Here is a 72,089-nt window from a genome sequence, read left to right on the forward strand (position 1 = left end):
CTGGGGGGGAGACCCCCAAGAATATGAACGAATCTTGTGTAATGGGAGGCCACGGAGCAGGCAGCCAGGTTCCTCTTCCCCCACGCTGGTGCAAAGATGCGGAGAGGTGTAGTTTAAAGGTTCTGTCACAGCAGAGTCCTGGACATTTTGGCTACACCGGCAACCAGCAGGCTGAGGGAGTGGCTTGTGATGAAAAATGTTTAGCTCTCACAAAGGAAGATGAAAGTTGCACAAGCTCTACCCAGGCTTCAGCTGCTGCTAACTTTCCAGCGGCGCCCTGGGCAGTAGTCCCAGGCCATCTGCGGGGTCGCTGGCTGCACCCTCCCGCCAGGCCGCCCCCACCTGCCTGCCAGCCCGCGCCGGCTCCCGGCCTCGGCCGCACATGCGCAGTGGCGCCGCGGCGCGCAGTCCCCCTCCTCCGCCGGCGCGGCGCGGTTCCGCAGTCACTTCCTGCAGCTGTCTCCCTGTGGGTCGGCATTCCGACTTTTGACAGACGCTGTCGGTGGCGGGGCTCGGCGCTGGCAGGCGGCGGCTCAGAGGCGGCGAGGGGCTCGGGCCGGAGGGCACGGCCGGGCTGCGGTAAGTGCGGGAGCCCGGGACCAGCGGCCCTCCCCGGCGGCCTCCCCACCTGCCCCCACGTGACGCCCGCGCCGCCCGCATTTATCTGTTTGTTCGGAGCCTTTCACGTGCAGTCCGGGCCTCCAGCCCGCAGCTGCCCGGCCGGCGCCTGGAGGGTCGGCTTCTCGGGGTCCAGGGCCCCGTCTGTCTCGGGAATGTAATAAGGTCTACGTGGACGATGCTGGAGTATCTGTAGCTCTGATTGTCGTCTGAAAGCGATTTCCTAGGATTCAGGACCTTCGTAGAGGAGACTGGAAAACATTCCCCAGTTCACCAAGGCCTCTGCTTGCCCAGTTTGCTGCGTCCCTGGGAGCCTTCCTGATGGGATATATCTTGCCTTCACTGATCATTTTCCTGGTTTTCTTCCTTTCTTCGTGCCGTGTTCTGATGACCTCTGACTAATGCTCCTCGTCTCTCTCTCATTTCCAGAATTCCCAATGACAGACTTCCCTAGTTTGCCGAGATGCAAGAAACCTGTTCCTGTATTCTTCTGTTCTTTTCTCTGTTGATTTCTCCAAATGAGAAAGCAATTGTGTTCAGTACAGAATGTGAAGAGTAGGCCCTGGTCTAGTCAGGAAAACTAAGTATGCTGTGATAATTCGTTTTTTAAAAACAGGGTACATCTCAACACCTTTCCAATCTAGAACATTTACCACCAAAAAGCCTTCATTTATGCCTCTGCAAGCATCAGATTGAATGGTTGTTAACATCTGAGGAATATTTACTTATATCAATCTTCAAACTAGTCTCTTTTACTTTTTTGGTGGTACTGGGGGTAGAACCCAGAGGCGTTCTACCTCCAGGATATACTCCCAGACCTTTTTTATATTTTATTTGGAAACAGGGTCTCACTAGGTTGCTGAAAGCCTCACTAAGTAGCTGAGGCTGGCTTCGAATGCGTGCGATCCTCCTGTCTCAGCCTCCCAAGCGCGGGGATTACAAGCTTGCGCCACGATGCCCGGCTCTCAAACTAGTCTCTTAAACCAATGCAGCAGTTGGATCTGAGTTAACTTTTGCTAAGTTTTATTAGAAATACTTGTTTAGTTGTAATACATAGTTCTTTGGGGGAAGTTGACGATATGTTCATTATTAACTCTAACAGAGGAAATAATTGTGTAATATCTAGCTATTCTTTAAACATTGTAAAGACAAAATGCAATAAGAGGCAAGGCTACCTGGCAGGACTGTCTTGTTTAATTCCACTCCTCTGAAAGGAGGCCTTTTGTACCTCTGTCCCTTGAGAACAGTCTTTATTTTAATGGAAACCTGTAGGTAACACTGGAGGAGACACATGCTGGAATTTCCTCAAGTGGAAGTGAGTATTCTTAAAACAAGTCCAGACATGGCATGTCTCAGCAATTGGTAGTATTTGATTTTTCTGTTTATATTGCTGATTTTATCTAAGTGTTTGATACCGTTCTCTCTACCTTTTCTCTTATAAACTATCAGCATGTTTGTGGCATTTTTAGCATCAGTATGACTATGCAGACCATGTGTGTGTATCATGATTAGGTAAACTTTTAAAGAAGCTGATCTTTACTCTTTAGTTTTCATTTTTAAAATGTCCTTATCAGTCTTTGCTTTCCAGATGTCTTGGCTTGATTTGAGAGAAATGATATCATTATAGAGAACTTGACTTTTTAAATGTTCCAGATTTTAATGGCTTCTCTTTATGTTCCCAGAAATATGGGAGCATACTTCTACTAAGAGTCAGATAATATTATCATTTAAAATATTATATTAATGAAAAATATTGTTAAATTCTATGACTAATAATTTCTCTATTTCATCCTTAAGTACATAATTTCCCAATCATAGGGATTCCTCCCCTGCTCCTAGACCTTGAATTTATTTTTTTTTTTTTTTTTTTTTTTTTTTTTTTTTTTTTTAATTTATTTTTTATTGGTGCAATGTATTCATACATCATAGTGGTATAAATAAGATACTTTTGTAGACATACATGCACACATCGCCCAGTTAGCCCCTACCCGATCCCCACCCCATTCCCTCCCCATCCCTCCTTCCCACGCTTGGCTTAGTGGTTGACATCTAGTATTATAGCAATTTATACAATATTAACATTGATAATCTCACATAACAGTTTCATTTGTCTGGTACCAAACTTTTGATGACTTAAAGATAACATTTCAATATTTCTTTTTGCTTTCTTTCTTACCAGAGAATATTTTTTTTTCTTTTTTTTTTTTTTAGGTGAAACTATCATACATTTATTTATTTATTTTTCAGAAAAAAATCTATCCTGATATGGAATATGGGCTCTAGATACCCAAAACAGTCTCAAAGAAGAACAAAGCTAGAAGATGTATATTTTCTGATTTCAAACCATATAAAGCTACAATAATTGAAACAGTGTAGTACTGTTCTAAAGGCAGATATATAAACCATTGGAGCTAAATAAAAGCCTAGAGATAAATTCTTCCATACATTGTCAAGTTATTTTTGACAAGGTTTCCATGAACTTTTGGTGGAGGAAATACTAGTCTTTTAACTAAATATTGTTGAAAAATAATAATAAATGAAAAATAATAAAATTGGACCCTTACCTAACACATATACAAATATTAACTCAAAATAGATAAAGGACCTAAATATAAATCTTAATACTATCAGCTTTTAGAAGAAAATCTGGGTCATAAAACCTCACAACATTGAAATTGGAAGTGATTTCTTGGATATGATTTCAATGGCACAGGCAACAAATGGGTAAATAAACTCCCTTAAAAAATAAAAAAATATTGTATATCCAAAGACAATGTAAACAGAGTTAAAAGTTACTGATGCTTTTCCAAGAGTTCCTCCTATGACCCATTTCTCCCTAGCTCTCACATATTAGGGAAAGCATCTGATTTCTTATTTTTTGTGCCTGACTAATCTCACTTAGCATAATGTCCTCCAGCTCCATCCATTTCCCTGAAAATGATGTAATTGAGTTTTTTTTGATGGCTGAGTAAAATTCCATTGTGTACATATCCCACAGTTTTGTAATCCATTCATCTGTTGATGGACATCTTGGCTGGTTCCATAGTTTGGCTATGGTGAATTGTGCAGCTATGAACATAGATACACATGCATTAGTTTGATAGTTTGGTTTCTTTTCTTTTGGGTAGATACCCAACAGTGGTATTGCTGGATCAAATGGTAGATTTGTTCCCATTCTTCTGAGGATTCTCCATACTGTTTTCCAAAGTGGTTGCACTAATTTGCAATCCCACCAACAATGTCTTAGAGTTCCCACTTCTCCACATCCTCGCCAGCATCTGTTGTTGTTTGTGTTTTGAATGATGGCCATTCTAGTTGGAGTTAGGTGAAATCTCAGGGTAGTTTTGATTTGCATCTCTCTGATTGCCAGTGATGTTGAGCATTTTTTCATGCATTTATTGGCCATTTGAATTTCTTCTTTTGTGAAGTGTCTATTTAGTTCATTTGCCCATTTTGTTATTGGATGTTTTGTTTTCTTAGTGTTGAGTTTCTTGAGTTCTCTGTATATTCTAGATATTAGTCCTCTATCAGTGGTGTAGGTGGCAAAAATCTTCTCCCATTCTGTTGGCTCTCGATTGAGATTCTTGATAGTTTCCTTTGCTGAACAGAAGCTTTTCAGTTTCATGCAATCCCATGTATTGATTCTCCTTTTAATTTGTTGTGCTTTTGGGGTCTTGTTGAGGAAATGTTTGTCTGTGCCTATGTGTTGTAGTGTTGGACCTATGCCCTCTTCAAGGAGCTTCAAAGTCTCTGGTTTAATTTCCAAGTCTTTGATCCATCGTGAGTTGACTTTTGTACAGGGTGAAAAAGTGGGATTAACATCCAATTTTCTGCATATGTTTAACCAGTTTTGCCAACACCATTTGTTAAAGAGGCTATCTTTTTTCCAGTGTATGTTTTTGGCCCCTTTGTCAAAAATCAATTGGCTGAAAGTGTGTGGACTTGTTTCTGGGTCTTCTATTCTGCTCCATTGGTCTATATATCTGTTCTTTTGCCAGTACCATGCTGTTTTTATTACAATGGCTTTGTAGTATAGTTTAAAGTCAGGTATTGTGATTCCTCCTGCGTGGTTTTTGTTGCTGAGAACTACCTTGGCTATTCTGGGCTTTTTGTTATTCCAGATAAATTTAAGGACTGATTTTTCTATGTCTGTGAGGAATGATCTTGGTAGTTTAATGGGCATTGCATTAAATCTGTAGATCAGTTTTGGGAGTATGGCCATTTTAATAATATTTATTCTGCCAATCCATGAACATGGAAGGTCTTTCCATCTTCTAAGATCTTCTTCGATTTCTTTTTTCAGTGTTTTATAATTTTCTTTGTAGAGATCTTTTACCTCCTTGGTCAAGTTTATTCCTAGGTATTTTATTTTTTTGTGGGAGATCCTGAGTGGAAGTGTTTTCTGAATTTCTTTTTCAGTGGATTTATGGTTGGTGTACAGGAAAGCTTCTGATTTTTTAAGATTGATTTTGTATCCAGATACCTTGCTGAATTTGTTGATCAGTTCTATAAGTCTTTTGGTTGAGTTTGTTGGGTTTTCTAAGTATAGTATCATGTCATCTGCAAATAGTGAAAGCTTGAGTTCTTCTTTTCCTATTTGTACTCCTTTGATTTCCTTTTCTTGCCTTATTGCTCTGGCTAGAGTCTCTAGTACTATATTGAAGAGAAGTGGTGATAGTGGACATCCTTGTCTCGTTCCAGTTTTTAGGGGGAATTCTTGAAGTTTTTCCCCATTTAATATGATGTTGGCAGTGGGCTTATTGTAGATTGCCTTAATAATGTTGAGATATGTTCCTTCTATTCCAATTCTCTGCAGTGTTTTTATCATAAATGGATGTTGAATTTTATCAAATGCTTTTTCAGCATCTATTGAGATGATCATGTGGTTTTTGTCTTTGATTCTGTTTATATGATGAATTACATGGATTGATTTTCGTATATTGAACCAGCCTTGCATCCCTGGGATGAACCCTACCTGGTCATGGTGAATGATTTTCTTGATGTGGTTTTGAATGCGTGTTGCTAGTATTTTGTTTAATAGTTTTGCATCCAAGTTCATCAGAGATATAGGCCTGTAGTTTTCCTTCCTTGAACTGTCTTTATTCGGTTTGGGTATTAGTGTGATGTTGGCTTCATAGAATGTATTTGGGAGAGTCCCGGTTTTTTCTATTTCCCGAAATAGTTTGAGTAGTATTGGGATTAGTTCTCCTATAAAGGTTTTATAGAATTCACTTGGGAAACCATCTGGTCCTGGGCTTTTCTTTGATGGTAAGCTCTTTATTGCTGTTTCAATCTCTTTAATTGTTATTGGTTGGTTTAAGTGTTCTATATCTTCTTGACTCAGTTTAGGAAGGTTGTATTTATCTAGGAAGTTGTCGATTTCCTCCAGGTTTTCCATTTTGTTGGAGTATAGTTTTTCAAAGTAGTTTCTGATAATCCTCTGGATTTCTACGCTGTCAGTAGTAATGTCTCCTTTTTCATCCCTTATCTTCATAATTTGGGTTGATTCTCTCTTTTTTTTAGTTAGGTTGGCTAATGGTTTATCAATCTTGTTAATTTTTTCAAGAAACCAGCTTTTAGTTTTGTTGATTTTCTGTATTGTTTTTTTATTCTCTATTTCGTTAATTTCTGCTCTAATTTTAATAATTTCCCGTCTTCTGCTGGCTTTGGGGTTCAATTGTTCCTGCTTTTCAAGGGCTTTGAGGTGTGTCATAAGGCTATTTATTTGAAGATTTTCTGTTTTTCTTATGTGAGCACTCAGTGCTATAAATTTTCCTCTTAATACTGCCTTCAAAGTGTCCCAGAGGTTTTGATATGTTGTTTCTTTATTTTCATTTGTTTCTAGAAATTTCTTGATTTCACCTCTTACATCTTCTATGACCCATTCTTCATTCAGAAGTGTGGTGTTCAGTCTCCACATGTTTATGTTGTTTCTCTGAGTCTTCTTATAGTTGATTTCTAGTTTCATTCCATTATGGTCTGAAATGACACAGGGAAGTATGTAACATTTTTTAAATTTGCTAGTGCTCATTTTGTGTCCCAGGATGTGATCTATTTTGGAGAAGGTTCCATGAGCAGCTGAGAAAAATGTAAACTCTGCTGTAGTTGGGTGAAATATTCTATATGAGTCCAACAGGTCCATTTGGTTAATGGTGTTCTTTAGTTCTGAGACATCTTTACTGACCCTTTGTCTGGAAGATCGGTCTAGTATTGTGAGAGGTGTGTTGAAGTCTCCCAGTATTATTGTGTTGGGATTTATGTGTGACTTCATATCACAAAGAGTTTGATTTATGAAAGTAGCTGCCCCTATGTTTGGGGCATAGATGTTGATTATTGTTATTTCCTCTTGCTGGACTATTCCTTTTACCAGTAAGATGTGACCTTCTTTGTCTCTTCTAATAAGTTTGGGTTTGAAGTCTAACTTGTCTGATATCATAGTTGCTACTCCTGCTTGTCTTCGAGTACCATTAGCATGGATTACCTTGCTCCAGCCCTTTACCTTGAGTTTGTTCCTATCTTTACTTGTAAGGTGTGTTTCTTGTAAGCAGCAGATGGATGGATTCTGGCTTTTAATCCATTTTGCCACTTTATGTCTTTTTATTGGGGAGTTGAGGCCGTTTACATTAAGTGTGATTATAGAGAGATAATTTTTAATTCCCAACATGTTAAGATCTTATTTCTGTTTAAGATACTGTTTATTCTTCTTTGCTTAGTTGTCTGCTGGATGGGAATTCTTGTTTCTTTGGTTCTGGCGTGTATTACCCATTTCCTCTTTGCAGTTAATCTCCTTGAGTATTTTCTCTAGCGCTGGTTTTGAAGACATAAATTCCTTCAGTTGCTGTTTGTCATGGAAGCTTCTTATTTCCCCATCTAATTTGATGGATAGTTTTGCTGGGTAGGAAATTTTTGGCTGGAAGTTGTTTTCTTTCAGAGTTTGGAATATGTTACTCCAAGCCCTTCTGGCTTTCATAACTTGGTTTGGGAAGTCTGGAGTGATTCTAATTGGTTTGCCTCTGTATGTCACGTGGCCTTTTGTTTTTGTTGCCTTTAAGATTCTCTCCTTGGCTTCCACATTAGTCATTTTGACAATTATGTGGCGTGGGGATCCTCTTCTCTGATCCTGTCTAAAGGGAGTTCTATAAGTTTCCTGGATCTGTGTATCGACCTCTTGCTCTATGTTTGGAAAATTTTCTGCTATTACTTCCTTGAAGAGATTGTTGATCCCTTTGGTTTCACCTTCTTTTCCCTCCTCTATTCCAATTATTCTTAGGTTAGCTCTCTTGAAATGGGCCCATATTTCTTCAATGTCAGATTCCTGCTGTCGGGTTTTTTTTTCTAAATTAGAAACTATGCGTTCATTTTTAGAATGATCATCTTCAAGGAGCGAGATTCTATTCTCCATGTGGTCTAATCTGTTGTTTATACTTTGGATTGAGGCCTTTACTTCATTAATTGCATCCTTTATCTCTTTTTGACTCTCTCTAAATTCTTTTCGAAAGTCCTCTATTATTTCTAAAGTTATTTTCCTAATTTGATCTTCTAGAGATCTTTGGATTTCTGTGTTATCAGATTCTGATGTTGTGGGGTTGTTGGCATTCACTGCTCCATTGTTATTTCTCTTTCCCATGATTTTGGAAGTTTGTGCCTTCTCTGGGTTCTTCCCCGAGTCACTACGAGTTCACTTAAGATGCTCTGGATCTCGTGTCTGTGGTATCTCAGTCACCACTACTCCTTAACTGGTTTGTATCACAAAGTCTCAGACCCAGGGAGTCAATCAAGGCTGCTTAGACTGTGGGGAGTGCCAAGTTGGGCGTTCTCCAGTGGGGAGTTGTGACTATGGTATGATATCTCTGCCACTGCCACTCCCCCCCTGGGCTGCACTGCTAAAATCTCCGACCCAGGGAGACTATCTGCGCAAGTCCCTGGGAGCGCAGTACTGGGATTTCTTCCCTAGGGGTCACAATTTGACTCACGGTTATTGAGTGCGCTGATGGAGCTGTAGTGAACTTGGTGGATTCGCTGCTGCCGCCACTGGCAATATGGCACCACTGCCACGCCCTTGGCCGTGATGCGGCGTATTTCTTCTCTGGTTTTGAACTCCGCTCTGAGTCCCTGCCAGTTGTGCTGTGCTCGGCCCTTGGGAGCTTTAGATGTTCCCTGCACCAACAAAACTGCTGACTGCCGCCCGGCTGTTCAGCACCTGCTCACCTCAGCTTGCTGTCAACCGCTCCTCTCAGGCTCCTGGTGGCTGGTTGAATGGATTGGTCTAGGGCTGTCCGGTGAACTCACCACTGCCGCCAGCAGTAAGACGCTGCTTCTGCGTCCTAGGCCGCGAGGCCAAAGTACCTCCTCTCTGGATTTGAGCTCTGTTTTGAGTCTCCCTCCTCTCTGGAGCCTGGTGCTGCTAGGGGAGATGTAGGCCGCTCCGCTCCGGCCGCTCTGCGCCCGGCTCTGGCTGCTCTGCACCGCGGGTCTGGCCACTCCGGCCGCTCCGGCCGTTCCGCAACGCGGCTCTGGCTGCTCCGACTGTTCTGGTCGCTCCGCTCCGGCTGTTCTGGCCGCTCTGCTCGGCTGCTCTGGCCGCTCCGCTCAGCTGTTCTGGCCGCTCCGCTCCGGCTGCTCCAGCCGCTCCACTCCGCGGCTCTGGCCACTCCGCGTGGCCGCTCCAGGCAATCCGCGCTGCGGCTCTGGCCGCTCCGGCTGTTCTGGCCACTCCGCTTGGCTGTTCTGGCCGCTCTACTCGGCTGCTCTGAACCGCGGCTTCGGCTGCTCTGCACCGCGGGTCTGGCCACTCCGGCCGCTCTGGCGGTTCCGCGACGCGGCAGGCCGCTCCACTCTGCGGCTCCCCCCAATCCGCGCTGCGGCTCTGGCCGCTCAGCGCTGCGCGGGCGCGGCACTTCGGGCTGGTTTTTTTCTGGTGTCTTGTTTTTCCAGCCCTTTTTCTCTGTCCCTTGTAGTTACCGTTTTTATTTCTTTGCTGGTGGTGTTTTCTGGCTCTGAAAGGCGCTGGTTTTGTGGTAGTAGAGTTGGGTTGTTAGCGGGACTTGTAAGTGCCGCTTTCCTCCGTCGCCATCTAGTTCTATCTGCAGGAAAATGCTGGAAAGACTCAATGAACAACTTCAGAAAAATGCCACCTGTAGAAAGTACTTGTTAATGAAATGCTGAAGGATGCTGAAGGATGGCTACAGGATGGCCGTGCACTCAAGAGTCAGCAGTTACGTTTGCCGCGCGCAGCCCTAGACCTTGAATTTAGTATAAAAGATGTTAACTTGTTTGCAATTTGCCATTGCTGTGTACATATTAAATGTGGTCAAATACAGATTTTAACTTTTTAAAACTTCTTGATTGTTACAGTAAATCTATTATTGCCATAATGTACACATTTCCATTGCAGATAGAAAATTTCAGCAATTTAAAGTAGATATAGTCTATTGACCAAGAAAACAGGTTTTAATATTATTGAGAGAAGTGGAAGGAATTGTAGATTTTGAAATAAGGATTTTATTTGGGCTAATTAGAATCTTAGGAACTCGAAGGGTATACCATGGTTTATTTTGTGATACTCAGAATTAGAAGGTGCCATCTGGGTGGGAGGCAGGAGAAATCATAGAAAAAGATTGAAGAGGGATTGAAATGTATTTTGGTCTTTTCTGAAGGAAATAGAATAGAGACTGTCAGTTATTTAGTAAGAAGGGGGAAAGAAATAACCTGAGGATTGAGAAACAGGGATTATAACGGGACTTATGATAGTAAAATTTATTACTTCGGTTGTATATTTAACAATTTGGACACCATATTTTGTTTACATAATTTACTTTTTTTATGTTTATTTTTTTTATTGGTGCACTGTATTCATACATCATAGTGGGATACAAACTTTTGTAGACATACATGCACACATCGCCCAGTCAGCCCCCACCCGATCCCCACCCCATTCTCTCCCCATCCCTCCTTCCCATGCTTTGGCTTAGTGGTTGACATCTAGTATTATAGCAATTTATCCAAAATTAAAAATGATAATCTCACATAACAGTTTCATTTGTCTGATACCAAGCTTTTGATGACTTAAAGATAACATTTCAATATTTCTTTTTGCTTTCTTTCTTACCAGAGAATTTTTTTTCTATTTTTTTAGGTGAAACTATCATATATTTATATATTTATTTTTCAGAAAAAAAATCTATCCTAATATGGAATATGGACTCTAGATATCCAAAACGATCTTGAAAAAGAACAAAGCTAGAAGATATATATTTTCTGATTTCAAACCATATAAAGCAATAATTGAAACAGTGTAGTACTATTCTAAAGGCAGATATATAAACCATTGGAGTTAAATAAAAGCCTAGAGCTAAATTCTTCCCTATATTGTCAAGTTATTTTTGACAAGGTTTCCACGAACATTTGGTGGTGGAAATAATAATCTTTTAACTAAATATTGTTGAAACATAATAATTACATGGAAAAGAATAAAGTTGGACCCTTACCTAATCCCACATACAAGTATTAACTCAAACTAGATAAAAGACCTAAATATAAATCTTAAGACTATAAACTTTTAGGAGAAAATCTGGGTCATAAAACCTCACAACATTGAAATTGGCAGTGATTTCTTGGATATGATTTCAATGGCACAGGCAACAGAAGAGTATACAAACTCCCTAAAATATATATATATATATATTGTATATCCAAAGACAATGTAAACAGAGTTAACAGTTACTAATAGAATGGGATAAAATATTTCCAAATGCTATATCTGAAGGTATATTTATATTCCAACTAGAAATCCTAAAAATTAACAACAATAAAGGCAAACAATACCATTTAGAGATAGGTAAAAGACTAACATAAGTAATGAATCTCCACAGATAACCAATCTTAGTTGACTGTTGGATGGAAACTCTTGTTTCTCTGGTTCTGGTGTGTGTTACCTATTTCTTCTTTGTAGTTAATCTCTTTGAGTATTTTCTCTAGTGCTGGTTTTGAAGACATAAATTCCTTCAGTTTCTGTTTGTCATGGAAGCTTCTTATTTCTCCATCTAATTTGATAGAAAGTTTTGCTGGGTAGGAAATTTTTGGCTGGAAGTTGTTTTCTTTCAGAGTTTGGAATATGTTACTCCAAGCCCTTCAGGCTCTCATGACTTGGTTTGGGAAGTCTGGAGTGATTCTAATTGGTTTGCCTCTGAATGTCACTTGGCCCTTTGTTTTTGTTGCCTTTAAGATTCTCTGCTTGGCTTCCACATTGGTCATTTTGACAATTATGTGGCGCGGAGATCCTCTTCTCTGATCCTCTCTAATGGGAGTTCTATAAGTTTCCTGGACCTGTGTATCAACCTCTTGCTCTATGTTTGGAAAATTTTCTGCTATTACTTCCTTGAAGAGATTGTTGATCCCTTTGGTTTCACTTTCTTTTCCCTCCTCTATTCCAATTATTCTTAGGTTAGCTCTCTTAAAATGGGCCCATATTTCTTCAATATCAGATTCCTGCTGTAAGATATTTTTTTCTAGATTAGAAACTATGCGTTCATTTTTGGAATGATCATCTTCTAAGAGCGAGATTCTGTTCTCCATGTGGTCTAATCAGTTGTTTGTGCTTTGAATTGAGGCCTTTACTTCATTAATTGCATCCTTTATCTCTTTTTGGCTCTCTCTGAGTTCTTTTTGAAGCACCTCTATTATTTCTACAGTTATTTTCCTGATTTGATCTTCTAGAAATCTCTGATTTTCTGTTTTTTCAGGTTCTGATGTTGTGGGCATTCATTGCTCCATTGTTATTCCTCTTTCCCATGATTTCGGAAGTTTGTACCTTCTCTGGGTTCTTCCCTTGGGTCACTACGACTTTACTTAAGTGCTCTGGATCTCGAGTCTGTGGTATCTCAGTCACCACTACTCCTTTACTGGGTTGTATGGCAGAGTCTCCGACCCACGGAGTCAATAGAGGCTGCTTTAGACTGTGGGGGGTGCCAGGTTGCACGTTCTCCTATGGTGTGATATCTCTGCCACTGCCACTCCCCCACTGGGTCAAGTCCCAGGGAGTACAGTACTGGGATTTCTCCTCTGTGGCCCGCAATTTGACTCATTGTTCTTGAGTACGCAGATGTAGCTGTACTGGACTCGGTGAATTCGCTGCTGCTGCCGCCAGTGGCGATATGGTGCCGCTGCTACGCCCTCGGCCATGAGGCTGGCATATTTCTTCTTGGTTTTGAGTTCCACTCTGAATCTCTGCAGCGTGTGCCGAACTCAGCCACTGGGAGCTTTAGATGCTCCCTGCGCTGAAAGATCCCGCCTGGCTGTTCCGCAGCGGCTCACCTCGGCTTGCTGTAGCCGTCTGGTGAAATCGCCGCTGCCGCCGGTAGTATGGCGCTGCTGCTGTGTCCTCGGGCGTGAGGCCGGTGTATCTCCTCTGTGGCTCTGAGCTCTGTTCTCAGTCCGCTTTCTCTCTGGAGCCTGGTGATTTTTTTGTTTCTCTGGTGATGGTGTTTTCTGGCTATGAAAGGCGCTGATTTTGTGGTAATGGAGATTGGTTGTTAGTGGGGCTCTTAAGCCCCGCTTTTCTCAGTCGCCATCTTCCCGGAAGTCCACAGTCCATAATTTACTTTTCGAAGGCAAAAGGATATTTTGATTTTACAAAGGACTCCTGAATATAGTCTTAAGGCTATATGAGATGGGGTCATAAACTCAATGGCCTATAGGGAGCCTGAGTGGGTGCCTAAGAGGTGCCCACTATGGAAGGCAGGCCTGGGTATGGAGGACAGTTCTCTAAGCACCAACTAGCTAACTGGCTATGGAGGAACATGGGCCAGTCCCCAGATCATTCAAGCCATGAATCTCTTGAGTTTTAAATATCGACGACTAGGTTAATTTTAAAATGAAAGCAGAACAAAACACTATTACAAAATGTACATCTGTGCCTGTATGTGTCCCATAGGCCGTCTGTTCAGCCTCTGCTGTAAGGACTCTTTGGCACAATTATTTACATATTGATAGTTGATTAGAAGGAACACATTTTATTATTTGTCACATTTTAAATCTGGGTTATTCCTATAGTTCTTTGGTATTTTAGCTAGTTGTAGAAGTACTTTACCGATTTTGAGAGGTGATACTCATTTCATCATGCTTTTACCATCATTTAGATGGAAAGATGCTAAGATTTTAAGCTGAATTTTTTTTCTGGACTACACATAATTATCACCCAGAGAACTTAAGTGTGCCTTAGGAAAGGGGTCTGAACTAGGTGACCTTTGATGTCCATTTCAGCCATGTGACTTTTAGGTCTAATTAGTTTTGGATGCAGTGCTATTAATGTTCATGAGCCAGAGGGACAGCAGTTGGAACTGGGCCAAGCAAAATAAAGTCAAATCTATAAAGCCATTCTCAGTGGAATAGCATGGTGCTAATGTGAATGAACAGGCAGGGGAAATCTGCTAGATGAGGCAAAAGGGATGGGCTTTGGAAAAGTAGAGGAGAGAGGAAGGAGTCAGATTGATACTGTCATTTGCATGTCATATTGCTGAAGACTCATTTTTAAATGATTATTGTTTTACTGTTGATTCAGATTTGAAGACTCGACTTCTCATCGCCCACTGGATTATGCCCAAAGCTTTTCTACCCAATGATCCTCTTGCAACACGTTGGGCTTCCTCCACCTAAGCGGCCCTCATCCTCTCCTCCTATGTCAGTGGCCACCAGGTCCACAGGAACCTTGCAGCTGCCTCCACAGAAGCCTTTTGGGCAAGAGGCTTCCTTGCCACTGGCAGGGGAAGAAGAGTTACCTAAGGGAGGAGAGCAAGACTCTGCCCTGGAGGAGCTATGTAAGCCCCTGTACTGCAAACTTTGTAATGTCACCTTGAACTCAGCACAGCAAGCCCAGGCTCATTATCAGGTAAGGGAAGAAAAGAAACTGGTATTTAAAGAGCAGAATATACTAGGCTTTGCTGATTTAGCAGTTGCTTCTCTAGATATGACTTCCTGTGCCTGGAAAATCAAGATGGTTTAGAGAGCTAAAAGCATAATGTTCCTACTTTAAACATAAGTATCATTTTTTTATACAATGGGTCTCAATGTCCTACACCAAGCTGTGTGGCATTTGATAGCTTACCAGTCTTTGTGAGCAAATGTAAACTTTTATGCTGCTGTTTGTACCTGCGGTTTTAAGGAGAACAGACATTTAAAACATGATGTACCAAACTAATTCAGTGTAAATTGTTTATATGTTAACTTAATTCATATTAGTTCTAGGTAATCTCTCCTTATAACTCTTATGCTTTTCATTTTTGACTTCCAACTCTATATAACTTGTCACATCTAAGGAAAACAATTATCTTTGTAGTAAAAATAAAATGACACTGGGGTGCTGGGCATGGTGGCGCACGTTTGTAATCCCCACTCTTGGGAGGTGGAGACAGGAGGATCGTGCAGGTTCGAAGCCAGCTGCTCTGAATTAAGAGACCCTGTTTCCAAATAAAAAAAGTATAAAATTGGTGTGGGAGTGTAGCCCAGAGGTAGAAGGGTTTCCAGGAACCCCAGTACCACACACACACAAAAAAAGACACTGGGGTACTGAAGCCCTCTCCTTCATGCATAATAAGCACACTCTGATTTATTTTAGCTTTTTAGTGTGAACTGATACTTAGTTTTGAGATTTAAATATTTTTTTCAACCGGGCGTGGTGGTGCACGCTTGTAATCCCAGCATTCGGGAGGCTGATACAGGAGGATCACGGTTCACAAACAGCCTCAGCTACTAGTGAGGCCCTCCACAACTTAGTGAGACCCTATTTTAAAATAAAGATTAAAAATTAGGGCAGGGGATGTAGCTTGGAGGTCAGATGCCCCTAGGTTCCATCTCCATACTTGCAAAAAAAAAAAATTGGTTTTCCCAGTACTTGGGAGGCTGAGACAAATGGATGGCAGGTTTGTGGCCAGCTTCAACTATTTAGTGAGGCCCTCAGCAACTTAGTGAGACACTGTTTTAAAATAAAGAATAAAAATTAGGGGAGGAGGTGTAGCTCAGAGGGAGAATGCCTGTGGGTCTTGGCTTCTCTCTCTCTCTCTTGCTCTCTTGCTGGCTCACTCTCTTGCTCTCTCTGGTTCTCACACATACCCACATCCACAATCTCCATGTAGATTAGCTAGTAAAAGGGACCATCGTAAAGAATACTATTACATAAAAACAAATAGGAAATTAAATTATAACTACAAAGGGAGGATACAGTATTTCTTTTATACTTTATTTTTGTCTATATAGAATTACATAATTTCCATTTTTGGAGAAAAGAGACATGATCAGTAATTGAGGCCAAACCTTACTGAATGAAGGGATATCTTCTGGGCCATCATTGATTTAAGCATTTATTATCTGCATAAATGTCTCCAGTAATAAGATAGCTCAGTAGAAAAGTGACTGTTTCAAAGGTATTCTTCTATTGTGCCAGTAAGCTTTCTCCAACTTAAAGTTTTTGCTTACCCTGCTGTGTAAGTCTTTCTATTGATTCCAAAAACTAATTGTATCACTTTTTGATTGTGCATCAGAGGAATTTTGATAATGAATTGTTTTCTCAAGCAAGTGGGAGAGGAGGAGATAGGTTGTCTCCCTGGAGTTCTCATTGTTTGGGTTTGTTTTGCCCTCAGGGGCAAGTTGAGTTAATATGTTCCTCAGATCTTAGCCTGTGTCATCAGTGGTTTATAGAGGCCTCTTCTGGTTGTATTTGACACTTTCCTTTTTTCCTCAGTCCCTATTCTTATCCCTTCCGTTGCCACTCCCTGCTGTTATAAAACTTCCATCCTGTCTACAGAAAGATATCATAGGATGGACACACCTATGTAGCTGTAAGAAAACTTTATTGGGCAAATTGCACAGGATGGTCTGTGAGTGGTGCCAAGGGGAGACCATGTATGGGGGGAGATTGAGAGAGAAAAAGAGAACTCCCTCTGCCACATGGTAGGGTTTTTTAACTCCCCATAAAATCTACTCTTTTAATATATTTTCATTTTGGGTTTTGGGCCATAGCTCACTGCTGCTGCTCAGGATTGTATGGTGTGGGAAAGCTAAAGCTACAGTGTGATAGGCTGGAAGTCTGACCACAGGCTGGACAGGTTTAGTCTTTCCTTTCAGGAAGGCTTTCTTTTTTTTTTCCTGCCCAGTCTTATTTTATTTTTTCTATCTAACTACCCAACACCTGCTACTACACTTTGATATGGAGATTTCTTTGCCTATCAAGTGACATTTGTTAGGATGATTAATCTTAAATCCAGGATTCTACATTAACTTTCGTCTTCATTTATTCTTGTGAGATGTTTAGTTTTATAACCTAAGACTCTGAAAAATAAAGCCCAAGTTCTAAAGTTTTAGTTTTTGGTTATCTAAAGCCTTCAATAAATCATTAATGGGAACAAACCTACTTTGTGCCATACACATATGTAATTACCTTGTAAGGAAAAGTTGTTTATTTTTTTAGGGAAAACTTGTACAATGTATAATTTTAGTATGTGTGTACATAGATTATTCATATACCGCCAATGATTTTTCTTCTAATTTTGTGATTCTGTAGACAGTGATGGATGCTCTGGATAATGCACAGAGAAAATTTTATTGGATGTAAGGTCATTGGATTATAAGGCTTACACTAGATAAGAAACAATCAGCTTTAAAAAAAAAATTTGTACATTTGTGTGTGTGTTTGTGCATCCATCTATCTTTCTTTCTTTCTTTCTTTCTTTCTTTCTTTCTTTCTTTCTTTCTTTCTTTCTTTCTTTCTTCTTTCTTTCTTGTACTGGGAGTGGAACCCAGGACCTTTTTCTACCTCAGGGCTATACCCTCAGACATATTTCTTATTTTATTTGGAAACAGGTTCTCACTAAGTTGTCGAGAGCCTCACTAAATAGCTAAGGCTGGCTTTAAACCTGCGCGATCCTCTTGTCTCAGCCTCCCAAGCACTGAGATTACAAGCAGGCACCACCACACCCGGATCTTTGTGCAACTTTAATTGGCAAGATTTGTAATTATACTTAAATTCAGTTCCCTCAGTGATGAGGTGAATATATAAATTATAAAATAAAATCTAAAGGAGACAGAAGGATCATAGTTCTTGGCCAGCTTCAGCCACTTGGTGAGATCCTTTGCAACTCAGTGATGTTACAGTGAGACTATTATGGGGGCCCTGTTGGGCTCCCAAACTGTAACAGTGAGATGTAGTCTCAGGTTCTTATTCTGAGCTATTTGTAGAAAAGAATAGTCCAAACTCTATAAGCTTAAGTGATTTTATTATTACAAAGATGGAAAGATAGGATAGAACTTAAAGCACTATGCCATAGAGGGTGACATAGTAGAGTGACTGGAAAAGAAGTCACTGAAGGTTTTTGGATACAGAACAGTTTTTATAGATATATGGTCCTTCATCTTGCCCTACAAGTTAATCTTCTGACCTGACTAGATCCACCCCTTCTTCCAGGTAGGTCTTTTGATGTGGGGATTCCTTCCTATATGTCTACTTTGTCTCCGGTACAGACCCCACGCCTTTTGTTCCCCCAGAAATGCATTAATTGATTATTAAGAGTCTGGGATCTCTTGAAGGCTTATGGCATCCTCCCATATCTTTGGGAAATTTTGGCTTATCTTTACAATGAAAGAAGGCACTGGGGCTATCTCTGTTGTTCTCCTTGATGTGAGAACTGTACAGGGTCCCATTCCTGTCTGAGTGCCTGCCTGCACTCAAGTTTCTGGCTTTCTAATACCAAAGTTTTTTCAAATACATTTTGAAGCCATTTCTCAATACTGGCACAAGTGAGACCCTGTTTCAAAGTTAAGAATAAAAAATATGGCTGGGGGGTGTAGCTTGGAGGTAGAATGCCCCTGGGTTTCATCCTGAGTATCACAAAAAATAAGAAAAAAAAAGAAAAGAAAAAAGCAAAAGGAAATAAAATTTAAACCAGTTCTTTAATGACTAGAATTTTTACATGAAAAAGTTAGAGGAGAAGGATGGTCTATAACAGGGGACAATTCAAGTGACCAAACCAGGGGGACAAAAGAGGAAAGAAGAAAAGAATAGGGGTTATTAAGAAATTAGACCCTATTAAGAAATGAGATATTTCAGTATAATAAAGCATTATTCCAAGAAATCAGAAGCAAAAATTTGAGTAAGACCAATGTTACTGTTAACTCTTTAGAGAGCTTTTATTGTTGTTGTTTTTTAACATGAAAACCAAGGCAGAGTGTGTAAAAATGCAGAGTAGTATTTCATTAGAGTAACAGAAGTAAGCTGATCCTAGAAGTGAAATCTAGATTTCAGCATAATTAAAATTGTCAAGATGAGAGAGTGTGGATTAGATGGGATTTCAGAATGATAAATAATCAGCATGATCATAATCTAGAGGTGGGTGAACCAGTGTGGGAGGAAAACATGGAAATGTTAGCCTGAAAGATGCATCAAGAAGTATATAAATAGGTCCTGATAAAAGAAGGTCCATTAAAGACGAGGTTAAGACCAATGAGCAAGACTTACTGAGAACCAAGGATAGCCAGAATGACAACGATTATAGAACTATTAAACAAAGTGTCCCAGGACAGAATGAGAGAATAGATTAAAAGTTTTATGTTATTGTTAAAAAGCCACTTTGAAATTTTAATACAGAGTGAGACCAAGATCACAAATCCATTATTTCAGTTATGTACAATATAAAAGTTGCCACTGGTAACCTGCATATGAGTCACAAAAACTTTCTTGTAAAGTGACAAATCACTGTGATTACATTACCTGAATCTTTTTAGCCAGTTAACACCATTGTTGAAATCACAAGGTTTCAAATTGCAGCTATGTTGCAAACAACCATCATTGCTGTATCATATTCCAGTAATCCAGGGTACATAGTGGAAACAGCTGAATAAATACTTTCCCTTAAGCTATCTACCATTTTTCCCCACATCCCAATGTCCCACTACTTGGAGCTAATTTATCAGTGATCAGTGCATATTATAACAGATACAGTTTTATTCTTAGCACTTCCTAACTTGGCCAGTTGCTTCAAAACATCCTCAGCTATTATTTTATTTTTAATGAGGTCATTTGATTTTGTAGTCCAAAGATAGGACTTTGGTTATAATTTAAAATAAAATTTTGGAGAAGAAACACATTTTCATTTTATTAAAATATATCTGCATGCTTCAGGTTACTTAGGATAAGCTTGGTATGTAGTAATATAATACTGTTTCATTAGCATAAATACCCAGAGGAAGAACCATTTTAAGATAGAAGGTTATTAACATAAAAATATAAGCAAAAAAGTATGGATAAAGTTTGCTAAAACGTCCACGGCTGAAAGTCAGATTTGTCTTTTAAGTTGCATACACATTTGAGAAAGAATTGGTTATTCAAAATGCATTTCTAAAATATGTCATAAACCTAAATTTCTATTCATAAGTAGACAGATAACAACCTTCTGAACTAACTAGATTAACTAGAGAGATAGGACACAGGTAAAAAAGTAGTAGTGGAAGCCAGGCATGGTGATGTACACCTGTAATTTCAATAATTGGGAGGCTGAGACAGGAGGATTTCAGGTTTGAGCACAGCCTCAGCAATTTAGTGGGACTCTCAGGAACTTTTTGGGACCCTATTTTAAAACAAAAAAACAAAAAAACCAAATAAACGAAAATACAAAAAAAGGGCTGGGGGTTTAACTTGAAAATAGAAAGCCTCTAAGTTCAGTCCCCAGTATGTCCTCCTCACATACACAAGAAAAAAAAAGTAGTTGTTGAAGTATAGTAATTAATTCAGAGAACACTATTGGATTTTCCCATAAATTTATGGCACTGATTTTGTCCCATACATCTTAACATTAATTATTCAAATTTGGATGGCATGATCCATAACTATTCTGAGCTGAGTTTTATGTTTTCAAATTTTCCCTCTCCAGATGAACTTATAGTGAACTGAGGATGGTCAAAATGCATTTCAGATTTGGTGTGGACAAAGTTCAAGTGGCATACATGCTTTGGACAGATTCCTGGCTCAGCTATAGTAGGCAAGATACATAATATCTCTTTAGTCCATATCTGTAAAGTAGGTTTCATTTGTACTTTCCTTGCAAGATTGTGAGAAGTGTATATTTTATATTAATAAAATTCTGGTTGATTGAAGTAGATTTCTCTTAGATTGTTTTGGTCTCAAATGAACAAACATTGGTATATCATCTTCTAGCTTTAGAAGGACATAAAATGAGTCGGTACACAGATATCTTACTGTTGGTGCTATCTTGATACTAACTTTCTTTGTTCTCCTTGGTTATTCTCCAGAGATGCTCTTCTAGCTCCAGATACCATTTATCTTTGATTTTCAGACAAAATAATCATCTAATAGATGAGATAACATAAAATGATTCATATGAGTTCAACCAAACTAGTTGAAAGTACTTAGCCCTTCTTTTATTGGAGAACATGTCATATTACTTGAAGGAGGAAGAAATAAATATGAGTATATATATATATATAATAAAAATATGAGTATATATATAAATATGAGTATATATATAAATATGAATATATATATATATATATCAACTTTCCATTCTTTCAAGATAGAATGAAGGAGTAACAGAAAGTAAATTTCTCTGAACCCATGTGTTTCTAAGACTCATCCTTGTTGGATCTTTTGTTTTGCTGTCTAAATGACAAGCTTGATAAACTTTCCAGCCCTTGCTGTGGTCACACTATTGTTCCATTATTAGTCCGACCTTTGCAGCTTTCTGCTTCACCTTCTGAATCTGTCCCAAGAATAGATATTCTATGTTTTGTCTAAATCTAACTCTCAGCTCTGTCCTCTGGATTTCATTCATTGCCTTTTCATCTTAGGCAAACTAAAAACATGCCAAGTCTCTTCAGTATAAATTAAAATGGCAGCAGCAACTTTCTCTTTGCCTTGAATCCCTTTTGCTAGCAACTTCTCCTCTCTTCCTTTCTGTCTTTAAAGTTTTGCCAGGTATAATTATCTGTTTCATCCTTCATTTCCCATTCATCCCCTAGCCCACTATGCTCTGGCTTCCATTGCAATATTTCTCTAAAATGGTCTTTTTAGGGTCACTTATGATTTTAGAGGCCAAAATCTAGCAACTCATCACTTGACCTCTTGGTAATATTTTTAATTGGCAAAAATAATAAAAATATTTCTACTGAAAAATGATGCCTATGGAACAAAGGGCTAATAGTAAAAAGTGGTAATTACCTATTCTTCCTTCCCCACATATTCCCTGTCTTTTTTTCTTCTGGATCCTCTCCATTCTGTTTTCCTTTCTGCCTCCCAACTTGGATTGGCTATAGTTTTATCTTGAAATTGTGAAGATTTGTCATATTTTTGGCTAGTCTCAATCAGGGTAAGTTTTCCATTTTCTATTTGTAGATTGATTCCAGCTATAGAAAACTGATATCCAGTTTTCACATTATTATGAGAAGGGAAATACCGTTCCCTGCAGAGCTGTTTTCTTCTTTATGTTTCTAGTGTCATGATCCCAAGGTACTCAAAATAGGTGTTGTTGAAAGTCACAATTGCTCAAAGCCATGTCTGTTTTAGTTTGATTAATTTGTAGTCTATCTATAACTTTGAAATCATTTTCTGTTTTTCCTTAAGTTTCTGATTTTTTAAAAAAATAGTGAGAAGAATCTTATGCTTTTTACAAAAAGTATTAGCTTCCTCATCTTTATTTTTATTGCTTACCCTCCATTTTATTTATCTTCATGAAATTCACTGATTTTCTGTTCTAATTTGGAGTAGGTCTTTTTTTAGATCATGACTTATTGTGTAGCTTTTTGTATTTCCTGGAGTTTTCAGTTGCTTTTCTTCTTTTTCTTGCATTATGTTTATCATTCTCTTTATCTCACCGAACTCTCAAATCACACTGTTGTGTGGAATCTTGCTTTTGTCCTTGATTCTCTATCTCCTTGCTCCATTTTCAGCTGGCTGCTCTCTAGGTTTGCTGCACAGCTGTCAACTTTGTGCTCTCTTTTATTGCTCTTTGGGTTGGGCTGCTGTTTTCTAAATATAACTGATTTCTTTTTTTCCTCTTGTGTTGGCGTATATCTTGATATTATCAGAAGGAGGAAAGAATAAATATGCATATATTTCAGCATACCTCTCTCTTTTTAATAAAATGGAGTAATGGGAAATAAAAACTTTTGAACCCTTGAATTTTTAAGAAATGTTTGCATCATGCCCGAGTATTTGACAGTTCAGTTCTAGGTTAAGAGTTATTTTTCTTTAAAAGGTGAAAAGCTCCATTATTTTTTAAATCATCTAATATTTTAATCATCTAATCTTACCTGATTCTTATGTTACTGGAGATTGAACGCAGGGACTTATACATACTATGTAAATGTCTTAGCACTAAGCTACATCCCAAGGCCTTTTTATTTTTTATTTTGAGACAGGGTTGCATCAGGTTGCTGAGGCTGACATGGAACTCATGATACTGCTGCCTCAGCCTCCTGAGTCACTGGGGTTTCAGGTATGTGCCACTATGCCTTGCCTGATTATTTTTCTTCTGTAGGTGACCTGCTTTAAGCTTGTATCCTTCTGTTGTTTTGTTTTTCTGTAAGCTTCTTAGCTCTCCTTTTTATCCTTGGAGTCTGAAGTTTCACACTGATTGATGTTTCTAGTTCTGAATTCTTTTTCATGTGTCCTGCTCAGCACTAGTGGATCCTTGTAGCTTGTATACTCCCAATTCTCTGTGTTCCAGGGAATTAAAAAGAATGTGTATTTTCTTAGATCACATTCATTCTCATATTCTCTTTTTCTGTATATCTTACTACTCCTCTCCTGGAGCTACTGGACTCCCTAATTTATTAAATTATAATTGATTCTATTTTATAGAATAGACCCCTCTTTATCTACACAGGATACATATCAAGACCTGAGAACTTGGATAGTACCAAACCATATGTATACTTTGTTTTTTTCTATACATATGTGCACAAAATGAGTGCCTTTCATCTTAACTAGACACTTATGTGCTGTGGCCGATACTTGCGGTTGAAGGTGTGATAGTAACACTAGCATTCTTTTTTTTTCCTTTTTCATTCTTTCATGAATAGATTTGTTCTTACCGCAGGTATTAGCAAACTCAGCATATATATTTTTTCTTTCCCTATTGAGAGCTTTACATTTCACTCAGGAAATGCTTTATAGCTTTTCTGGCATATCACAATTGCCAACATCACTTGCCTTTGCACTTTGACCCTTATTAAGTGTCATAGGTTTCTTGAACACAAGCACTGTGATACAGTGGCAGTTGATAACCTGAAGAGTGGCTACTTGAGGGAATAGCCTATTCAATATGGCTACTGTGGACAAAAGGGTGATTCATCTTTAGAACAGGATAGATCAGGACGGCATTAGAGTCAGCACACTGCTCAGAATGGTGTACCATTTAAAACTTGGAATATTTTTTATTTCTGGAATTTTCCATGTACTACAGCTGTGGATAGCTGTGGTTAAGTAGGATTGTAGAAAGCGAAGCTTCAAGAGACAGGGGAATGCTATAATGCTTGTCTCTTCTCTTTTTTTAATGATTATTTAAATTTGAGATGTGTTCTTGATTTCTAATTCTATATTGAATTTTTAAAATTTGGCAGTCAGCTGGGTGTGGTGGTGAATGCTTGTAATTCCAGTACTTGGGAAGCTGAGACAGGGGGATTGCTCAGGTTCGAAGCCAGCCTCAGCTACTTGGTGAGGTTCTCAGCAACTTGGTTAGAACCTGTTTCCCAATAAAATAGTAAATAGGTCTGGGAGGATAGCCTGAAGGTAGAAAGCCTCTGGGTTCCATTCCCAGCACCACAAAAATAAATAAATAAATAAATAAATAAATAAGTAAAATAAAATTTGGCAGTCAGTTTTTAACTTTAAGGATCTCTTAATTTTTTTTTATGTGGTTTTACAGTATTTGTTTTCATAGGATATTTGTTAAGAACATGAAATCGTGGACTTTGGGGTCAGACCAACATTCAATTTATAGCTTTACTAACAACTAGATGTTTAATGTTGGAAATATTTTCTAACCTGTTTCTGCCTCATGAAGATGATTTTGGTGATGGTAATACTTGACAGTAGCCACAAATTAGGCATTTTAAAATGCATAAGGCATTTTACCCAGGATCTCAATACTGTCGAATAGTCAGTCCTGAGGTTCCCTAGAGTCTGGGATGTATTGTGCAATAAGGCTTTCCCCAGCTCTGCAACCTACTTGTGGCTTGAGTAATTTTCATTACCTTTTTAGTTTCAATTATTCTAGACTTTCAAAACAGTTCCAAAAGTAGTACAAAGCCCAAAAGTTTCTGTATGCATGTTATCTGGATTCCACAAATATCAATATTTTACATAACTACTGTACAGTTATGAACACCAGGAACAAAATTTTGTTTCCTGAAGTTAGTTTAAAAAGTTGGGCATTCCAAGGTTTTCCTTTGTAGTTAGTATTTTTCTTTGCAGGTATAATAAATATACTTTAGGTCTCTATGAATATGTTAATAATATTTTTCTCTCCTACTTCAATGTGGTCACATTACTCTTTTTTAATGTAGTTAGGTTCATTTGTTTCTGTTTATATTTCATATTGATTCTTCCCTCATCCTTGGTGGTTCGATTCTTTTATTTTTAACTTTGTGTAATATGAATGCAGTTCTATAGGTCAAACCTGTAAAAACAAACAAAAATCCAAAAATTATATACTTAAGAGTGTCATACTCCACCGTCTCTGGTAATCCATTCCTATTTTCCTAATTTTTATGCTTTTCAAAATGAGTACTTTTCCGTTTTGTTATTTAATGTTTTAGTATTTGGTTTGTCTTTTTTTTTTTTTCTTTTTTGGTGGTACTGGGGTTCCTGGAAGCCCTTCTACTTCTGGCTACACTCCCACGGGCTACACTCCCAGACCTATTTTTTTATACTTTTTTATGTGGAAACAGGGTCTCTTAAGCCAGCGCGGCTGGCTTCAAACCTGCGCGATTCTCCTGTCTCTGCCTCCCAAGCGCAGAGATTACAAGCGTGAGCCACCACGCCTGGCCTGGTTTGTCAATTTTTAATGGCTATTGTCTATTGCAGATTCAATATGTTTATTCTATTTTCCTCCTTCTATTTTCTTTTTTCCATTTTTTTGCTATATTATTTCTGTTGTGTCATAATTTGTGAAATTCGAGCAAAAAACTCTCACTCTGTTTCTACCTTTGAATTAGTCTTTGATCTACAATTATATGTCAGAAAATACCAGCAGCCCTCTTGTTGAAGTTTCTTAGCCATTTCTTAGTTGGGTGAACTCTTGTAGATTCTTCAAGAAGAACTTAGAAGGATTAAATTCCTAAGTTCTCATGTGATTAAAACTGCTTTTCTTAAGCCCAGGACCAGATAGTTTCCCAAGTGAATTTTATAAAACCTTTATAGAAGAGCTAATCTTGATGCTCTTCAATCTATTTCGTGAAATAGAAAAAATATGGGATGCTCGAAATACATTCTATGAAGCCAACATCACATTAATACCAAAACCAAATAAAGATAGCTCAAGGAAGGAAAAGTACAGGCCTATACATTTGATGAACTAGATGCAAAACTGCTAAATAAAATACTAGCAACACGCACTCAAAACCACATCAAGAAAATCTTACACCAAGATCAGGTGGGGTTCATCCCAGGGATGCGAGGAAGGCAGGCTCAACATACAAAAATCAGTCCATGTAATTCATCATACAAACAGAACCAAAGACAAAAATCACATGATCATTTCAATAGATGCTTAAAAAGCATTTGAAAAAGTCTAACATCTGCTTATGCTAAAAGCACTGCAGAGAATCAGAATAGAAGGAACATACTTCACATCATAACAGCAATCTCCAGTAGGCCTTCAGCCAAAATCATATTAAATGGGAAAATCTTTGAGAATTTCCCCTAAAAACAGAAACAAGACAAGGATGTCCATTATCACCACTTCTTTTCAATATAGTACTTGAGACTCTATCCAGAGCAATAAGGCAAGAAAAGGAAATCAAGGAGTACAAATAAGAAAAGAAGAACTCAAACTTTCACTATTTGCAGATGTCATGAAACTATACTTAGAAGACCCAACAAGCTCAGCCCAAAGGCATAGAGAACTGATCAACAAATTCAGCAAAGTTTCTGAATACAAAATCAGTCTTAAAAAATTGGAAGCTTTTCTGTATATCAACTATAAATCCACTGAAAAAGAAATCCAGAAAACACTTTCACTCAGGATATCCCACAAGAAAATAAAATACTAAGGAATAAACTTAACCAGGGAGGTAAAAGACCTCTACAAATAAAATTATAAAACATTGAAAAAGGAAATTGAAGACCTTAGAAGATGGAATGATCTTCCATGTTTATGGATAGGCAGAATAAATAAAATCAAAATGGCCATACTTCCGCTGGGCATGGTGGCGCATGCTTATAATCCCCGCACTTGGGAGACAGAGACAGGAGGATCATGCAGGTTTGAAGCCAGCCACGTGCGCTGGCTTAGGAGACCCTGTTTCCAAATAAAAATGTAAAAATAGGTCTGGGAGTGTAGCCCAGAGGTAAAAGGGCTTCCAGGAACCCCAGTACCACCACCAAAAAAAACCCAAAAAGGCCATACTTCCAAAAGTGATCTACAGATTCAACACAGTACCCATTAAATTACCAAGATCATTGCTCACTTAGAAAAATCAGTTCTTAAATTCATTTGGAACAACAAAAAACCCAGATAAGCCAAAGTAGTTCCCAGCAACAAAAACCATGCAGGAGGAATTATAATATCTGATTTTAAACTACTACAAAGGCATAGTAATAAAAACAGTATGGTACAGGCACAAAAACAGACACATAGACCAATGGAGCAGAATAGAAGACTCAGAAACAGCTCCACACACTTACAGCCAATTGATTTTTGATAAAGGGGCCAAAAATGTACACTGGTAAAAAGATATTCTCTTCAACCAATGGTGTTCTCAGAATTGCTTAACCATATACAGAAAAATAGAAATAAACCTCACTTTCTCACCCTGCACAATAGTCATTTGAAGATGGAACAAAGACTTGGAAATTAGACCAGAGACCTTGAGGCTCCTTGAAGAGGGCATATGCAACACATAGGCACAGATAAAAACTTTCTCAGCAAGACCCCAAACAAGAAACTAAAAGGCAAATCAAAATGTGGGGTTGCATTAAACTGAAGAACTTTTGTAAAGCAAAGGAAACTATCAAGAACCTCACCCGAGAGCCAACAGAACAGGAGAAAGTTTGTGCCAACTACTCCTCTGAGAGAGGACTAATATCTAGAATATACAGAGAACTCAAGAAACTTAGCACTAAGAAAACAGATAACCTGGGCGGCGGGGCCCTGCTGGGGCCGGCGGAGCTCGCCCGCGCTGTGTTCTGGGGCCTTCATCCTGCCCCAGGCTCGCTGGCTGGCCCAAGGTGGGTATGCTCCGGCTCCCCCTTTATGCCGCACTCCTGTGCTGGAAGGTTTTTAGAACTTCAGCTATCAAAATGGGCAGAATTTTCCTTGATCACATTGGAGGTACCCATCTGTTTTCTTGTGCAAACTGTGATACAATCCTGACCAACCGCTCAGAACTTATCTCCACTCGCTTCACTGGCGCCACTGGTAGAGCATTTCTTTTTAACAAGGTAGTTAACCTGCAGTATAGTGAAGTTCAAGATCGGGTCATGCTCACTGGCTGCCACATGGTTCGAGATGTGAGCTGCAAGAACTGCAAATAGCAAACTGGGATGGATCTATGAGTTTGCCACTGAAGACAGCCAGCATTATAAGGAAGGCCGTGTGATCCTGGAACGTGCTCTAGTTCGAGAGAGTGAGGGCTTTGAGGAGCATGTACCATCTGATAACTCTTGAAGAAAAAAGAGATAAATCCATCTTTTCCCAGGTCTCCTTCACTGAAAACAAAAATCTACTTACATACACTGTCACCTTAGCATCAGAGTCGGATTCATGAACTGTGGAACAAGAGGTTGTGAGAATCTAAGATGGAACCTTCCTTTCTTTTTTTTTTTAATTTTGTATTTTCCATCCAACAGCAGTGTGTAGAGAGAATTATTATGCAGATGCTGTTATTTTTTCCCCCTATGTTTACATCTTGAGGCAGAAGAGTATCTGCATCTATATTGTGGGCTATGTAAGGAAAAAAATCTGTGCTATTAGAATGGAAAAGTGTGTTTTGTGTAAATTTGAATGGAGAATATGTCAAGAGCATGGTTTTTAAACTTATTTGGGCTTCATTTTAGAACTTTTATTTTTAGACCCAGTTATTTGAGTTGATTTGCTAGCTTCAGAGAAGAGATCCGAATCTGTGCCCAGAGCTAAAGGCTCAGTGTTAGCATGGCTTGTGCTGGCCAATGTGCCATATTCTTGTTGGAGATGAACCGCAGCACCAGAACCCATTCTTTCTTGTCAGTCTTGACCCAAGATGTCACCATTCCTAGCTCCTTGTCACCACATAATTGGTGTTGATTGGAAAACTTTTTTCTGAAATGGGGCAGAACTGCTTGGTTGTCTTTTTCCATGTAACTTAAGCATAGTAATATAAATGAAGTAATAGTTGGATGTTTAAAAAAAAAAAAGAAAACAGATAACCTAATATAAAATGGGTGGGTGAACTAAATGGATACTTCTTGAAGGAGGAAATTCAAATGGCCAATAAATGTATGAAAAAATGCTCAATATCATTAGGAATCAGAGAGATGCAAATCAAAACTACCCTGAGATTTCACCTAACTCCAACTAGAATGGCAATCATTCAAAACACAAACAACAACAAATGCTGGTGAGAATGTGGAGAAGTGGAAACTCTAAGACATTGTTGGAAGGATTGAGAATTAGTGCAACCACTCTGGAAAACAGTACGGAGGATCCTCAGAAGAGTGGAATGAACTTACTATATAATCCAGCAGTACCACTTCTGGGTAACTACCCAAAGGAATGGAAACCAACCTACCAAACTAATGCATGCATATCTATGTTCATAGCTGCACAATTCACAATTACCAAACTGGAACCAGCCAAGATGTCCATCAACAGATGAATGGATCACAATCCTGTGGGATATGTACACAATGAAATTTTACTCAGCTATAAAGAAAAGCACAATTTAGTCATTTTCAGGGAAATGGATGGAACTGAGGGACATTATGCTAAGTGAGATTAGTCAGTCACAAAAAATAAGAAATCAGATGCACTGTGAAAGCTAGGGGGAAAATGGGTCATAAGATGAAGTCTAGACAAAGAAGGAGATTCTATAGATGAGCAAATAAGGCAACCTATCTGAGATGATGGGCTGGGATGCGATGGACCAACTCAGTTGGGCACTAAATCCGTTCGGGACTTAATTCCTGAAAGGTGGGCAAAGAGATTCGGCTGTGTTCTACAGAGGCCTCTCTGGCCAAGTAAAACTCCTTCAAGTCCTTGTTCTGTACTAAACGTGGGGATTTTTCCCAGGACTTGGGAGAGAGAGATCTGAAAATGACTGGACACTGACAACTGCCTCTCGTGAAATTGACGGAGTTTTATTTTTCACAACCAATATTTGTACCCTTATCCCCAGTGGCAAAGTGTAAATACCAAAGAACAATAGTGAGGCATTAAGTGTAAACAAGATAAACAGGATAAAAGGAGGACCTGAGGCGTCACAGGTTAAGATTTGTCTGGAAACTTGTGATTAAAGTCAGCCCCCTTGGCTTTGTGATTGAGATCAGATTTCTGGCCTCACATGTGAGCCCTAGGAGGCAGTGTCCAGAAAGGCGGAAGTCACACCAAAGGCTTTTCGGAGAAATTCAGCCTTTAGGATCTCCTTTAACCCTTTCAGAGTCTTCCGTTCTAGGGCTTAGTCCATGCCCTCCTCTGTCTAGGAAGGTCCAAGCCGTGTGCGTTTATGATGATCCAAAGGGCTGCGGTGGAAATTTGTTCAGTCCTGTCTGCTCCACCATCTCCTATAAAACAACACTTATAGTACAGTTAGTAGACAGGGCCAAAAACATTATGACACAGGCGATTTGATTTCTATAATTGTTCTTTAATAACCTTGAAGCCAGTTTTTTACTGCAGACTTTGGGATTTTACAATTTGTTAGAAGTACTTTTTTAGCTCCTACTATCCTGCTGCTGAGTCACAAATGGTAGGCTTTTGTTAAGCCAAGGCTAGGAAAAAGGCTTATTTGCATCTCTAAAAGAGAAGCAAATGGCCCAGATTCCAGAGAAACAATTTCACACCTCTTGGGGGATGAGACAAAAGGTAGGAGCCTGTGTTTGGAGGTAGGGCAAATTTGCAGCCTCCCTTTCTGGGAGAGAAGGTGCTGAGATACAGGAGCTAATCTGTAGATCAAAGGACCTGCCTGCGGAAAGGCCGGCCGAAAGGAACTTTGCAGCCCCTCTCCAGCCCCTGAGCTCTGACTATGTTTTATTACAGCTTGGAGCAATGCAGAGAAAGTCTGAGGGCTCAGACATATTACTAGAAAATTTATCTTCCATGGACTCAACTTCTCCCACAGTCCTAATTTTTTGGGATCCCATTTTACATCATTGGAGCTATTAGTATAGAATCATTACCAAAAGAATATAGCTTATTTATATCTAAGAGCAAGGAGTACTCTGGCCAGAGACAACACTCCCTCCTCGGGGCTTTGCTTTTGTTAAGCATTATCCAGTCATGCGCGCAGGCTCACGCGCGCAGATGCCGAGGAAGAGGATGCGGTGGCAATGAGAGAAGAGGGAAATTCTCTAATGCACATGATGTACTTTAACAAACATATCAATGTCACTCACCATGCCAAACACAAGGAGGAAGGGAAAGGGAATGGAGTGGGAATTGGGTAAGGGCTAATTGGGTGATATGTGCATGTTTGTCTTCACCATCTGTATCCTATTAAGATATATGACTACAATGCACCAATAAAAAATAAAAAAAAAACCGGCTTTTCATTAGTCTTGACATGTTATAACAGGGACTTGGCTGGATCTAAAATCCTTGGTTTACATTTTTATTACGTTTTTTTTTTAAAAATATTGCCCCATTGTTATCTTTTGTATGTATGTATGTATGTATGTATGTATGTATGTATACATGTATGGTATGTATATATTATATGTCATGGTATGTCATTCTAGTTCTTTTGTCTTTATAAGTTATTTGAGTTTTTCTTTTTCCCTTGAGAGCTTGAGGGCATTTCCTTTATCTTTGAAATTTTTACTTTTTCAATATATGATTATTCTGGGTTAATCTGGCATGCCTTTTCAGTATGTGGGTTCAAGTCTTCATTTATTTTTGGAAAATTTTCTTGGGCTACAGCTGCAAATATTAGTTCTGCTGGATTGCTTTGTTTTTCAAGCATTCTAGTTATACATACAATGAGGGTAATAATTGTATGCTAACTGATAGTGATTTCCTGAATATTAAATAAATTTATGAGGTACTTGGAACACTGCCTGGTACATAAGTGCTGAAAAACTGTTTGTTGTTATTACCATTGTTGTTGTGCTGTGGATGTAGCATTTGCATGAATATTAATGGGGTTGCTATCTTGGAAATAAAATACCGGATATTTTCTTTGACCCTTTGGTAGTACTGTGTACCTCATCTTCCTTTCATGGGCTGTGATCCTTTGGCCATGCGCTTAGCCTCTGTGTCATCTCTTCCTCTATTTTCAGTCACTTCTTCATGTTGTCATGCACACAAGCCTAAGCAAACTCATGTTAAAGGATCTTCCATTGATCCCATTTCCCTTTCTAACTCTGTCCATTGTTCTCTGCTCCTTGTCATAGTAGAACTCTTCTACATTCAGAAGTTTTACATACAGAACTCTTTTAGATACCAGCCCATACTGTGGTTTCCATGTTCACAGTTCCCATTTTATTCCTAAAATACTCCCTATAATATTTTCTCTTTAACAATTTGACTGAAATGATTCTTACTAAGTCCAATTTTGACCTGTCTTTTAAAATCCAATCATCACTAATCATCACTCTACCCTGATTTATTCAGGATCTTTTTTTCTTGGTGGTACTGGAGATAAAGCCCATGGGTATGCTACCTCTGAGCTATGCCCCCAGCCCTATTTTATTCTTTATTTTGAAACAGGATCTCACTGAGTTGTGAATGGCTTTACAGTTTCTGAGGCTGGCTTCGAATCTACGATCCTCCCATCTCAGCCTCCCCAAGTACTGGTATTACAAATGTACACCACTATGCCTGGCTACTCAGGATTTTTGCTGTTTTTTTAATGATTAAAAAATCCTCTAGATGTAGAAAAGTATAAAAATAGAATATTTGTATTTACCATCCAGTTTAAAGATTAAAATTTATTATCTTAGTTGAGATCTGAGAGTCTTGGTAAATTGTTGGAGCTGGCCTCAAATCTGCAAGGTTCTGTAGAGCAGCTGGCTGGGAACTTGAATTCCTCCTGTCTCAGCCTCCAAAATACTGAGATTACAAGTATACGCCACCATGCTTGTCTAATTTTTACTCATTTTAAAAAATGACTTAACTGGGCGTGGTAGTGCACTCTTGTAATCCCAGCCTTTGGGAAGCTGAGACAGGAGGACTGTGGTTCACAGACAGCCTCAGCTCTACTTAGGGAGGCCCGTTGCAACTCAGTGACACCCTGTTTATTTTCTTTTCCTTTCCTTTCTTTTCTTTTCTTTTCTTTTTTCTTTTTTATTATTTTAAATTTTTTATTGGTACATTATATTCATATATCATATTGGGGTAAAAAACTTGTTTGGACATACATGTACACATCACCGATTTAACCCCTAACTAATTCCCACCCCATTCCCTACCTATCCCTCCTTCCCTTGCTTGGCTTAGTGGTTGACTTCGGTATGTTTAAGTACATTGTGTGTTTTAGAGAATTTCCTTCTTCCCACGTCCCATCCCTTCATTTAGGTTGTCTTGTTTGCTCCTCTATAGGATTTCCTTTTTCAACTAGAGTTCCTCCTATGACCCATTTTTCCTTAGCTTTCACATATTAGGCAAAGCATCTGATTTCTCATTTTTTGTGACTGACTAATTTCACTTAGCATTATGTCCTCCAGTTCTATCCATTTCCCTGAAAATGATGAAAGTGTGTGTTTTTTTTTATTGCTGAGTAAAATTTCATTGTGTACATATCTCATAGTTTTGTAATCCATTCATCTGTTGATGGACATCTTGGCTGGTTCCATAGTTTGGCTATGGTGAATTGTGCAGCTATGAACATAGATACACATGCATTAGTTTGGTAGTTTGGTTTCTTTCCTTTTGGATAGATACCTAGAAGTGGTATTGCTGGATCAAATGGTAGATTTGTTCCCATTTTTCTGAAGATTCTCCATACTGTTTCCCAAAGTAGTTGCACTAATTTGCAATCCCACCAACTATGTTTTAGAGTTCCCACTTTTCTAAATCCTCACCAGTATTTGTTGTTTGTGTTTTGAATGATTGGCATTCTAGTTGGAGTTAGGTGAAATCTCAGGGTAGTTTTGATTTGCATCTCTCTGATTGCCAATGATGTTGAGCATTTTTTCATGCATTTATTGGCCATTTGAATTTCTTCTTTGGTGAACTGTCTATTTAGCTTGCTTGTCCATTTTGTTATGAATGCTTTGTTTTCTTAGTGTTGAGTTTCTTGAGTTCTCTGTATATTCTAGATATTAGTCCTCTATCAGAGGTGTATGTGGCAAAAATTTTCTCCAATTCAGTTGGCTCTCAGTTGAAGTTCTTGACAGTTTCCTTTACTGAACAGAAGATCATCAGTTTCATGCAATCCCACATGTTGATTCACTATTTAATTTGTTTTGCCTTTGGGGTCTTGTTGAGAACATGTTTATCTGTGCCTATGTGTTGCAGTGTTGGACCTATGCTCTCTTCAAGGAGCTTCAAGGTCTCTGGTTTGATTTCCAAGTCTTTGATCCATCTTGAATTTACTCTTGTGCAGGGTGAGAAAGTGGGATTAGTTTCCAATTTTCTACATATGGTTAACCAGTTTTGCCAACACCATTTGTTGAACAGGCTATCTTTTTTCCAGTGTATGTTTTTGGCCCCTTTGTCAAAAATCAATTGGCTGAAAGTGTGTGGACTTGTTTCTGGGTCTTCTATTCTGCTCCATTGGTCTATGGATCTGTTTTTGTGCCTGTACCATACTGTTTTTATTATAATGGCTTTGAAGTATAGTTTAAAGTCAGGTATTGTGATTCCTCCTGCATGGTTTTTGTTGCTGAGAACTACTTTGGCTATTCTTGTCTTTTTGTTATTACAACTAAATTTAAGGACTGATTTTTTTCTATGTCTGTGAGTAATGATCTTGGTAGTTTAATGGGCATTGTGTTGAATCTCTAGATCACTTTTGGGAGCATGGCCATTTTAATGATATTTATTCTGCCAATCCATGAACATGGAAGATATTTCCATCTTGTCAGATCTTCTTTGATTTCTTTTTTAAATGTTTTATAATTTTCTTTGTAGACATCTTTAACCTATTTTGTTAAGTTTATTCCTAAGTATTTTATTTTTTGTGGGAGATCCTGAGTGGAAGTGTTTTCTGAATTTCTTTTTCAGTGGATTTATGGTTGGTATACAGAAAAGATTCTGATTTTTTATAATTGATTTTGTATCCAGACACTGCTGAATTTGTTGATTAGTTCTATAAGCCTTCTGGTTGAGTTTGTTGGATTTTCTCAGTATAGTATAATGTCATCTGCAAACAGTGAAAGTTTGAGTACTTATTTTCCTATTTGTACTCCTTTGATTTCCTTTTCTTGCCTTATTGCTCTGGCTAGAGTCTCTAGTACTATATTGAAGAGAAGTGATAATGGACATCCTTGTCTCATTCCTGTTTTTAGGGGCGATACTTGAAATTTTTCTTCATTTAATATGATGTTGGTGGTGGGCTTATTGTAGATTGCCTTTATGATTTTGAGATATGTTCCTTCTATTCCAATTCTCTACAGTGTTTTTTTTTTATCATAAATGGATGTTGAATTTTATCAAATGCTTTTTCCATGTCTACTGAAATGATCATGTGACTTTTGTCTTTGATTCTGTTTGTATGATGAATTACATGATTTTTGTATGTTGAGCCACCCTTGCATCCCTCAGATGAACCCTACCTGGTCGTGGTGTATGATTATCTTTATGTGGTTTTGAATTCGTGTTGCTAGTATTTTGTTTAATAGTTTTGCATCCAAGTTCATCAGAGGTATAGGCCTGTAGTTTTCCTTCCTTCAACTGTCTTTATTCGGTTTGGGTATTAGTGTGATGTTGGCTTCATAGAATGTATTTGGGAGAGTCCTGGTTTTTTCTATTTTACAAAATAGTTTGAGAAGTATTTGGGTTGGCACTTCTATAAAGGTTTTATAGAATTCAGTTGGAAAGCCATTGGGTCCTGGGCTTTTCTTTGATGGTAAGCTCTTTATTGCTGTTTCAAGCTCTTTGTTATTGGTTGGTTTAAGTGTTCTATATCTTCTTGACTCAGTTTAGGAAGGTTGTATTTATCTAGGAAGTTGTCAATTTCCTCCAGATTTTTCATTTTGTTGGAGTATAGTTTTTCAAAGTAGTTTCTGATAATACCCTGGATTTCTACACTGTCAGTAGTAATGTCTTCCTTTTCATCTCTTATCTTCATAATTTGGGTTGATTTTCTCTTTTATTTAGTTAGGTTGGCTAGTGGTTTATCTATCTTGTTAATTTTTTCAAGAAATCAGCTTTTAGTTTTGTTGATTTTCTGTATTGTTTTTTTATTCTCTCCTTCATTAATTTCTGCTCTAATTTTAATAATTTCCCATCTTCTGCTGGCTTTGGGGTTCAATTGTTCCTGCTTTTCAAGAGCTTTGAGGTGTGTCATTAGGTTATTTATTTGAAGATTTTCTGTTTTCTTATGTGAGCACTCGGTGCTATAAATTTACCTCTTAATACTGCCTTCAAAGTATTCTAGAGGTTTTGTTATGTTGTATCTTTATTTTCATTTGTTTCTAGAAATTTCTTTATTTCACCTCTTACATCTTCTATGACCCATTCTTCATTCAGAAGTGTGGTGTTCAGTCTCCACATGTTTATGTTGTTTCTCTGGGTCTTCTTATAGTTGATTTCTAGTTTCATTCCATTATGGTCTGAAATGACACAGGGAAGTATGTAACATTTTTAAATTTGCTAGTGCTCATTTTGTGTCCCAGGATGTGATCTATTTTGGAGAAGGTTCCATGAGCACCTGAGAAAAATGTAAACTCCGCTGTAGTTGGGTGAAATATTCTATATGTGTCCAATGGGTCCATTTGATTAATGGTGTTCTTTAGTTCTGAGACATCTTATTGACCTTTTGTCTGGAAGATCCGTCTAATGTTGTGAGAGGTGTGTTGAAGTCTCCTGGTATCATTATATTGGGATTTATGTGTGACTTCATGTCACAAAGAGTTTGATTTATGAAAGTAGCTGCACCTATGTTTGGGGCATAGATGTTAATTATTGTTATTTCCTCTTGCTGGATTATTCCTTTTACCAGTAAAATATGACCTTCTTTGTCTCTTCTAATAAGTTTGGGTTTGAAGTCTAACTTGTCTGGTATCATAGTTCTTACGCCTGCTTGCTTTCGAGTTCTGTTAGCCTGGATTACCTTGAACAAACCTTGAGTTTGTTCCTATCTTTACTTGTAAGGTGTGTTTCTTGTAAGCAGCAGATGGATGGATTCTGGTTTTTAATCCATTTTGCCACTTTATGTCTTTTTATTGGGTTTTGAGGCCATTTACATTCAGTGTGATTATTGAAAGATAATTTTCAATTCCTAACATGTTAAGATTTTATTTCTGTTTGAGATACTGTTTATTATTCTTTGTTTAGGTGTCTGCTGGATGGAAAATCTCATTTCTTTAGTTCTGGTGTATGTTACCTATTTCTTCTTTGTAGTTAATTGCCTTGAGTATTTTCTCTAGCACTGGTTTTGAAGACATAAATTCCTTCAGTTTCTGTTTGTCATGGAAGCTTCTTATTTCCCCATCTAATTTGATAGATAGTTTTGCTAGGTAGGAAATTTTTGGCTGAAAGTTCTTTTCTTTTTTTTCATATTTATTTTTAATTGGTGCATTGTATTCATACATCATAGTGGGATACATACTTTTGTAGACATACATGCACACATTGCCCAGTCAGCCCCCACCCGATCCCCACCCCGTTCTCACCCTATCCCCCCCTCCTATGCTTGGCTTAGTAGTTGACATCTAGTATTATAGCAATTTATCCAAAATTAAAAATGATAATCTCACATAACAGTTTCATTTGTCTGATACCAAGCTTTTGATGACTTAAAGATAACATTTCAATATTTCTTTTTGCTTTCTTTCTTACCAGAGAATCTATTTTTTTCTATTTTTTAGGTGAAACTATCATATATTTATATATTTATTTTTCAGAAAAAAAAATCTATCCTAATATGGAATATGGAATCTAGGTACCCACATCGATCTTGAAAAAGAACAAAGCTAGAAGATATATATTTTCTGATTTCAAACCATATAAAGCTACGATAATTGAAACAGTGTAGTACTATTCTAAAGGCAGATATATAAACCATTTGAGTTAAATAAAAGCCTAGACCTAAATTCTTCCCTATATTGTCATTATTTTTGACAAGGTTTCCACGAACATTTGGTGGTAGAAATAATAATCTTTTAACTAAATATTGTTGAAAAATAATAATTACATGGAAAAGAATAAAATTGGACCCTTACCTAATCCCATATACAAATATTAACTCAAAATAGATAAAAGACCTAAATATAAATCTTAAGACTATAAACTTTTAGGAGAAAATCTGGGTCATAAAACCTCACAACATTGAAATTGGCAGTGATTTCTTGGTTATGATTTCAATGGCACAGGCAACAGAAGAGTATACAAACTCCCTAAAAAATAAAAAACATATTGTATATCCAAAGACAATGTAACCAGAGTTAACAGTTACTAATAGAATGGGATAAAATATTTCCAAATGCTATATCTGAAGGTATATTAATATTCCAACTAGAAATCCTAACAATTAACAACAATAAAGGCAAACAATACCCTTTAGAGATAGGTAACAGACTAACATAAATAATGAATCTCCACAGATAACCAATCTTAGTTGTCTGTTGGATGGAAAATCTTGTTTCTCTAGTTCTGGTGTGTGTTACCTATTTCTTCTTTGTAGTTAATCTCTTTGAGTATTTTCTCTAGTGCTGGTTTTGAAGACATAAATTCCTTCAGTTTCTGTTTGTCATGGAAGCTTCTTATTTATCCATCTAATTTGATAGAAAGTTTTGCTGGATAGGAAATTTTTGGCTGGAAGTTGTTTTCTTTCAAAATTGGGAATATGTTGCTCCAAGCCCTTCTGGCTCTCATAACTTGGTTTGGGAAGTCTGGAGTGATTCTAATTGGTTTGCCTCTGAATGTCACTTGGCCATTTGCTTTTGTTGCCTTTAAGATTCTCTTCTTGGCTTCCACATTGGTCATTTTGACAATTATGTGGCGTGGGGATCCTCTTCTCCGATCCTGTCTAAAGGGAGTTCTATAAGTTTCCTGGACCTGCGTATCAACCTCTTGCTCTATGTCTGGAAAATTTTCTGCTATTACTTCCTTGAAGAGATTGTTGATCCCTTTGGTTTCACTTTCTTTTCCCTCCTCTATTCCAATTATTCTTAGGTTAGCTCTCTTAAAATGGGCCCATATTTCTTCAATGTCAGATTTCTGCTGTTGGATATTTTTTTCTAGATTAGGAACTCTGCATTCATTTTTGGAATGATCATCTTCTAAGCACGAGATTCTGTTCTCCATGTAGTCTAATCGGTTGTTCATGCTTTGAATTGAGGCCTTTACTTCATTAATTGCATCCTTTATCTCTTTTTGACTCTCTCTGAATTCTTTTCGAAGCACCTCTATTATTTCTACAGTTATTTTCCTGATTTGATCTTCTAGAAATCTCTGATTTTCTGTTTTATCGGGTTCTGATGTTGTGGGGTTGTGAGCATTCATTGCTCCAGTATTATTCCTCTTTCCCATGATTTTGGAAGTTTGTGCCTTCTCTGGGTTCTTCCCTTGGGTCACTATGACTTCACTTAAGGTGCTCTGGATCTCGAGTCTGTGGTATCTCAGACCCCACTACTCCTTTACTGGGTTGTATCACAGAGTCTCTGACCCAGAGAGTCGATAGAGGCTGCTTTAGACCGTGGGGGGTGCCAGGTTGCACGTTCTCCTATGGTGTGATATCACTGCCACCGCCCCTCTCCCACTGGGTCAAGTCCCAGTGAGTACAGTACTGGGATTTCTCCGCTGTGGCCTGCAATTTGACTCACTGTTCTTGAGTACGCAGATGTAGCTGTAGTGAATTCGGTGCTGCTGCCGCCGGTGGCAATATGGCGCCGCTGCTACGCCCTCGGCTGTTGGGCTGGCGTTTTTTTTTTTTTTCTTGGTTTTGATTTCCACTCTGAATCCCTGCAGCGTGTGCTGAGCTCAGACACTGGGAGCTTTAGATGTCCTCTGCGCCGAGAAATCCCGCCTGGCTGTTCCACAGCGGCTCCCCTCGGCTTGCTGTGGCCGTCCCGTGAATTCGCCGGCAGTATGGCGCTGCTGCCGCGTCTGCCGCGTCCTCGGGCGTGAGGATCTCCTCTGTGGCTCTGTTCTCAGTCCGCTTTCTCTCTGGAGCCTGGTGATTTTTTTTGTTTCTCTGGTGATGTTGTTTTCTGGCTTTGAAAGGCGCTGATTTTGTGGTAATGGATATTTGTTGTTAGCGGGGCTCTTAAGCCCCGCTTTTCTCGGTCGACATCTTCCCAGAAGTCGTTGTTTTCTTTAAGAGTTTGGATTTTGTTATTCTAAGCCCTTCTGGCTTTCATGACTTGGTTTGGGAAGTCTGGAGTGATTCTATTTGGTTTGCCTCTGAATGTCACTTGGCCTTTTGATTTTGCTGCCTTTAAGATTCTCTCCTTGGATTCCACATTGGTCATTTTGACAATTATGAGACGTGGGGAACCTCTTCTCTTATCCTGTCTAAAGGGAGTTCTATAAGTTTCCTGGGCCTGTTTATCAACCTCCAGCTGTACATTTAGAAATCTTTCTGCTATTACTTCCTTGAAGAGATTATTGTTCCCTTTGGTTTCACCTTATTTTCCCTTGTCTATTCCAAGAATTCTTAGGTTAGTTCTCTTAAGATGGGTCCATATTTCTTCAATGTCAAATTGTTGTCGAATTTTTTTTTTCCTAAATTATAAACTATGCGTTTTTTTTTTTTTTTTGGAGTGATCATCTTCTAGGATCAAGAGTATATTCTCCATGTGGTCTAATTGATTGATTATACTTTTGTTGAGGCCTTTACTTCAATGATTTCATCATTTATTTCTTTTAGACTCTCTCTAAATTCTTTCGAAGGTCCTGTATTATTTCTATAGTTGTATTCCTGATTTGATGTTCTGGAGATCTCTGAATTTTTGTGTTATCAAGTTCTCATATTGTGTTGTTGTGGGCATTCATTGCTTCATTGTTATTCCTCTTTACCATGATTTCAGAAGTTTGTGCCTCCTCTAGGTTCTTCCCTTGTCACTACTACTTCACATAGGATGCCCTGGATCTCAGTCTATGGTAATCTCAGTCACCACTACACCTTTACTGCGTTGTATTGCAAAGTCTCAGACACAGGGAGTTAATCGAGGCTGAGCGAAACCATTAGGGGTGCCGAGCTGGGTGTTTTTCGAAGGGGAGCTGCGACTAGTGTGTGGTATCTCTGCCACTGCTACTCCTTCACTGGGTTGGATTGCAAAATCTCAGACTCAGGGAGATTATCAAAGCTGCGTAAGTCCCTGGGGGTGCAGTACTCAGATTTCTCCCTCGGGGACCGCAATTTCACTCACGGTTGTTGAATGCACTGATCTGAAGCTTTCGCGGACTCGGTGAACTCGCTGCCACCAGGGGCAATATGCGACACTGCCACAACCTCAGCCGTGAGGCTGTCGTATTTCTTTTCTGGTTTTGAGCTTTGTTCTGAGTCCCTGATGGGCACACTGACCTTGGCCACTGGGAGTTTTAGATGTTCTTTGTGCTGAAAAAACTGCTGAATTACACCCAGATGATTTGCAGCTCCTCACTTTAGCTTCTTGTTTACCTTTCCTTTCTGGAGCCTGGTGGGTTGTTGAGTGAGCCAATCTGGAGCTGTTGCAGGTGCGGTGAACTCGCCGCCACTCTGGCTATATGGCACTGTTGCTGCACCCTCGGCTGTGAGGCTGGCTCATTTCTTTTCTGGTTTTGAGCCCCATTCCGAGTTCTTTTTTTCTCTGGAGTCTGGTGCTGTGAGGGAAGATGGAGCCGGCACAGCTCTGCCACTGCAGTGCAGGCTAGTTTCTTTTCTGGTCTCTGGTTGTTTTTCTAGCCTTCTTTTTCTCTGTCCCTTGTATTTTCAGTTTTTATTTCTCTGCTGATGGTGTTTTCTGGCTATGAAAAGCGCTGATTTTGTGGCAGTAGAGATCGAGTGTTAGCGGGACTCCTAAGCACTGCTTTTCTCTGTCGCCATCTTCCCAGAAATTCAAGACCCTGTTTCAAAATAAATAATTAAAAAAAAATAGGCCTGGGGATGTTGCTCGGAGGTAGAATGCCCATGGATCCCATTCCTGGTACCACAAAAACAAAAAACAAAAAGCAAAATACAAAAAAAAATCCTCGATGTCTTCTCAACAGGGCCAGTCTTCTCTGACACATTTGGGTGCAGAATTAAGAAATTCCTTCTCTGTGTTTTTCTAGTAGTTTTTTTTTAAATATGTGCTATAATGTCAGGCATGGTGGCACACGCTTGTAATCCCCATGCTTGGGAGGGGGAGACAGGAGGATCGTGCAGGTTCGAAGTCAGCCATGCTGGCTTAAGAGACCCTGTTTCCAAATAAAAAGTATAAAATAGGTCTGGAGTATAGCCCAGAGGTAGAAGGGCTTCCAAGAACCCCAGTACCATGAAAAAAAAATTGTCTGCTATAATACTTGATTCATTGATCCAACTAGTATTTGTTGAATACTTGATGTATATTATAAGGTATTTTAGGCAGTAGAGAAAGAAGATTGAGCAAGACATATAGGGTCCTCATTTTCAAAGAGCCCACATTTCAGAGGCTAGGAAAGATAAAAATGATAAAACATTATTTTACATAGTGGTCTTATATGATGAGTCTATGTGAGAAGTAGAATGATCTGGGAGACGTTTTGAAGATGAACTTATAAGACTTGCTGATAGATTGCTTGTGTTGGTTTTAGGGGATGGTGGAACCAAGAAAAGGACACTCTGGTTTTTCTTGGGCAACTGGTGAATGATGGTGTGTATTAACATGTAGATGACTAATGGTGTTGATGATAAGAAAATTATTTGAGGAAGGAATCAAAAAGTTATATTAAGTTGAATGTGACTCTTAAGATTTCAAAGTGGATGTCAAGAAGGCAATTGGAAGCATGATGTGGTAGCACATACTTGTAATCCTAGTTCTTGGGAGGCTGAGACAGTAGGATCACAGGTTCATAGACATTTCAGCTACTTAGTGAGGTTCTCCACAATATAGGGAGAACCTGTTTCAAAAATAATAAAAAAAAATAAGGCTAGGGGTGTATCTTGGGGGTAGAATGCTTCAAGTTTCAATCCTTAGTACCACCACTACCAAGAAAAAAGGCAATTGGATATATAAGGGTTGGGGCCAGATAATTTTGGAAGTCACCAACTCATCCATTGTCTTAAAATGGTAAGGCTGAGTAAAATAACCCAGAGTTAGAACATAGATGGAGAGAGAAGAGGACCCAGGTTGGGGCTGTGGGGTCTGTGAAGTTTAAGGTCATAGAAGAGAAAAGATGGAGAGGTAAGAGGGACTCAAAAAGACTGAAGATAATAAGAAGGATTACTTCAAGGATCTTCTGTTAGCTATGTCATGCTGCATGGAGTTTGAATAAAATGAAGGCATGGGTAGGACCATAGATTTGGCTCTCTGGAGGTGACTATGACCATGGTAGGAGCACAATCAGGGCTTTCAAGTGGGTAGAAGATTGAACTTAGATCATTACTGTAATTGCTTGTTTATCTGTCTCCTCTTTACTTTGTACTAGCCCTCAGTTTATTTTTATGGTTTAGCATATGGTAGATGATAAATAAATGTTTGCCTGCAGGTTTGAATTTTATAGTATAGTTTGACAAATACTATGCTGTTTCACCCTTATGCTTTTGGACAGTTGATTCTTGCTGCTAGTTGTCTTTCTAGGAGTGAATAATAACTTTAACAAAACATGATGAGAAAAGCATTTGACCTCCGAGCTACACCCCTGCCCTATTTTTTATTCATTATTTTGAAACAGGGTCTCACTAAATTACAAATGGCCTCATTAAATAGCTGAGGCTGTCTGTGAACTGTGATCCTCCGGTCTCAGTCTCCTGAATGCTGGAATTACAAGCATGGGCCACCATGCCTGGCTAAGGAAACTCATTTTAATAGAGGTTTTTAGTGTATCCTAGAGCCACCGTGTACCACGTAGTGAAAAGGGGCCATATTTTGGATTCAGAAGGCCTGCAGACTTCACCCTCTGACTCCCCTCCCTGAATTGCAGTTCCCTTAGTTGTCGCATATGGGTATTACTGAGGAACTCCTCTTACAGCATTTATGTGAACAGCAAATGAGCTACTACTGCTTGTGAGAGCCCTTTGTAAGCAGAGATATACTCTGTAAGTGCTATTTAAAATAATTGGATTATTCATTTCACTGCTCACTTCCAAAGTATATTAGATCAGAGTGTTGAGAAATTTATATTTAAGCAGTGACATATGAATGGCAATAAGTTGGGGAGGGCATGGATCACCGGACAATGTGATAATCTTTTAGAAACGTAAGAAGTTAATTTCTTTTGGCTTTGTTCTCTTACTTTATATAGATAAATATAGTCATTCTGTTAGAGCCAAATGATAGACTTTTATACTTCAAGATCTGCTGATTAATTCTAGCTTGGTAGTCTGTTTACCCCAGGGTTGTATATACATGAAGGTAGAACATATAGTTAATATTGCTTGTGGATTTTTTTTCCTGAAGGTTAATAAGTTGATTAACTCAATTTGACAGAAATGAATACTCTTCCCCTCACAATGATTATTTTATTTTTTTACTTCTAGGGTAAAAATCATGGTAAAAAACTTCGAAATTACTATGCAGCCAATAGCTGTCCCCCTCCTGCCAGTATGAGCAGCATGGTGGAGCCTGCAGCTACTCCAGTTGCTCCGGTCCCTCCACAGGTGAGGCATGTGCCAGGTGAAGCAGCCTCAGGAAGCAATCAGATGCACAAAGGGTCATGAATGAAACTTGTTGTCTTTATTTCCATCAGGATACAAATATTTCTGAATCACCCTACTTGGTACTGTATCTTCAACTATATGCTGGATTTAAGCCATGCCAGAGTCTTAGAGCCTTGAGATTTCTCTTTGGCTTTTGTTGTGAAGCATGAGATGATGAAAGAAATATTTACATGGGTCTTTCTTTTTTCAAAATTCTGAGTTAAATGACTGTCTCTGCTCTGATTGAGAAAAGAAACCTTTAAACATTTATTTCTTGATGGCAGTTAATTCCATTTATGTTATATTTTGTCTTTAAGATTAGTTTTTTGAAATTTCCCTTTATCTGTGTGCAGAGAGCATATCTAAGTGATTTCTGGACTTTGCTTTTATGAGACAGACTTGAGAGGGCAGTTCCTTTTGGTCTTTGGAAGACTAGAGCAGGTGATTTAGGCAAGATATTCCTGTGCTTTGTAGCCTGTGAAATATGGACTCTATTACATAACCTGTCTTTGAAATATTATTCTCCCACAGGACAATATATTGTCATAAATACTAACTATAATTGAGTAATTACTGTGCCAGGCTGTCTGCTAAGCACTGTTTATGTTTTATTGAGGGCTGGGACTAGGATGGGATGAGAGATGTGCTTGGCTTAAGCATAAAACTTAAAGGAGAGTAAAAAAGAACTTAGTGGTCAAGATAAATATTTTAAAAATTCAGAATTAATGTAAAAAATTAATCATGAACAAAACATCAAAAACTTAAGGGTAGGAAAAATATTACTGATTTTCATTTTGCTTTAGACTGCATGATTTGGCATGACATTGCTATTGATCGTGTCTACATTCAACGTTTTTGATATTTTGTTTATCACTCATTTATATTTTGTATTTGATTTGATTTGAAAAAAATATTACATTAAAATATAGTCAGGTATGTTGGTGTACAACTGAAATCACAGGTACTCAGGAGGCTAAGGTAGGAGAATTTCAAGTTTGAAGGAGGTAGCAATGTAGTGAGATCTTGTCTTGAAATAAAAAATAAAATGTATTGGGAATGTAGCATACTGGTAGAGTGCCACTGGGTTCAAACTCCCAGTACTGAAAAAAAAAAGGGTATTAAAATATTACCTTATGGCCGGGCATGGTGGCATACGCTTGTAATCCCCACGCTTGGGAGGCGGAGACAGGAACATCGCGCTGGTTCAGAGCTAGCTGCGCTGGCTTAAGAGATCCTGTTTCCACATAAAAAAGGTAAAAAAATAGGTCTTGGAGTGTAGCCTGTGGGAGTGTATCCCAGAGGTAGAAGGGCTTCCAGGAACCCCAGTACCACTAGAAAAAAAAATATTACCTTAATTAAATTTTTTTTTTTTTTTTTTTTTGGTGGTACTGGTGGTAGAACCCAGAGGCTTTCTACCTCCGGGCTATACTCACAAACCTATTTTATATTTTATTTGGAAACAGGGTCTCACTTAGTTGCTGAGAGCCTCACTAATTAGCTGAGGCTGGCTTCAAACCTGTGTGATCTTTCTGTCTCAGCCTCCCAAGTGCGGGGATTACAAGCGTGCGCCACCATGCCCGGCTTTACCTTAATTGAATTTTTGATGCTTCCTTAAATTCTGCCCTCAAAGCAAATGTCTCACTTGATTCATTCTAATCCTGGGTCTGACTTCATTTAAAGCTTGTAATAACTTAAGAGGTATTGGCCTTATTATTCAAAGTGTGGCCCATGGGCCAGCAGCATGAATCTTACTGGAATTTTATTAGAAGTATAGGAAAGCTAAGTAATTTTCCATGGTTTTACATTATTTTGTAACGTGGTGGAACAAGAATTTCTCTTAATGTTAGATCTCTGTTCCTAACCATAATGGTACAATTTTACTTTTCGGAGTGTGTTTTAGTACTTAAATGTGAATAGCAATTTCAGATGTTTCTCTATCTCCATAGATTTGTGGGGGAAAAGGAAATATATTAAACATGGAAACAGAGGACAGGAAAACACCCTGGGATCTTCAAGCTGAGTAATTTTCACATTCCTGTTCTCAAAGGCTGCAGTGGAATATCCACTCCCTTCTGGGGACTGCTTTCTACCTCCCGGGAAAAGCAGCCCATGCCTCCTTTCCTCACTGAGCACTTTGTGAATTTTGAAGATAGTTCTCTTACCCCCAGAAAAAAAAATTTTTTTTTAACAGGTCACACAGTACTTTTTAACTATTCCTGGTATTGTTTTCCAGAATCTTTATTGTAAATTTATTACTCTTCTCTAGCCAAAATCTAATTTGTAATTTTATATTAACCCAGCAAAATTGAATGTCTTCTGTCTTCCAGGTACTGCACTAGATTTCTCTTAACGTCGTTTCCCAACCCAAATACAATTGTCCAGATCTGTTAGCTATTTTTTCCTCTTTATAATATATCTATAGCTAGTTTGTATACTTAATGAGGATAGGGGCTTTTAAAAAGTGTTTGACTGAGCTGGGTGCCATCCGAATAAGTCGAAGGCTGAGGCAGGAGGATTGCAGAATCAAGGCCAACCACAGCAACTTAGTGAGATCCTGTTTCAAAAAAAGAAATAAAAAGGGCAGGGATTATATCTTGGAGGTAGAATGTCCCTGTGTTCAATTCCTAGTACATAAAAACAAAACAAAAAAACCCAATATATGTCTTTATAGCTCTTCTGGACAAAGCAGCGAGTCCAGTAAATAGTTGGCATCCATTAAATATTTATTAAAGTCTTCTGAGCAGACTTTACTGTTTCTAATTAGATTTTAGGCCTTACTTACTTATTTACCCATGATTTACTTCCCTAAATCTTCCATGCTAGGAATTTTAAATTTATTTAAAAATTTCTATAGTCAGGCATGGTGTGGTGGCACACGTATAATCCCAGCACTTGGGGAGCTGAGACAGGAGGACTGCACAGGTTCGAAGCCAGCCTCAGCTACTTAGTGAGGTTCTCAGCAACATAGTGAGACCCTGTTTCCAAATAAAATATAAAATAGGTCTGGGAGTACAGCCCAGAGGTATAAAGCCTCTGGGTTCCACTCCTAGTAACACACACACACACACACACACACACACACACACACACACACACACAATTTCTTCAATGGAGAGAGCAACAAGCCATTTACTAGTTTGGAACATAGGTGGTTACAGTGTAAAACCATGATGAACCATCTCCCAGCACCCACCTCCCTTCTCTTTTCTGGAAATGATTGTTTCTTTTCCTTATAAAACTGAGTGCTTGTGTTTATGCCATCTCCTTTGGTTACTTTCCAGTTCTCAGAAGGATCTTTAGAAGGAGGGGATGAGCTCCATACTTTTTAACCTCATTTCTTCTTGTGTCTTTAATGTTAGGTGGGCTGCTTCAAGCCAGGAGGCAGAGTGATCCTGGCCACAGAGAATGATTACTGTAAACTGTGTGATGCCTCCTTCAGCTCCCCAGCTGTGGCACAGGCGCATTATCAAGGGAAGAACCATGCTAAGAGGCTGCGGCTGGCTGAAGCTCAGAGTAACTCATTCTCGTAGGTATTGCCATTTTCTTGAGACCAAAGCATTGAGTGAGATGAACAGTCTTTAAAGAAAAAGGGTTGAAAGGAATCCTTGTTTAATAATCTCACTCTTAAAACTTCTTTTCTCTAGGGATTCTTCAGAGGTGGGTCATCGGCGGCCCTGGAAAGAAGGGAATGAGTTTAAGATGATGCCTAATAGGAGAAATATGTACACAGTACAGAATAATTCAGGTACTCTGCACACATCTGTATGCCTTGGAAATGTCCACACATTGTGTAAAGGTCTCTTTTTTATTATTTCCGTCAATAGTAATAGATAACCCTGAGAGCTCAGGGTTATTCATTGTCTTATTGAATTGGTCTGGTGGCTTTTTGGCCAGTATTTATTTAATTACTTTTTAATCTTGTTTCTACTTAGTTTTTAATCGTAGCCTATGTTTTAGGGTTCCTTATAATAGTTCCTGTATGTTTCTTCTCTTGTTTGCCAGCTGAAAAAAGGAAAATGTGTTATAAAAGTGGGCTCTTTGGTTTAAAGTTGCACCATGTCCAGTTCCCATTTCTTGGGGAGTAGGATATCAGTGGTTTTTAACTAGGGTAGTGAATCAGAATTGGGGAGTGTTTACAGAATGTATATGCCTGAACCATTTTTTAGAGATTTTATTTTCTATAAGTAAATTTGGAATGGGACTCAGACATAATGTGTTCTTTTTAAGTACTTCTTGGTGATTTTGACACACACATTCAGTTCATAACTACTTGTTTATAGGAATATTTTCTGTCTTCCTTTAGTAGGGAGAGTAAGACTAAGTAGTCCCTCATCCTACCTCTGCGTCAGCCTCCAACATGACAACACATGCTAGCTTCAGGACATTTATGTGAACAGTAAACAGACAAAAAACAATCTGAAAGTAAGAGATAACTGCTTAAAAAAAGGAGTAGAAAGCACAATATGATTAATAGAAGTCTAAACATATTAGCAATTGTAATGAATGTAAATTTATTAATGTCTCAGTTAAAAGTCAAAGATTATCTGGCTGGATGAATGAAATCTAGCTGAAATGAAGGTAGAATAATTTAGGATGAAGGTAGTATAAATTATATCTTATGACTAGATTACAATGAAATGTCAATATAACAATAGAACAACAAACAATATACCAATTTTGGTGGAATTTAAAATACCTCTAATGACTCATGGTTCAAAGAAGAAATTATGCTAAATTAAAAATTCTAAGAAGCAAATAGTAATGAAAATATCTTATCAAACTTGTAGGCTAAAGTGAAAGCCATATTTTGAGAAAAGCACTAAATATTTATTATTAAAGTAGAAAGGAAAAGAAGAAAATTAATGGACTTCTGGGAAGATGGTGACCGAGAAAAGTAGCATTTACAAGTCTTGCTAACACTCGATCTCTATTGCCACAAAATCAGCACTTTTCATAGCCAGAAAACACTATCAGCAGAGAAATTAAAAATGTAAATACAAGGGACAGAGAAAAAGAAGACTAGAAGAACAACCAGAGACCAGAAATGAAACCAGCCTGCATTGAGGAGCCACATGGGCGCCATCATGCTTCACAGCACCAGGCTCCAGAGAGGAAAGGTAAACAAAGAGCTGAAGTAAGCAGCTGCAGATCATTCGAGTGTAATTCAGCAGTTCTTTCAGCGCAAAGAACGTCTAAAACTCCCAGTGGCCAAGCTCCTCACGCCTTCCAGGGACTGGGAACAGAGCTCAAAACCAGAAAAGAAATATGCCAGCCTCACGGTCAAGGGCGTGGCAGCAGCGCCATATTGCCAGTAGTGGCGGTGAGTTCACCATGCCCGCGACAGCTCCAGATCAGCGCGCACAATAACTTTAAGTGAAATTTCAGACCCTACAGGACAAATCCCAGCACTGCACTCCCAGGGGCTTGCGCAGCTTTGATAATATCCCTAGGTCTGAGATTTTGCAGTCCAACCCAGTGAAGGAATAGTGGTGACCAAGATACCACACCCTAGTAGCAGCTCCCCATGGGAAAATGCCCAACTCGGCACCCCCACCATCTCCCGTATCCTTGATTAAATACCTGGGTCTGAGACTCTGAGATACAACCCAGTAAAGGAGTAGTGGCTACTGAGATTACCACAAACTCCAGATCCAGAGCACCCTAAGTGAAGTTGTGGTGACCCGGGGAAGAACCAAGAGAAGGCACAAACTTCTGAAATCATGGGAAAGAGGAACAATGGAGCAATGAATGCCCACAACCTTATAATATCAGAACCTGATAACACAGAAATTCAGAGAGCTCCAGAAGATCAAATCAAGAATATAACTGTAGAAATAATACAGGACTTTCAAAAAGAATTTAGAGAGTCTAAAAGAAATAAACGATGCAATCATTGAAATAAAGGAATCAATTCAAAGTATAAACAATCGATTAGAACACATGGAGAATAGAATCTTGCTCCTAGAAGATGATCACTCCCAAAACGAATGCATAATTTATAATTTAGAAAAAAAATCCGATAGCAGTAATTTGACATTGAAGAAATATGGGCCCATTTTAAGAGAGCTAACCTAAGAGTAATTGGAATAGAGGAGGGAAAAGAAGGTAAAACTAATGGGATCAATAATCTCTTCAAAGAAATAATACCAGAAAAATTTCCAAACATAGAACAAGAGGTCAATATACAGGTCCAGGAAACTTATAAAGGCCTCATTCAAAGTATAAACAATCGATTAGACCACATGGAGAATAGAATCTTGCTCCTAGAAGATGATCACTCCAAAAATGAATGCATAATTTCTAACTTAGAAAAAAAATCCAACAGCAGGAATCTGACATTGAAGAAATATGGGCCCATTTTAAGAGAGCTAATATAAGAATAATTGGAATAGAGGAGGGAAAAGAAGGGGAAACCAAAGGGATCAATAATCTCTTCAAGGAAATCATAGCAGAAAAATTTCCAAACATAGAGCAAGAGGTCAATACACAGGTCCAGGAAACTTATAGAACTCCCTTTAGACAGGATCAGAGAAGCGGTTCACCATGCCACATAATTGTCAAAATGACCAATGTAGAAACCAAGCAAAGAATCTTAAAGGCAACAAAATCAAAAGGCCAAGTGACATTCAGAGGCAAACCAATTAGACTCACTCCAGACTTCCCAAACCAAGTCATGAAAGCCAGAAGGGTGTGGAGTAACATATTCCAAACTCTGAAAGAAAACAACTTCCAGCCAAAAATTTCCTACCCAGAAAAATTATCTATCAAATTAGATGGGGAAATAAGAGGCTTCCATGACAAACAGAAACTGAAGGAATTTATGTCTTCAAAACCAGCAATAGAGAAAATACACAAAGAGATTAACTACAAAGAAGAAATAGGTAACACACACCAGAACCAGAGAAACAAGATTTTCCATCCAGCAGACAACTAAGCAAAGAAGAATAAACAGTATTGCAAACAGAAATAAAATCTTAACTTGTTAGGAATTAAAAGTTATCTTTCAATAATCACACTGAATTTAAGTGGCCTAAATTCCCCAATAAAAAGACATAAAGTGGCAAAATGGATTAAAAACCAGAATCCATCCATCTGTTGCTTACAAGAAACACACTTTACAAGTAAAGATAGTAACAACCTCAAGGTAAAGAGCTGGAACAAGGTAATTCATGTTAAGTAGCCATCCTAACAAATGTAAACTAGTATTTCACTGAAGTTTTTATTTGTATTTCCTTAATAATAAGTTATATTATGATAATAATGAGTCATATTCATGTGTTTATTGGTCATATAAAAATATTTGGAGATTAATTATCTATTTTAGTCTTTAACCTATTTCTAAATTGTTTTATCTGTTTTTATTGCTGCTAATTTTTAGGATTTCTATTTGGAATATTAATATACCTTCAGATATAGCATTTGGAAATATTTTATCCCATTCTATCTATAACTTTTAATTCTATTTATATTGTCTTTGATGTACAATTTTTTTTATTTTTAAGAAGTTTGTTTGTTTATTCTTTTGTTGCCTGTGCCTTTGGAATCATAATCAAGAAATCACTGCCAATTTCAATGTTGTGAAGTTTTATGACCCTGGCTTTCTTCTAAAAGTTAATAGATAAAAATAGATATAAAGTTCTTAATAGTCTTAAGATTTACATTTAGATCTTTTATCTATTTTGAGTTAATATTTGTATATGGTATTAGGTAAGGGCCCAATTTTATTTTTTTAATATAGTTATTATTTTTCAACATATTTAGTGAACAGATTATTATTTCCTTCACCAAATGTTCTTGGAAACCTTGTCAAAAATAACTTGACCATATATGGAAGAAAAAACAAACAAACATATCATAGTTAATCAGGAAACCAAGCATGTGAAGGAGGGAGGGGGAGGGAAGGGTTAGCGATTAGGTAGGGGCTGATTGGGTGATGTGTGCATGTATATCTCTACAAGTTTTTTTTTTTATCCCATCAAGATGTATGACTACAATGCACCAATAAAATTTATTTAAAAAAAAAGAAAATGAATGAATGATCCAGCATAAGTCAGTAATATAAAAAGAAAATAATGAAATGATCAGTAATGTCACTAACATTTTTGTATATGTTATTCCAGTTTTTCACATATATATTACTTCTTTAAAATAGAAAGAGGATAATACTTTATTATATTCTGAGTTTACTTAGTAGCATATTCTAATCATATTTCCACTGTTTTCTGTAGCACTATATTTATTGACAATATAGTTTTCCATTGCATTCATTGCCATAATTTTTCAAATTTGTTTTGGGATTTATCCCCCAAATTTTGCTTTTATAAACACTGCTCAAATCAATGTCCTTGGTAAATTATTGTGCAATAACTCTTAGAAGTAGAAATTTTGCATTAAAGGGTTAGCATAAAATTAAAGTATTTAAAACTTATGCTCACTTTTTAGGGGTATAGCCATTTGGAGTTTGGGTTTAGCTCTATAGTGACTTTCTTGACAGCTGGGGGACTCATTTTATCTGTGCACATTGAACCTGTATAAACTTTTTTTTTTTTTTTGGTGGTATTGGGGGTGGAACCCAGGGGCTTTCTATCTCTGGGCTCTACTCCCAGACCTGTTTTATACTTTATTTGGAAACAGGGTCTCGCTAAGTTGCTGATAGCCTCACTAAGTAGCTGAGGCTGGCTTCGAACCTGTGCGATCCTCTTGTCTCAGCCTCCCAAGTGCAGGTATGACAAGTGTGCACCACCACGCCTGGCTTTATAAACTTTTTAATTAAAAAATCTATTAGTTTCACCTGAATTTAAAGTTGAATCCATTAATTTTATGATTTGAATTTAGAATTACAGATGTCAACAAGAATTGGTCAGAGTATCATTCACTTAGGATTTTTTTTTTTTTTTTTTTTTTTTTTTTTGCTTTAGCAGGTCCTTACTTCAATCCCCGCTCTCGACAGAGAATCCCACGTGATCTAGCCATGTGTGTTACTCCGAGTGGCCAGTTCTACTGTTCCATGTGTAATGTGGGGGCTGGTGAAGAGATGGAGTTCCGGCAGCACTTAGAGAGCAAGCAACATAAAAGCAAGGTGTCTGAGCAGCGGTACAGGAATGAGATGGAGAATCTGGGATACGTATAGTGATTGTCACCTGCAGATAGAGCAGCTTGTCCTGCCTATCGTTTGCCTTCTGTCAACTTGCCCTGCTTTGTGGTTTCTTTGATAAGAGTACATTCCTCTGCTTAATGTAATACATGCCACCTGTAGTGGTACCAGGAGATGTCAGAACTTGGGGTGGGGGAGGGAAATGTGCTTCGCAGGTCATGATACTTTTCCAGGTCAACTGTGATGAGCTGTTTAGAGCATGTGACCTATCTACTCCATCAGAAATAACCTTATCATGGCCAAGTTCTGGTTGACTAATAGCCTGATCACATAGAGCTATGACTATTTAAAAACTTCATCTTCTTTTGCATTTTAGTTTTATGTACTGTTAAATAAAGAATTGTATTGCATCCTTACCTCAGATCACAGTAAATGCAGGTGAGCAGAGATTTCCGTTTCCTGAGTCTTCACTGAGACCCTCACCTCAGTGTCAGTGGATGTACTGTTATAAAATCTGCATTAGGGTCTTTCCCAAGACATATTTCCTTATATCATGTCCTTCCATCATGGAAATGCAGGTTTTCTGGAATTCAGATGCTTCCAGTGTGCTTGTGTTCTTCCACACAGCTAAACTTCATTTCCAGTTGTGAGTTTCACATATTTAATTGCCACCTCCTTTCCCACTGCTTTTTTCCCTCCACTAGTGAATCAGCTTTCCTAGTAAGCTCATTTTCATGCTTTAGCTGTGCTGTGGATCTTCTAAACCCCAGGTTGGAGTATTGTAATGAGTTCAAGATATACATATTTTTAAGTGATTTTAGGAAACAAAGATATAAATTTTCAATTTGAAGTGAAGTCTTCATCGATAGAAACATGCACATTTATGATTGTCAAAGCCATTAAGTTCAGATCTCTTAATATTTTATTTTGGTAGACTTTTTAGATAATCTTATCTTTACACTTAACATTTTTGTCTGTCCTCCCAATTGCTGGCCATCCAAAAAAAATGACACTACCTGCTGTTTCATAGATAGGAATTTTTAAAATTTAGATAATTTTAGTATCATCATTTCCAGTAGAAAAATACATGAATCTTTTGTAATTTTATTTCCTTGAAGATACTAAAAGTGTATTATATATGACTTTGGTATCTCATAATTATAATGGTATTATTATTTTTGTTTTTTAAATAAAAAGCCATGGTATATGTCTAGATTAACTAATGATGCATTATGTGAACTTTCATTAACTATACTTTATCCATTTATTATGTTTTTCTTTACCTGGGTAAGACTGGTTCTTATCCATGTTTCTTTTGAAAGGCCACATTCACTGGGAAGTTTATATGGAACAGTATCTTTGCACTATGGTAAATGTGCATTTGGTTGCTTATGTTACTAATTAAAAGTAAAATTCAGGCAGGCATTGTGGCACATGCCTGTAATACCAGTACATGAGAGGCTGAGACAGGAGGATCATAGGTTCAAGGCCAGTCTCAGTGAGAATCACAGCAACCTAGTGTTACCCTGCTTCAAAACTAAAAAAAAAAAAAAAAAAAAAAAAAAGGCTGAGGGTACAATTCAGAGGTAGAATGCTCCTGGGTTCAGTCCCTAGTACCACAAAAACCAAAAGCCAACAACAACAACAAAAAAAACCCTTCTGGGTAACCTTGAGAATTCTATAGGCAAATACATGGAAAGAAGGACAATTATAATAATTTTGGGTAATATTTCAGAATAACCTTTGAAAGAAATAGGTCAATAATTAAACATCAGTTTAATGATTTACTTCTAGAACAATATCAAGTTGCTTTCTTCTATTGAATTTTGGTTTTATAGACAAATAGGATTATTTGGTATTTTTTTCCCAGAAACAGTATATGAAAGAATGTTATTTTTGAATTTATTACTGTAAAAAACATTATTTGAGTACAGTTGATTTGGGAAATTTAGAACTTTACTTATTGGCTGGTAGGTTACTCATTTTGCTGCTAAGTATAATTTCTGGCATATTTTCATGTAGTACTGGCCACTTTGTTACACAATTACTTTCAAATCTCACATTATTCCTCTGTATGTGTGCATTCACATGACCCCATGCCCATACACACATCACATATACATATAGTTTTATGTAATATCCTAGAGAAAATTTTATTGGCTTTTTCAGATTATATTAAAAGATTGTAGATATGAATTTATACTTTATAAAGGTGGCATTCTTTCACTTTCAGTTTTTCCTCTGGAAATGAAGTTAAAGGATGTGTTTCCCATTCAACAGTTTCATTATATATGTACAAAAAGCAGTGGATTTAGGGCCTGATGCTTTCTAGGTCTTATGTATTCAGGTTTCCAGTCTCCCAGTGCCCTTGATGGATGTTACAAATGCATAAGTGCATTTTATTTTAAAGAAAAAAAATTAGATTTATAGTGTTATTTTTTACTTGCTATTCTTCTTTGCACTAAAAAAGAACTTATGTGTTTGTATTATATGACACTTTAGTACCATATTGCCTACAACAATTCAATTAGTTTCTTAATTTCTAAACTCGTGGAAGTTGATAAATAATTTTCATAATCATTTATAAAGCTACATATACATCCAAAAATAAATAAATTATCACAGATCTCTATGCTAGTAGGTTGTGTGTTGGGCTAGTTACCTTTCAGTATTCTCCTGTGTTTCATGGTTGAGATGGAGGGGACAGATTGTTATCACTGCATGGAAAAACTCATACTCACACATTCCATGTAGGCAGTGTTTTGTTCCTGCCTATGCAGGCTGTTGTTGCTTCTAAGTCCATGATATGGGATCTGTTTCACTTATTGAAGTCCAGTCCTCCTCTGTAATGTGCTTCAGTATCTGTACTCTGTACTTCCCAGGAATCATATGTATTTTTATATGCCATAGAGAAGGATGGAGAGAGGCCTGCACAAAGGAAAACCTTTGGTCTACAAAAAAAAAAAAAAAAAAAAAAGATTAAGTAAATTTCAGCAATCATTTGTTAAAACTCATATCAAAATCTCTTTTCTCTGTGAATATCTTTTTGTATATTGTGAAAAATCAACATTAGAAGGTAACTAGAAATTCTAAGGTATTGAGAGTGAGAGGTTGTAAGGAAAAAGTTCCATGTTTCCATTAGATTTTTGGATCACATAAGCCTTTGAACTGTTTTTTTTTAAGTTCAGTTACAAAACTGAGTGTTCTTTTAATGTTACCTTATCTCCACCCTAAATAGAAAATACTTTGTTCTTCTTGACTTTTGTATACTCTATACTTGTAAATATGTGCATGCTGTTTCTTAGGTTTGTCTGCTTGTCTTTATTGCAATGAATTCTGCAAGGTGAATAATTTTTCTACAACATTTATTTTGAAAAATCCTCCTCCTAATTCCTCCTCACTATTTCCATTTTTAATTGGTAAAACTTAGAAAACCATTCACTATTTCTCTTTCTAATTGGTAAACTTAGAAAACCATTTTGGATTTTTGACTCCCTGAAGTTGAATGAAGAATCTTTACTATCTGAGATCATCCTCATGTCTTACTTAAAATTAAGGCTGAGATTTCCCACATCACTTTAGAAAGCTGTTCTGCAAAACTTTATGCTTGCTTATTGCTGCAGCCTATCTATAATTTGAACAGGGATAAAATAAGAAAATGTATATGCACACAGATACACACATGTGTATATGTATGTATGTATGTATATATAAGTCTGGTTAAATCTTTCTCTGTAGATAGATTCTCAGGATTAGCAGGGTTCATGATTCCTTCACTACTGAGTTGCCTGTGACTGTGAGCAGTAATAGTTTGAGGAACATCCATCGATCTATGTAAAATGAGTCTCTTTTATGTCAGGAGAGGCCTATAACTCTTCAATGTAGTATTTTCTGCAGAGATACCTAGAAATGATGGATTTAGAACCCAACCTACTTGTTTCCAGAACTTAGGCTGGAATTGTGTGCTAAAGAACTTGGTGAGGCATGTACTAAGGATATTAGAGCTTCTTCAGAAGTAAATTGAAAAATTTTCTGTCAATATAGGCAAAAGTTTCATGTGTTTTTGAACAGAGGAATCCCTACTGTTGTGAGCTATTCCTGTCACTGTAGCTGTGTAAATAGCTTCTCATAAGATATTTCTACTGATTGCTGTTTTAGCTGTTTGAAATTTCCTTCTCATTATGAATGGGGGTGGGAGGGTCATTTCTAAACTCCCTTTCTGGGTAGATACCCCAAAATGTACTGGCTTATGGTCCCATGTGACCCTGTGTCCGTTAAGCCCAGAATATGAGTGCCTTTTGCAAGTATTAACATTTCATAGAGAAGAGATGACAGAATTACTGCCATTGATCATGGTTCATGAAACAGGATCTTGGAATAGCAAAGGTCTCTGTGCATTCTGTTCTGTGTCTTTTTTTTTAATGATGCAATCTCAATTTGATATCAAATAAGACTGTTATTATTGGTCAGGAATCATACACACTGAAAACAAATCCAGTTCTCCTGGACTGGCAATAATCATCCTGATGTGTTAAATTTATATTTAGTAAATATATTTAGTGAATATATTTAGTGAATATAGTGTGGTTGAATGGGAGACCTTAATACTGATGTTTGGATAAAATTTTCTTCCCTCTCTTCCTCCTTCTTTATTTTTTATTTTAACTTTTCTTTTTTGTAGTATTGGGGCTTGAACTCTGGGGTGCTCTAATACTGAGTCATATCCCTAGCTCTCTTCATTTATTAAATGTTAAAATTTTGAGATAGGGTCTGCCAGGTTGACCAGGTTCTGGTCTTGAGCTTGTGATCCTTCTGTCTAAGCCTCCAGAGTACCTGGGATTACAGTGCCACAGCCCTGTAATTATAAAGCCACAGTGCCCAGCATGGAAAATTTTTTTATTCTAGTAGTCTTTTTCAACTTGTTTTTTCTGTAGAAAGGAGAAAATTATGTATTTGCAAATAAAGTGTATCAAGAGATTAGTATAATAATTATTTGTGTTCATCCCTGTAGGAAAACAGGTATCTTTAACACATGCTGCTAATTTAATTTTGTTATAGAAATGTTAACATTTTCCTCAACATTGCATGAAAAATTTTATAGATTAAAGCAAAAGCATTTTACAACACACCCACAACTAAACTCTGCCATCAGCACTTTGCATGCATGCATTTCCACATATCTATCCATCTGTCCCTCACTATCCATCAATCTATTGGGGTAGACATCTAAGTGTAAATTTCAGACAGTATACTTCCACTAGGTTATTAATGAGGATTTAATTTTTGTTTAACTATTAGTATCTTTTTGAAAGCAGTGTATAAAGTTGATACCCTGAGCCAATTAACATATTGTATTTTCTCCCCGTTTCTGGTCTTGTGTGTGCTCAGAGTGAAGGTAGACCTCTTTCTTTTCAAACCAGTTTTCTGGAGTTGGTTATCTTACGTGCTCAGTTGTTATAAGTTTAAAAGTTTCATAAGATTTTTTCCTCTTCTGATGATGTATTTTTGCTGAACTATGCAGCTTCTTCAGAGCACTGTAACTTCTGGATTGGTGTGTGAATCAGCTAGTACCTCAATTCAGTCTGTTGCTGCTTTCCTCAGTTACCACCTCTTCAGGACTTGAGCAGCTCCACCAGAGGGCAAAGGGAGGAAGGGGTAAAACCATGTGCTTCATACAACTGTACAGCAGATCAAATAGTTTAGGAAGTTGGAACTATTAATTTATCTAAGGAATTTGATTTGGATTCCCTCAGCATTATAATTGCCCATGCTCCATCTAGCTGCAACTAGCAGAATTAAAAATGATTGTACTGTACAATGAGTTGTTGAAATTGTGAGCCTTAGTAATTGTCTTTAGCTTTACTCCAGTAATGTCTAGAATAAATTTTTGACATATGCCTTCATTGTTATGCCCACTTTTGTGGATAAATCTGCAGGATTCGGTGACTTGCCCCTGGTTCATGAAGATTTGAAGGGTAAAACTGAGTTATAATTGAAACTTAAAGGTTTCTGATTTATATTCTTGTGCTTGTCTGGTAATATTTATGGCTTCGCCAGACATGGTGGTATACACCTGTTATCTCAATACTTGGGAGACTGAGACTGGAACATCACAGGTTCAAGATCATCCTCAGTAACTTAGCAAGGCATTTAGCAACCTGAGGCCTTGTTTCAAAATAAAAATGAAAATAAAAAGGGCCGCAGGTATAGCATGAAGGTAGAATGTCTCTGGGTTTAACGTATAGTGTCAAATAAATAAATAAAATAATAAGATCCATGCTTCTAAAATAAATGAACACTTCCTTTGGGCCCTTAAAAAGGAAGATACATCTTTTTACTAATATCTAAATTTTCTTTTAGACATCTCACAGTTCTTCCTTTGAACTTTAAAGTATTCCTAACTAAGTTCAATGTAAATTCTAAAATCTCACTGCACTGTTGAATACTAACTTAATAATGCAGGGTGTATCAGATTTCTTTTTGCCTTTAAATGGCCTTCATGATTCACTCAACTTTTCTGTGTGAGTGCTTAAGTGACTCTCTCATTAGTGAAAATAAATGTTCTGTATCACTGATTTTATATATATATATATATATATATATATATATTTTTTTTTTCTACATGATGTGTGTGTGTAAGTTTTTTTGTTTTTTTGTTTTTTTTAAGGAAAAGTAACTCCATGTGTCAGGGTGAGTGACATTATCCTTGGGCAAAGCACATATAGTTTTTATACTCTGTAGTGCTGGCATTTATGGGAACAAAACTCCTTTTCAAGCAGCTGGTCATCTTTTGCCTTCTTTTGGTACCTGAGTACCTTCTGTGGGTTTGTAAATCAGTGTCTCATTTTGTAAGAATTTCATGTTGATTCTGTGTAACTTGGTGTTCACCTTGGTACGCTTGGCTGACTGCCATGATTTGGTTTGGGTGCGGTGTGTCTGCTTTGAAATGCCTTACTAGAGTTTGTCAGGCTCTGCTTTAAAGCATTCCATGTATCTGCTAGGACAGTCAGTGTCCTCTCTTGGACTTTAGATTCAGAAGCAAAACTTATTTTGCTTTCAATTTTAAGGTTGCATTTTAATGCAATTATTGTCTTAAATTAGAACAAATTCATGGAAAACCAAGGGAGACTGTAGAACCCTTCACTTAATGGCATGACAAACTTTTAAACTGCTTTTGCTATTTAACTACAACCATATTTCTGGTATGGGATATAGCTTAAAATGGCAGCCCAAACTGTCAAAATGGAGTTGTTTAATAGAATGTTTCTAAGTGTTACACAGGGTTTAAGATCTGTGTATGCCATTGGAACAATGTGTCGGCCACTGCTTTAAAAATTGGTTTTTGTTCTAAGGCTACAGAAGTGACAAACATGTCATGGGATTAAAACCAATCAACTGTGAAATGTGAAATTGAAATTGCTCTTTTGGTTTTGTTTTCTCAGCATATTAAATATAGAAATCTGAAAGTTATTTAAAATTTATACTGCTTGTGTTGATGGCTCATTCTGGCTGTGTATTCTCACTTATGTACTGATTTCTGATAAAGGCTTGATGTTATAACAGACATGTTGTGTTCAATTTAATAAAACAGTTTCTGAGTTGTATGAAAATTGTTTGGTTATGAGTTGGAAATCATGAAAAGAAAGCAAGTTGTCAATACTGAAATGTTATTTTTAAATTTAATTTTTATTTTTGTGGTACAGGGGATTTAACCCAGGGGCATTTTATGCCTGAGCAATATGACAGACCCTTTTTTATTTTTGAAACAAGGTCTTGCTAAATTTCTGAGTCTGGCCTTAAACATGCAATCTTCCTGTCTCCACCTCCCAAGTACTGGAATCACAGCTGTGTAATGGCACCTGGCTCTGAGGTGTTACTTTGGTGCTGATTATTGAGGACTGTGGGTAGGTTCCCCTTCCATCTACACATCACCTGCTCTGTACTCCCTCACCTCCTAAGGAGCTCTGTGGATTCGAGCTCTCAGTGGGGTTGACCTACCTGCCACATTGCCTTTTCCCCATCACTGCAGTGAGCCCGGGACTAACATGTGTTCCCAATTTTATTGATATAGTCTTCTCTTCACATTCTGAGAAAAGCTGGCCTTAGTAGGACCATAACCAGTACTTCTGTAAATAAACACATATTAAAAATATATACTCATTAATCTTTTGGGTGTTTCACATATAAAATACTCCTACATAGTCAATTTATATGTGAAATATTGAGATTCCTTTGAGTTCCCTGGTGTACTATTGCAGTGTGCTTTTGAATTTAAATGTTCATTTTAAAAAGTAGATTACCGCTGGGTGTGGTAGTGCAGGCTTGTAATCCCACGCTTGGAAGGCAGAGACAGGAGGATTGCACAGGTTCGAAGCCAGCCTTGGACCCTGTTTCCAAATAAATATAAAATAGGTCTGGGAGTGTAACCCGGAGGTAGAAGGGTTCCCTCCCCAGTACCACACACAAAAAAAATGTAGATTACAGGCTGCAAGATGGTTTGTTTTTTTTATTTGTTTGTTTTGTTTTTGCAGGTTTGGGGATGGAACCCAGGGGCATTTGACCTCCGAGCTACACTCCCTGCCCTATTTTTTTTTATTCTTTCTTTTGAAACTGGGTCTCACTCAGTTGCAGAGGGCCTCACTAAGTAGCTGAGGCTGTCTGCGAACTGCGATCCTCCAGGTCTCAGCCTCCCGAATGCTAGGATTACAAGCATGTGCCACCATGCCTGGCATTGCAAGATGGCTTTTTTGTTTCATTGGGATCCAAGACACATATCCTTACTGTGTGGAAAAAATTCTTGTGTTTGTACAAAAAAGGTTTCTGAATGAAGTGAATGAATAAGTCACATTGAATTTATGTGTTGTAAGATACTCAAGGCACAAGCACATTTTATTAAGTAACCTCCAAGAGATTTTTACCTTAAAAAAGCTATGATAATGAACATTTTTAAAAGAGTCTTAAGTCACAAGAGGTTTTTATTTTTTCTTTCTTTAGGCATTTTTTTTTTTTTTTGGTGGTACTGGGGTTCCTGGAAGCCCTTCTACCTCTGGGCTACACTCCCAGACCTACTTTTACATTTTTGTTTGGAAACAGGGTCTCCTAAGCCAGCGCGCGGCTGGCTTCGAACCTGCGCGACCCTCCTGTCTCTGCCTCCCAAGCGCGGGGATTACAAGCATGCGCCACCACGCCCGGCTCTTTAGGCATTTTTGAGGCCTATTCATGATGGAAAATCTATTTAAGATGAAGCACTGGGTGTTAAATTTGTGTGTATGTGGTATTGGGGATTGAACCCAGTGGCATTCTACCTCTGAGCTATACTCACAGCCATATTTTATTTTTTGAAACAGGGTCTTGCTAGGCTGATGAGAGTCTCACTGGTCTCAAACCTGTGATCCTCCTGTTGCAGCCTCCCAAGTATTGGGATTACAGGCATGCACCATCATCTGTCACCCCATTGATTGCCAGGGTTGATTCGGCTGCTCTGGCTGGCTAGGCAAGTGTCCCCTTCCTCACCATTCCATGTGTGTACCTCCCCAAGCTGTATACTAGGTCGAAGAGGATGACCTTACCTGAATAGAGGACTGGTCTTCAATTAAGAGCTGCTGCGCTTTCCTGCTAGACCCTCCAAACAAGCTCTCAAGGTCCATTTGTGGGTGTTATCTTTTAAAATTGCTTGTATGTAAAAGTCTACCCACGAACTTTTCCAGTCTGTTATAAATTGGTATGAAATTGTCAAATGAGCCAGGTGTGAAGGCACATGCTTGTAATCCCAGCTTAGGAGGCTGAGACAGGAGGATTGCACAGGTTCGAATCCAGCCTCAGCTACTTAGTAAAGCTCTCAGCAACTTAGTGAGACCCTGTTTTCAAATAAAGTATAAAATATATCTGGGAGTATAGCCTGGAGGTAGAAAAGCCCCTGTGTTCTGCCCCCAGTACCACAAAAAAAGAAAAGAAAAGAAAAGAAAAGAAGAGAAATTGTTAAATGATCAGAAATAGATCTTTTTCTCTTTGTGATAACTTTTGAGACTTACATTAAGTGGAGACTTAACCTGCCAAGTTTTATTCCTATTTGTGGGATATTCATAAATGGTTGAGAAATGGGCACTTACAAAAAAGACATTTTACTATTGTGAAATGTGAATTTAATAGAAATTTGACTATTGTCCAACAAAACAAAATAAAGCCCCAACTCTCCTAAATACATTTCATGGCATATATGTGTTGTGTACGTGTGTGTGTGTGTGTGTGTGTGTGTGTGTGTGTGTGTGTGTGGTAGGAGGGAGTCTATGGAAGTATGTTTAAGATGATCAAGTACCAGTAATCAGAACTCTAAATATCTTTTTTGGTAGCTGTCCCTCCAGACAGGAGCAAGATGTCTTTCATATGAGCTTCAATATTTAATCTTTGCTTATGCCAGAGGCACTTTTCTAACCCCAATTTCTAGAAATAGTTTACTAGGTTTGCATTTAGCAAAGAGATCTGGTGCCACCTTGTGGATTCTTCATAATCTACAGTTAGCAGTTTGTGGCTGGTCTGTGAGCTCTGAAGCAGGATCTCCTTTTGAAAAAAACACCTTGTATATTACGAATTGTGCTGCTATGAACATAGGTATGCATATGTTGCTGTAGTTCTCTGAATTCAGCCCCTTTGGAAAGATACCCAGGAGTGGTATAGCTGGATCATATGGTGGATCTATTCCCACCTTTCTTAGGAATCTCCACACAGATCTCCATAGTGGCTGAACTAGTTTGCATTCACACCAACAGTGTAAAAGAGTTCCTCTTTCCCCACATCCTTGCCAGCATTTGTTGTTATTTGATTTCTTTATGCTTGCTACTCTGACTGGGGTTAGATGGAATCTCAGTGTAGTTTTGATTTGCATTTCCCTGATGGCCAGTGATGTAGAACATCTTTTCATGTATCTATTGGCCCTTTGTATCTCTTCTTTTGTGAAGTGTCTATTTAGTTCATTTGCCCATTTCTTGATTGGGTTGTTTGTTTTGCTAGTGTAGAGTCTTTTGAGCTCTTTGTATATTCTAGATATTAGCCCCCTATCAGAATGGTGACTGGTAAAGATCTTTTCCCATTCTGTAGGCTTCCTCTTTAGGTTGTTGATAGTTTCCTTTGATGAGAAGAAACTTTAGTTTGATGCTATCCCACTTGTTTATTCTTGCTTTAATTTCCTGAGCTTTGGAGGTTTTGTTGAGAAAGTTACTGCCTGTGTCAATATGTTGTAGTGTTGAACCTATGCTCTCCTCTACTAACTTCACAGTCTCAGGTCTAATTTCTAAGTCTTTGATCCATCTTAAGTTGATTCCTGTGCTTGGTGAGATATAGAGGTTTAGATTCATCTTTTTACAAATGGTTAGCCAGTTCTCCCAGCACCACTTGTTGAAAGGCTGTCTTTTCTCCAGCATACGAGTTTGGCCCCTTTGTCAAAGATTAATTGACTAAAGATGTGTGGGGTTTTTTTTCCTGTATCTTCTATTCTAATCCACTGGTCAGTATATCTGTTATTGTGCCAGTACCATGCTGTTTTTACTACTATTGCTCTATAGTATAGTTTGAAGTCTGGGATTGTAATGCCTCCTGCATGTTTCTTATTGCTGAGAATTGGTTTGGCTATTCTGGGTCTTTTCTTTCTCCATATAAAGTTCATGATTGATTTTTCTAGGTCTCTGAAGAATGTCACTGGTATTTTAATGGGAATTGCATTGAACCTATAGATCAGTTTTGGCAGAATGGCCATTTTGATGATATTTATTCTGCCTATCCATAAGCACGGGAGATCTTTCCATCTTCCAAGGTCTTCTTCAATTTCTTTCTTTAATGTTTTATAGTTTTTGTTGTAGAGGTCTTTTATATCTTGTGTTAGGTTTATTCCTAGGTATTTTATTCGTTTTGAGGTTATTGTGAATGGAATTGTTTTCTTTGTTTCTTTCATTGTGGATTCATTGTTGGCATAAAGAAAAGCCACTGATTTCTTTAGGTTAATTTTGTATCCTGCGACTTTGCTGAATTTGTCAATCAGCTCAACCCAGATCTCCATCAAAAGATGAATGGATAGCAAAACTTTGGGAAATACACACAATGGAATTCTATTCAGCCATAAAGAAGAAGAAAATTATATCATTTGCAAGAAGATGGAAAGCCCTGGAGAACATTATGTTAAGTGAGATCAGCCAAGCACAGAAGAAGGTACATATGTTTCCTCTAATATGCCCAAACTAGGAAACACAGAGGATACCAGTGGGACTCCAGATAATGGAGGGGAAATATCAGCAAAGTTTGAATGGAAAGATAAGAGAGGAGGAAGGCTGATCTTGATTAATGAGGGTCTACATCTGAATATGTGTAAAATTATGAATATGACATGATTAACCTGGACAACCATTGGTGGGAGGGGGGAAGGGAAAATGGGGGCAGGTGGGGAGAGGGCACCAAATATAGTTTAAATGTATACCATTTATGTTCAATAAAAAAACTTGTTTAAAAAATAAAATAAAATACTCTGCAAAGGGCAAAAAAACACCTTGTGGAGGATGTGAAATTTTACTGTTAAATTGTGGGGAGCCATTAAGGCTTTCCCCTAGATTAAGGTTTGGGGAGACGATCAGATGGTGATGGCACGAGGGTACTGATTAACCTATCTGTAATGTATGTGTTTTGTATTGGTCTGTATTGTATTCCGGTGGTGAGAACACAAGTATGTTGATTGACCTGTAGCTGTGTATAAATAACTCTGGAAAAACAAATCCAGCGTCGGCGTCGGTGCTGGCACAATAAATATGAGATTGACCTAGAAGTAGGCATCGGCCAGGAGCATCAGCGCAATAAAGAATACTGACCCAGGCATAGTCATCGACCAGTAGGAAATATTGACCCAGAAACAGGGGTCGGCCAGTAGAGATAGTAGGCTGGTGGCTCCCCCAAGTTAGAATTAAAAATTCTTCATCTTCATGCCTCTCTTTAGAACCCGCACTTTTGCCGGCTGGCTCCGGCATTAAATAAAACAAATCTACAGATAAGTTATCCACAATTAAAGCAAAGACATTGTGTTTTTAAGAGATATCAAGGGCTCTTTTTACAGCTGAAGCTGGGTAATATGGCGGCTGGAGAATCAGAATACTTAAAGTTGTCTATATACACGTGTGTGATGTGTGAATGCATGTTTCTTCAAAGCCTTCATATTGCTTATTTTTCTTTCCAAAATCTGTTGTTTGCATGTTTTCCTGTATGTTAACAACAACAAACATGTAAATTAAATTAAAATTATGGTTAATTAAGACCCCAAAGAAGAAGTAAAGAACTAGAAAACTCTTCCATCAATAAAGACTGTTGAGAAGCAAAAACAAGTTATATACAGAAAGAAATGTTACCAACTACATAGAAATCATGATGATAATATAAAAATGAAACTACAAAATACTAAAGTTTTCACAGGTTTAAATTATTTGGGCGAAGAACATATTTTCCTTTTCAATAAGCTAGCAATACAAAAGAAGACATTTTTTGAGTTTTGTATTATTTCAAACATTTAGAAAAAATATATACTGGATAACTGATCCTGGTTCTGTTGCCTGTGTGCACCCTTTGGCATGTTGGTTTACCCTCTCTGAAATTTGGCTCCCCCAAATTAGAGTATTAGGTGTAAATTCCAGTTATTTTCATTCCTTTCTCTGTACTATGTATGATTCAAGGATTGATTTTAAGTTTAAAACAGATGGGCTCTTTGAATAATGTCCTTAACTCACCCTAGAACTCCACACATCCTTGTCCCTGTGCCCAGAATCAGTTGCAATGACCTGTTTCTTGGGTATATTCCAGTTTGTGAGATATGAATGGTGGTGAGCAGGTGCCTTGGCAAGCATTCTATATCAGCACATGTGGTTTTAGCTCATTCTTGTGTGTATGTGGTGGTAGGGATAGGGGACTGAACACAGAAGCATTCTACCTCTGAGCTATACCCCTAGCCCTATTTTATTATTTTGAAACAGGGTCTAAGTTGCAGAGGGCATTGCTAAGTAGCTGAGGCTGGCTGCAAACCTGTGATCCTCCTATCTCAGCCTCCCAAGTATTGTGCAGCACTCTTTATATAATTTCAATATCATTGTTGGTTCTCCTCTGATGGACATATATATTATAATTTTTAAATAAAAAATAAAAATCGCAATATGTATAACACAAAATTGACCTTTTAGCCTCTTTTTAGTGTCCTGTTCAGTGGAATTAAGTGAATTACTTTTGTTGGATCATCATGACCACTCCAGAACTTTCCTCATCTTCCCAAATTGAAACTTTGTACTCATTAAACAGTTAACTTCCCATTGCTTGCCCCTGTCCTTGGCAACACCATTCTATTTTTTATTTTTCTTTATGAATTTGACAAACCTAGGAATGGTAAGTGCAATCTGTGCATCATTTTTCCTTTTGTGTCTATCTTATTTCATTTAGCATAATGCCCTCAAGATTGACCCTTTTTGTAGTATGGGTCAGAATTGCCTTCCTTTTTAAGGCTGAATAATATCTCATTATATGTATATACTATTTGTTGATCCAGTCATCTACGGAGAAATACTTAAGTTGTTTCTACTTTTTGGCTGTGATGAATAATATTGTGGAAAACATGGTTTAAGGGTGTACATAAATTAGCATTTAAAAGTACAAATTGTAGTCAGGTGTAGTGGCACATGCTTGTAATCTCCGTGCTTGGGAGGCAGAGACAGGAGGATCACGCAGGTTTGAAGCCAGTGCTCTGGCTTAAGAGACCCTTTTTCCAAGTAAAAATATAAATAGGTCTGGGAGTATAGCCCAGAGGTAGAAGGGCTTCCAAGAACCCCAGTACCACAAAAAAGAGTATAAATTGTGTAATATATGCAAATTAAAGGACAACCATATATATATATATATATATATATATATATATATATATATATAAAAATATATATATATATATATATATTTCTGATTTTGCCACACTTGATTCTATTTTTAAAAGAAACAAAACATTACAGATTTAGCTGAAGTCCACTGTGCATCCCTATCCAATTTCAATCTCCTTTTCCCCTCCCCAGATAAACTAACAATCTTGAGTTTGGTATACATTATTACACACATGGTATATATGTCCACAATACATGGTATTGCCTGTGCCCTCAAAATTAATACAAATGACATAATAATGTGCAAAGATTTCCATATTTTTCCTTTTTCTCAACACTGTTAGACTCAATATTGTTTATTATATTATAGCCTTATTTATTTTAAATGTTATGTAGTGCTTGAATATACCACATTTAATCCTTCCTGTTGATAGACATTTAGATGGCTTTCAATATATCTTAATTAAAATAGTACTGCAGTGAATGGTTTTATACTATCCATAGACATTTATATGATAGATTCTAAATGCTTGTGCTACCATTTCTTTTAAATAAAGACACAGCTAGAGGATTTTATAAACATTTCACTGGAATATAAGAGACAAACATTTGCACATCAGAAAATAGGCTGATGCCAGGCATGGTGGTGCATGCTTGTAATCCCAGCATTCGGGAGGCTGAGACCAGAGGATCACAGTTTGAGGATAGCTGCAGCTATTTAATGAGGCCCTTGCAAAGTCACTGAGACCCTGTTTCAAAATAAAGAATGAAAAATAGGGATGGGGGTATAGCTTGGAGGTACAATGACCCTAGGTTCCATCCCCAGACCTGCAAAAATGAAAAAAAAAAAGGCTGACACATCCTCACAAACAGACTAGGTCTACAGAATCAGCGCAAGACCAGAGCAGAGTGTTCCCCCACTCCAAAGGCCACTGAGTTCACAGGTCGCAGGCCCTCCCTCTTAATGGAGTACAAGATGGTAGAGACATACATGCACACATCACCCAATTAGCCTTTATCCAATTCCTGACCTATTTCCTCCCCTCTTCCTCCTTCTCATGTTTGGCTTAGTGATTGACTTTGATATATTTGTTAATGTAGATCATGTACATTAGGGAACTTTCCTCTTCTCCCATCTCATTCCCTCAGATAGGTTGCCTTATTTGCTCATCTATAGTAATTCCTTCTTCACCTAGAGTCCCTCCCATGACCCATTTTCTCCCTACATTCTGCACATTAGGGAAAACATTCAATTTTTTTATTTTTTTGTGACTAATCCCACTTAGCATAATGTTCTCCAGTTTGATCCATTTCCTTGTAAATAATGAAATTGTGTTTTTCTTTATGGCTGAATAAAATTCCATTGTGTACATATTCCATTGTTTTGTAAGCCATTCATCTGTTGATAGACATCTTGGTTGGTTCCATAGTTTGGCAATGGTGAATTGTACAACTATGAACATAGATATGCATGCATTAGTTTGGTAGTTTGGTTTCCATTTTTTAGGGTAGATACCTAGAAGTTGTATTGCTGGATCATATGGTAAGTCATTTCCATTCTCCTGAGGATCCTCCGTACTGTTTTCCAGAGTGGTTGCACTAATTTGCAATTCCACCAACAATGTCTTAGAGTTCCCACTTCTCCACAACCTCTCCAGCATTTGTTGTTGTTTGTGTTTTGAGTGATTGCCATTCTAGTTGGAGTTAGGTGAAATCTCAGGGTAGTTTTGATTTGCATCTCTCTGTTCCTAATGATGTTGAGCATTTTTTTCATGTGTTTATTGGCCATTTTAATTCCTTCTTTCATGAAGTGTTTATTTAGTTCACTTGCCAATTTTTTTTATTGGGCTGTTTTCTTTTTTTTTTCCTTTTTTTATTGGTGCACTGTATTCATACATCATAGTGGGATACAAACTTTTGTAGACATACATGCACACATCGCCCAGTCAGCCCCCAACCGATCCCCACCCCATTCTCTCCCCATCCCTCCTTCCCATGCATGGCTTAGTGGTTGACATCTAGTATTATAGCAATTTATCCAAAGTTAAAAATGATAATTTCACATAACAGTTTCATTTGTCTGATACCAAGCTTTTGATGACTTAAAGATAACATTTCAATATTTCTTTTTGCTTTCTTTCTTACCAGAGAATATTTTGTTTCTATTTTTTTAGGTGAAACTATCATATATTTATATATTTATTTTTCAGAAAAAAAAATCTATTCTAATATGGAATATGGACTCTAGATACCCAAAACGATCTTGAAAAAGAACAAAGCTAGAAGATATATATTTTCTGATTTCGAACCATATAAAGCTACAATAATTGAAACAGTGTAGTACTGTTCTAAAGGCAGATATATAAACCATTGGAGTTAAATACAAGCTTAGAGCTAAATTCTTCCCTATATTGTCAAGTTATTTTTGACAAGGTTTCCACGAACATTTGGTGGTGGAAATAATAATCTTTTAACTAAATATTGTTGAAAAATAATACTTACATGGAAAAGAATAAAATTGGACCCTTACCTAATCCCATATACAAATATTAACTCAAAATAGATAAAAGACCTAAATATAAATCTTAAGACTATAAACTTTTAGGAGAAAATCTGGGTCATAAAACCTCACAACATTGAAATTGGCAGTGATTTCTTGGATATGATTTCAATGGCACAGGCAACAGAAGAGTATACAAACTCCCTAAAAAATAAAAAAAAATATTGTATATCCAAAGACAATGTAAACAGAGTGAAAAGTTACTAATAGAATGAGATAAAATATTTCCAAATGCTATATCTGAAGGTATATTAATATTCCAACTAGACATCCTAAAAATTAACAACAATAAAGGCAAACAATACAATTTAGAGATAGGTAAAAGACTAACATAAAGGCCGGTACTGGGGCCTCTGAGGCCGGGATCGGAGCCTGCCGAGGGGTTAGGCCGCTGCTGGGGCCAGTGAGGCCGGCATCGGAGCCTGCCTTGAGGCAAGGCCGGTACTGGGGCCTCCGAGGCCAGGATAAGAGCCTGCTGAGGGGTTAGGCCGGTGCTGGGGCCAGCGAGGCCGGCATCGGAGCCTGCCTTGAGGCAAGGCCGGTACTGGGGCCTCGAGGCCAGGATAAGAGCCTGCCGAGGGGTTAGGCCGGTGCTGGGGCCAGCGAGGCCGGCATCGGA

At 37.9% G+C, this 72,089-nt stretch overlaps 1 protein-coding gene and 1 pseudogene across 3 annotated transcripts; both read left to right on the plus strand.

The window, feature by feature from the left end:
* Nucleotides 1-14,233: 14,233 nt before the first annotated feature.
* On the plus strand, nucleotides 14,234-54,064 carry ZMAT3 (zinc finger matrin-type 3; the record flags this gene model as incomplete). Of its 2 annotated transcripts, none has more annotated exons than XM_080696074.1 (5): nucleotides 14,234-14,503; nucleotides 44,776-44,895; nucleotides 48,294-48,460; nucleotides 48,579-48,679; nucleotides 53,853-54,064. In XM_080696074.1, 5 exons carry the CDS (start codon nucleotides 14,234-14,236, stop codon nucleotides 54,062-54,064), a joined length of 870 nt encoding a protein of 289 aa, XP_080552200.1. The 2 variants fall into 2 exon arrangements, with proteins under 2 accessions (XP_080552200.1, XP_080552201.1); XM_080696075.1 differs by having other exon boundaries at nucleotides 53,856-54,064.
* On the plus strand, nucleotides 28,124-28,505 carry LOC308262840 (protein yippee-like 5; annotated as a pseudogene). Its single transcript has one exon. The product of its transcript is annotated as a protein yippee-like 5 (transcript).
* Nucleotides 54,065-72,089: the final 18,025 nt, after the last annotated feature.

The sequence above is a fragment of the Muscardinus avellanarius genome (assembly GCF_963383645.1).
Source record: "Muscardinus avellanarius genome assembly, chromosome: 5".
NCBI classification, from domain to species: domain Eukaryota; kingdom Metazoa; phylum Chordata; class Mammalia; order Rodentia; family Gliridae; genus Muscardinus; species Muscardinus avellanarius.